The 71,554-nt window shown below is 49.4% G+C and overlaps 2 protein-coding genes and 4 non-coding genes across 6 annotated transcripts; all 6 read right to left on the bottom strand.

The window, feature by feature from the left end:
- Window positions 1-6,033: 6,033 nt before the first annotated feature.
- Window positions 6,034-6,104, bottom strand: TRNAG-GCC (transfer RNA glycine (anticodon GCC)). Its single transcript has one exon. It is a non-coding gene; the product is annotated as a tRNA-Gly (tRNA).
- An 11,128-nt stretch (window positions 6,105-17,232) lies between these two features.
- LOC149369922 (uncharacterized) lies at window positions 17,233-18,648 on the bottom strand. Its single transcript, XM_089579911.1, has 2 exons — window positions 18,588-18,648; window positions 17,233-18,488 (listed from the first exon to the last, which is right to left on the bottom strand). Exons 1-2 carry the CDS (start codon window positions 18,625-18,627, stop codon window positions 17,356-17,358), a joined length of 1,173 nt encoding a protein of 390 aa, XP_089436037.1. The 5' UTR covers window positions 18,628-18,648; the 3' UTR covers window positions 17,233-17,355.
- Window positions 18,649-22,469: 3,821 nt separating this feature from the next.
- On the bottom strand, window positions 22,470-22,540 carry TRNAG-GCC (transfer RNA glycine (anticodon GCC)). Its single transcript has one exon. It is a non-coding gene; the product is annotated as a tRNA-Gly (tRNA).
- A 6,146-nt stretch (window positions 22,541-28,686) lies between these two features.
- LOC149369918 (uncharacterized) lies at window positions 28,687-43,682 on the bottom strand. The gene is made up of 3 exons (XM_089567473.1): window positions 43,245-43,682; window positions 28,891-29,142; window positions 28,687-28,739 (listed from the first exon to the last, which is right to left on the bottom strand). Exons 1-3 carry the CDS (start codon window positions 43,525-43,527, stop codon window positions 28,687-28,689), a joined length of 588 nt encoding a protein of 195 aa, XP_089423599.1. The 5' UTR covers window positions 43,528-43,682.
- On the bottom strand, window positions 31,271-31,341 carry TRNAG-GCC (transfer RNA glycine (anticodon GCC)). Its single transcript has one exon. It is a non-coding gene; the product is annotated as a tRNA-Gly (tRNA).
- On the bottom strand, window positions 40,310-40,382 carry TRNAK-CUU (transfer RNA lysine (anticodon CUU)). The gene has a single exon. It is a non-coding gene; the product is annotated as a tRNA-Lys (tRNA).
- Window positions 43,683-71,554: the final 27,872 nt, after the last annotated feature.

The raw sequence follows: 71,554 nt of genomic DNA, 5'->3' as shown, positions 1-71,554 counted from the left end.
TTTGGCATGCGCAAGGGGGCGACGTAAGGGCCGAGTGTAAATGGCAGTGTTCAATATGCAGTAGTCGTTACCGAGGGTGTCCTCGGTGTTGATCCACTCTGCGTGTTGGATGCGTTTCACGAGGGTAAGGTCGGGGCAGGTGTCCCGAGTGACGGAGTTCCCTACACGTGTTGGGTGGACCGGGTCGGTTAGAAGAGTGATGCCCAGCGTAGATATAAGTTCCGCCAACTTACGACCACGCGTCTCTTCCTTGCAATAACCCCACATGAGACAGGGCGCGTTAAAATCGCCCACTATCATGAGGGGGTCGCGACCCGCGATACTTAGCGCTGTGCTAAAGATGTTAGAAAAGTGATGTTTTTGAGTTTCGGGGGGCAGTAGATATTAAGTATGTGTGCGGGGCTATCTGTTCGCCGCAGGGGGAGGACAGAGACCATCACGTACGAATATTCCAGATTTAGGTCGAGATCAACCTCCTGCGCTGTGTAACCCTTATGGACTAGCATACAGGTGAACGGGTCTCGTTGAAAAGTGTTATAGCCCGTGAGCTTAACCGCATCTCCGGTTTCTTGCAACGCAAGGACTGCGGCGGGGTGTTCGAGGTTGTCAATGTACGCCCTTAAGTGGGCGCGTTTGGTCCTGTTTTTGAAACCCCGACAATTCCATTGCACAAGTGAAAAAACTTGCTGTCTTTGCGGGGGGCGGCGCCCTTTAGGGTGTTGGTTGGGAGGGGACGCAGCCATGTTGATTTGAAGGGAGACTGCCTTGGAGAGCCGGCACAGGTTCCGTCACCTGCGGCTGGATCAGTTCCGGCTCTTCCTTGAGTTCGGTTAGATCGATGGGGCGGTTGAATATTGATGGGCGGTTTGCGTCTTTCAGGGGCCCCATTTGGCGTAGAATCCTGGGGTTTGACTCCAGCCACGTCTTAATATTGGCCGTCACGGTGGCCGTAACCGTGGCCGTGACTGACTTGAACAGGTTTTCTTGAATTTGGCCGAAATTTGACATCTGAGTCGCTAATGCGGCAAGGGTGTTTTCGAGGGCGGTGAAACGCGTGTCAGAGCTAGATGGTGTCGGGTCCACCGGCACTTGTCGCATCGTTTCCGGAGCTACCTGGGCAATAGGCGGGGAGGACCGAACCGTTTCTAGCGCATGAATTTTGGCCTGGAGTTGAGCATTTTGAGCCCGGAGAGTCTCGAGCTCACGGTGGAGGTCCGCAACCTCAGAGTTAAGGGGGGGAGGAGGAGGAAGGGTTGGTGGGGAAGAACGTAGGGGAATGCGGGGGGACGGAGGAGGCCCGTCTCGGCTGCCTACCTTTGGCTGTGATGTCTTCTTTGGTGTGCCAATCGGACGGCCCTCGAGAGGCGGAAAATCCCCGTTCTGGAATACGGGTGCGCCTGGATCACGTGACGACTTTTGGCTTGTTGATGGAGGGTACTTGGAGACACGCCCGGGCAACGCGCCCGCCGGTGGCACTGGTCAGGATGTGCCTTGCACCAGCTTGCTGCCATGCGGGGGAACTTTTGGAGTGTTGTCAGCTCCCGGGGGCACTGCACACTGACGTTGCTTTCGTTGACCGGTTGGGTTTCCCGGTCGTTGCAGCCGCCGGAATTTTGCCTTGAAGTCTTGCGATCCCGTAAGGTGGCCGCCACCGCAGACGATGCAGGAAGGGGTGCACTCGTGGGTCTCCAAGTTGCCGTCTTCGAGGACTGCGACCGTTTGGCCGCAGTGTCCGCAGCGATTGCGTTGAGGATCCGGGCATAAGTCCACACGGTGGCTGATGGTGCCGCATCGGAAACACGCGGGAATAGTCCGCTTGTATTCGCGTACCAAGGTCACCACACTGTTATAGTGCACGTAACGTGGCACTTTATGCCCCACGAAGGTGAGCAGGGCAATCGCCGACTTCCCCAGCTTGCGGATGAAGGCTATCTCTCCTCCGCGCCACTGGACTTTCGATTTCAGGGTGGTAGAAGTTTCCTGCTCATGGACGGTAATGATACCCCTGCAGACTTCACCGTTGACTTTGGCGTGACCGACCATCGGGATGGAGCCTTTGGAAGCTTTCAGAGTAAATTCACGAGCGAGCGCGTTCGCCGCGTTCACGTCTTGAGTGGTGGCGATAACGATATTCTGGTCCCAGATGGGCCAGATACTAAGAGTGTCCACCGAGGAGGCATTAACATAGGCGGAGAGCAAAGCACCAAGCTCACCGTTCTGCAGAACCATCTTCAGGGAGACCGTCATTCTGGGCTTGATGACGATCGTGAAGTCTTCTTTGCGGAGTCGAGGCATAGCGGCAGGCCGCCATTTCGTCGATCCCGCTGTTGGCGAGAGCTTATGGTTGGAACTTGAAGTATTTGGATGCACAGAAGTAGGGGCACTCACGGAGGGTCCGTTCACTGCCGAGGTGTTCAGGCGCTGCTGGCGTTTGTGAAGTGCCACCAACGAAAAGAGGCCTTCATCCACGATCTCCTGCGTCGGAGTGGAGGTTACAGGAGAAGACGGGGCTTCTGCGACGACTTCTGTCCATGCCATCGTCTCGGGATCGTACCAGCGGCGAGCGGAGGCCGCCATGGCGTCCGCGGAGAACGCCGGAGACTGGCTGCTTGGCTTTAGGCCTGGCTGAGGCTCCCACGGGATGAAGACATAAATGGGCCTAAAAGGCCCAAAAATTGGCCCACCCGGTCGAGAGCGATGTCTTCGGGTGCCGGCTGATGTTAACCGTCGAGTACAAGCAAAATTTTCGCGGTCGTAGGGAATTTTTCGATAATCCGGACGAAAATTGTCGGAGCCGAAATGAAGCGCGTCCGCCCGAGACGCGCAGCGCCGCTCCGGCAGCCGGTATGCCATCTCCGCTATTCACCTATGCCCTTAATCAATACGGTCCCCTGATTGTAAAACTCGCTACTGCTGGGAAGAAGCCAGCTAAGCCTTTTCGTATCACGGGCTGTACCATCGGCTCTAATCCCTCAGGTGAACTGTTCGGGGTGTAGCGCAGGATTCTACTTCCGGCCACTGGCGTCTACGGACGCAGGATTATGAGCTCCCACGGAGCGGCGATAGCGGCCGTCGATGGCCGCGGAAACAGGTTCAACGTCGAAGACAAGGATTACGAGATCTTTTTTCCTACCCTGCCCACCGGACGTGTTGTTTTAAACACTGTTTTTTTTTGCGCAGTTATGTGCGTGTGGGACCCTACAGGGTCGAAGACTTCAGGGACGCCCTCGCCAACGTTGGTGCGCTCCCCGACGCCGTGGCGTTGGTGGCGTACCAGATAAACCACTTGTGGGCTGTAACTTTCAGCAGCCCAGAAGCCGCAAAGAAATTAGCCGCCTTGAAGGAGCTGGAAGTCAAGGGACGACGGTGCATCATTTTCGACGCGGAAGATCCGCAGGTAAAGCTGCGCCTGCATTGGATGCTGCACAGCGTCGCTGACGATGACATCCGGGCGGCTTTCGCGGCGTTCGGAAACGTGACCGAGGTGACGCGGGAGCGTTGGCGCGTTCAAGGAATGGAGGAGAAGGGATCCACCACGAGAACAGTGCTGCTTAAATTAAAGCCAGGCATGAAGGTGGACGACCTGCCCCACCAGGTTCGAGTCGCCGGCGAGTTGGCTCTCGTGGTGGTGCCCGGGCGGCCGATGCAGTGCGTGCGTTGCCACGGCGCGGGTCACGTTCGTCGCGACTGCAAGGTTCGCAGGTGCTCCAAGTGCAGGCGCTACGGACATGCGGACGAGGACTGCGTCCGTACCTACGCGTCTGCGACCGGGCTCGGAGGGAAAGGAGACAGCGGGGAGCTGATGGACGTGGCTGAGGCTGAGGACGCAATGAAGGGTTCTCACGAGTGTGTCAAGCTTCCCGTGTCGCTGGCAGTGGCGGTCGTAAGGGGGGGGGGGGGGGGGGGGGGGTCGCCCCCCTCAAAAGCCTTTGAACATTTTCCCGAACGTCCGTTTTCGGGCTGTGATAGGGCAAGATCTGATTTTCGACGTAGAAATGGAAAGCTTTTTCGTCTGTGATGCGTTAAGCAGTACCCTACTTTGTACTTTCACAAGTCGGGCCTGCCTTGCTTTCTTTTACTTTTGCGGCCGAGGTGGCCACGGCGCCGGTTGTTCGCAGGCATGTCGCGGGGCATGTCAGCCCCGTAAAAACCAAGTTTAAAGATTTTCTGATCTGGTCATAAGCTCACACATCAGTTCCCTCAATATTGCTTGCCCATACTTCTCATTGCACTAATGACAGCGTTATATTCCATGACATTAACTTGATTCTCACCTAAAACTTCATCATCGTAACAACCAGCCGAAGAAAATAGCATATGGAATCCGAGCAGTAATAATAGTTTGTCCTTTTTTTCTTGATCCGCGCTGTATTCGCTTTACTTTGCGTTTATTCATGCAAACATTAACTAAGGCATTGTAGCAAAGGGAAACACCACGGTAATTTGTGCCCCAACTAACACATTCAAATCAGGCCATACGCATCATTACCAGCACTTAATATAATTCCAATGTTATGCCTAGGCTACGGGAGTGTATCTTATCCATTAATAATTTGTTTCTGTGCAATCTAGCAATCACGTTTTTTTTGTGGGGGGGGGGGGGCTAATCGAAGAGAAACTTTCTTTTCTATTTACTGTCAACAGGAATTTTTTTTCCAGAATAGTAGCGCCAGTACGTTTGCAGTTGCCAAAAACTTTTTTGCTATCCCAAGTTTTTTCTTTATACAAGGATTTCAGCACCAAGCCGTACTATACAAAAGGAAAGACAGCACGCGTTGTCTTCTCTCGTGCTGTGCGGCTGTCTTCTTTCTACTCTGTAGTACATCTTGGCGCTAAAATCCTCATAATATTTTTTACAGTCAACTATCCCAGCGGCTAGTTTGCTTAAAGTATATCTATTCAAGTTCTCGTTATTAATGTATTCGTCATTTGGCTTAGATTTATTTTTGGAATAATGTGCCCTTGAGTTTAACGTTACTCATGTCCTCGTGTATGCTCAGATGAACTTTGAAAATTTTGTTTCACAACAACAGAAGGCTTAACAGCTTTCAGTATATATCTTTTATTATTGAATATTTTAATTTTTTTGTACTGCGCTGCGTTTTCATTCTTTTTGTATTTCGTACAGTATCACATATAACGATGGTTATCTTAGTTTTCTATTTTTGTTTTTCGCCCCGATATTCCTTTCGTTTCGTTACCACCGCATGCAACGTTTTGCACCTCTCTGTTGTACCTCTCTATTGTATTGATTTCTCGAGCGTTTTCATTCTGGGTCGCTCGCCTGTATACTGATACTTATGAACTGATGCCTCATGTGGTCAATAAATTCCCTCATATGCAATCACTACTAATACTGAAATATCCTTTAATAACATTTGGTTTGGTTTGGTTTATGGGGTTTAACGTCTCAAGGCGACTAAGGCTATGAGAGACGCCGTAGTGGAGGGCTCCGGAAATTTTAATAACATTTGGGGATTATCTTGGTTTTCTATTTTTGTTTTTCGCCCCAGTATCCCTTTTGTTTTTCCCAGATAATCATCCCCAAATGTTTAATAACATTTGGGGATTATTACCTGGGATTCTTCATAAGCTACCACTCTCAAATTGAGTACGATGCACCAGGCGAGCCCGAAGAAATAAAACGCAACGAGTGACCGCTCACTATCTAAAAGCTGTGTAGGCAGTAAGCACTCATCGTTTCTTTGTTTTCGTTTCATGTGTCACGCTGAACGAGGCGCTCAAAAAAATTTACCTTTTTTTGCCAAACGACACGCATAGTACGACATCGCGCTTTTGGTTTTTAACTATGACGTCATTCTTGAGTAATTAACTCACTTCGAAGGTGGCACTTGCTCCGCACTGCAAGCTGCCATGTTTTAAAACTACGGGGTTCTGGGGAAGCTACGCTAAAACTCTACATCTACCTTGCCCGTGGCGCAGTAACCGCGACCACCGCGACCACCGAAGCCACGATGACTCAAGTTGTAAACGTTTAAAGGTGTTCTAATAGTCCGGGAAAATAAAAAGCAATGCGTCGGCCGGGAATCGAACCCGGGCCACCCGCGTGGCAGGCGAGTATTCTACCACTGAACCACCGACGCCGATGTTCGCGAAGTTCCGCTGACCGTCTCTTCATAGCCACCTGTTACGCAAGTCTCCGTTAAGTAGGTCATTGCGCCGGCCGGCCTCTGCTACGCAAGGACGCACTCGGTCGAGATCTCGTGTGGTAAAGAGCACGTTCACAGCAAGGTCAGGAATGTGGCCATGAAATTGTGCTGAACGACTCTTCTGCTTTTGCAGAACCCAGCGCTGATTGGAACTTCTGAATAAAGCATTATTCGCTCACTGCTGGGTATTTCATTTATACTTGGTTCAAGCATAGCAGGATCCAGCGGTTGAGTTAGGACTGAGCGTGGATATTTAGCGTGTTTTCAAACTGCCATCTTCAGTGGTGTTAGTGGCATAGTGTTCAAATAGTGTAGATAATTCAACTAGTTGCTTAGCCATCATACACAATGGATATATTTGTAATATGTTGCTTCGGTGCGTGGCAGCGATGTGTGCAGCTTAACTTTCTTATGTGTGACGTGGGCTCTCCGTCCCAAATTAGGCCACCTGGGGATCAATAATGTGCACCGCTATAGAACGGTACAGAAGCGTTTTTGCATCTCTCTTCCATCGAAATACGGTCGCTGAGGGCAGTATCCAATACCGCGAACTTGCGCTCAGCAACCGAACACCATTGCCGCTAAACTACTGCCGCGGGTTTGTAACATATTGCAACGGCTGAACGTTTTTCTATTACATGGGGGGGGGGGGGGGGGGGTAGTCTATTTTTATGAAAATAGGCCACTACGATTAAGGTTCCTCAATATGTGTTTGACCAGAGCAGTTGTTTGTTCTTTACCGATTTCCGCCTGAGTCATTTGCGATTAAAAGAAGCTCGACCAACACCTACCCGGTGCCATCGGACGGCTTTTCGATGCCGGTGACGTCATGTCACCGGTAATGCCATCAACTGATCATCACTTCTTGCAGAAAACTCACCGTTTCTGGAATTTCACGTTTCATACCGTGTTATAAACGTAAGTCGGTACTTTGAATGTTGAGTGAATTCTGTATGTCACAAAAATTTATTTTCTCTATACTGCTTTCCGTGTGCTTTAAGTAATTCTCAGGAAACCGACTTGTACGACATGCAGCTTTGGGGGGTTTTCGTGTGACCAGTCACTCCATATTAATATCCAGTAATTCAAGTGAGAGAAACAAACTTGCGGCATTTAAGCTTGCTGCGTAAATTTGAAATTTTGGCAAGAGCTAGTGTAAATGCTGTCAGTTTATTTTCAATCTTTGCTCATTTCCCTGTCCATTCATGAATAGTTCAGGTGTGCACCCCGTGTGAGACTTCTACAGCGCCTTCCCTTATAACTGGTTTTAACGCTACGAAGACACGCACACTGAGTGGCTTCGGCGGGGGACGCTTGTGCCTATAGCTCACCTATGAATCATATTCACGGTGTAAGAAATATATTCTTATGCACCGTGATCGTACCTGACGCATCACTGGTGCGGATAGACGATACTTCTATCTCTGACCTTCCCGCATTAGGCTGCTTGCTGTGAACTTTGTCCATTTCTGTCTATAAAACGCGTGGGCACAAACTTCTGAATGTTTCCGGGCATCGTCCCTAGCTCGTGCTTCGAATTTTCGACAGGTTGATAGAACAGCCATATTTCATACCAATATTAATGGCATTTGAGTGTAAAATAAGCTTAAAAAATAATTATTGATAAACTGGTATTCATCACCAGAGAGTGTCTGTCAAATGTTCTCCAACCCATTCTTATTCTCCAGGTGATTTCACTGTCATGGACCGGATGTGCGGCAACTGCCTGCCGTAAGTATATGTATTCTTATACCGCTTTCGCTGCTTCGCTGATTATTGTCGTTGCCTTTTGAAACGGTTGAACATTATTTTAGGCTTCTTCATGTTAAACCAACAACGAGGAGAAATTAAAGCCGAGTCCTATCGGTCGTAATCGCAAAAATACGCTTTGTTTAAGCAAAGCTCTTGTAAGGTAGAAAAAAGTGAGGACTGAAATTCAAGTGTTGCCGCCACACGTCACTATCGCAAGTACAAGCGTATCGATGAAAAAAGGAGAAAAGACACCCCAGATCTCTGAGGCTGACAAAGGTGCACGAAGGTGATGCGTTTGATCGATATTGATAAAACTGGTAAATTGGTTTTTGAGGAAAGGAAATGGCGCACTACCTGCCTCGCATATCTCGGCTGACACCCGAACCGCGATGTAAGGGAAGGGAGGAAGGTGGGAGTGAAAGAAGAAAGCGAGAAAGAGGTTGGTCGATACTGAAATATATGTTTTTTTTTTCCTTAGACCGCTAGTGCAGTTTTATCACGCGAGGAAAAAAAATGAAACCTGAATTGTTTGCTCCTTCGCGGCTATGGGCTTTGCGTGCCAGCGTGGTTTCGGTTCTGGCGCGCCTCGTTTGTCAAGTGCGGAGCAGCAGAGGAAGTCGAAGCGCCCGAGTTTATATCGCAGCACGCACCTGCGACGAGGCAAACACATGTGGCTAGCTGATGTTACACAAGCCTGCACGTGAGCGAACGTGCCAATAGGCGTGTTCACTTCGTCAACGTTTCAAGACGCTGGGGTGCTTAGTCAGCACTACGATGAGCAGTACTACAGAATCTAAAAATGTCTCTACGTACCCGCCCTTACTCATCAGTCGTGGCAGTGGCTCTGCGGTTACAGGTGCCACCCCAGACTTGCTATCGACTTGCTATAGACTTGCTATCGACGCTGCCAACTCCTCTACGCTCGGACTATCCCGGCAGACCCACCGCATCAGACCTCAAAAACATCGCACGCTGTGTACAGCTAAGGTCGCTGAAGTGCAGGCCGGCAGCAATTTGGTTAGATATGCTTTGTTTCTGATCTTTTGTCCTAGACCTTGTTGTGGATAGGAAAAGCACACGTAAATCATAAGTTATATTCGTCGGAATGTAAGTATCACGGGTAGAGATGTAATCCTGCTTGATTGTGGTTTGTGCTGATGATGATGGTGCAGTCGCTATCAATATTTTTACAAGTTGAGGTATACTGAGTCCACAACGAGTGCCTGAAGCGAGATTGGTCATCTTGCTGCATTCGAGAACGAACCGCCTCTACCGCATTCTCGTTGACTTCGGTGTGGTCGGCATAAACTGAGGCCTTGCTCAAGTTTAGCCGCTGCTAATGCGGCAAAAAGGAATATTGCCCTATGTTCGTTGCTTTGCGGACTAATAATTCGTTCCGTGTTTGAAGGGCGGTCACGCCTTCAGCTAATCTTTACCGAGCCGTGAAGTGTGCTGTTCATAGAGCACACGAGGAAGTGTGTGAAGAAGCGGCGAAAAGACTCACAGAACGGCTACCACCTCTAACATCATGATCAGCGCCATCATCGGCGACATGCAGAGCTTAATGTTAGCAGCTACGTCTTCTTGTGTTGATGTCGGCAGAGGTTTTCTTGTTCATCGCGCATATAGGTCGTGTTCTCACGGCATTCGGGCTATATTGCAACCGTTGCGTTTTGCGGAGCCCGGTCCCCCGCTTACATGCAACCTACCTAGGAGGGCGCTCTCTTTGGACTTGATCCATGCCTGCTTAGCTCCGAAATTCACTTATTCAAATGCTGCTTCGAATGTCTGCGCAAACCAGCTGTGTGAAATGCACTTAACCGTTATGCTGTCAGTCGTATGCCGTCTCGCTCATGTGCTGTGTACCGCGCACGGACATTTGCAGTAGCCAAGGCCTGGCACCGTTCCAGCTCGTCGGGGGCTATTATTGGGCCGTCACGCCAAAATGCACGCCACGGCTGGCCTAGACGTGGTGGAGGCGCGTGCAATATGCAGTCCAGCCGCGATGACGGCCGGGATCACTCGGGATGGTTTGAGCACTTGCATGTGCCTTGTGCCGAGCACCTTCGCCTCTTGGTCGCGCCTCCAAATGAGCCCCTTTCTTTTCCTCCTCGTCCTCTCTCATCTTCTCTCTACGGACAAAAGATGACGCCGCGATAACAGCTGTTGCTGTAAAATGAGTAGCGTGTGGGAAGAAAAAATAGTTCACGTCGTGTAAACAATTCTAGATATTACACATAATTTGCTGTGGCAGTGGCGGGGTCGTTCGAGGAGAAAAATGAGGCGCAATGCCTGGGCGCGTCCCCTCCTCTTGGAAGAACTACCGCCATAAAAGAAAGCATGCCTCCTGCGGGAATAAAGCCAGGGCCACCCATGTGGAAGGCGAAAAAAAAGGAAATTTGCTAGACATCCTTAACACTTTCACTTATCGGCCTTATGTGTCGCTGCGAGCAGCTGTCGCAATGTAGCTGCGTGGTGGCCGTCGTCTTTTCTGTTAGAACATTTTCGCGCGTCTGTAGAGGGCAGATAGAGGACCCACAAGTGCGGTTTGCCTATTATAAACCTTTCTGTTGACTGAGAAATGACTGCAGTGTTGTACCCCCATCAGTTCGAACTCCGGTAAAATTATCTGTTCCTTTCAAATTCAAACCACCGACATGAGAGCGTACATTCATAGCTCACAAAACAGCTCACTGTCCAGTGCCCTGATCAATCGGATTTCAGTGGCAACAACACATGCTAATTAAGCGGCAGAACCCCGACCAGTGTGGCACTTCAGCCACCTTGCACGCGAGTTTCCGTGCGATAGAGGATAGCGCATTTCCATTAGGACACAGCCGCTGCCCACTTTAGTCAGGGCTTTCTGCCCATTTTGTTTCCTTACGAAGCATTGCTTGCTCTGTCACGTGCGTCAAATGTACTAATACCGCAACGACCTATAAGTGAGCAAAATAAAAAGCAGTGCGTCGGCCGGGAATCGAACCCGGGCCAGCCACGTGGCAGGCGAGTATTCTATCACTGAAACACCGACGCCGATGTTCGCAAAGCCGCGCTGACTGTCTATTCATAGCCACCTGTTACGCAAGTCTCCGTTAAGTAGGTCATCGCACCGGCTGCACCTACCATAGAGAAGCTACTGGTATTGCCGGAAAAAAACTGTTGTAGTAAACCATGTATTCAATGAGGGCGTGTACTGCATTCCTGAGCATTTATTTCGTCGCTCGAATGCGTTGCAGATTCACCGTTTAGAGCCACTTGTTGCGTTAGTACTAACGTACCCAACAAGTTCTGGACAAAAGCATTTTGAGCAGGAAACCATCTATGAAAGCATTTTTTTTCATATAATGTAAGATTTCACTACAACAGCCAATATATCCCATATAACCGACGACAGTCTTGTATTTTTTTCTATTAATGATTTTGCTGTATTCAAAAGCATTCCCCCATTGGTTTTCTATGGCAGTCTGGAGTGTTCGATGCGATCGATGGAAACATTCCAAAAAAGAGATTTTGCTACACATGAGAAGAATGAACCATTACCTTCAATATTTCCGTAAGGGTGTCTCACAATATTCCAATTTGCAAAATTATTGTCCTAGAATGTCGGACGTGCAGACTGTATTTTTTGTGGTCGCGCGCGTTTTTCCCCGTAGTTCTAAGTGTATATCGGCAGGATATTGACGGAGAGTACTCAAGTGGCTATACACAGACAGATGGCCACAGGCATCCCCTTTGAATCTGTGATGAAGTGAGTGCCAGCTTTCCTAGTAACTTAAACTGATTAATTTCTTATTACATTTATACTCTCACTCCTTGCTTTCTATTATTTTAATTTGAATCCGGTGGTTGCATGGATGAAAAGTTAAGAGCGTCTGCTTTGAAGAATTTAAACGGGTTGGTTCCAGTTGTCACCGTGCTCAGCATTTTTTCCTTATATTTTTAAGAAATTCGTCGAACTTAACGGTATTATGTATAACTTTGCCACTTTTCTTTATATGCAATATTTAATCTCAAACTTGGAAACTCACGTCAATGCCCTGGTTTTTAGCCACTATCATCCAAGCACAATGTATGCTAACTTATACCGCAGATTCCTTCACATTGCCTTTCTTGTCACTAAAAAATCCCCCCCCCCCTTAGGGGAGAGACTAAGCCCGCGTCGGCACCCCAGTGGATACAACCACATTCTAGAAAAACATGTTCAGTTGTGTTAGAGAGTTACCCCATAGTGCACATGTGTCATCTTTTTGGTTAAATGTCTTTTTGTAGCTTCGCGTTCTTAGACAGCCTGATCTAGCGTCAAAGGGTAGGGCGTTTCCTCTCGTGTTATCAAATTACAATTCCTTTCTGATTTTCATTTTCCTATTTCTATTTATTTCTACAGTCTGCTCCTTTTCATTCAAGTAATCCAGTTCATACCTTCTGCGTTTTTAACCTGTCTTTCAAAGCTCTTTATCTCGCTGCCCTTGTTTAGTGCATACTTACTGGTTAGTTTGCTAGTTTCCTACTTTGTTTCTCATTCACGATAACCACCTTGTTATCAACTACGTAAAACCCAAGTTTATGTTTTTTGATCTACTAAAAATCTCACTAATAACTTGCCTTCTTTATCGCTTGGCCGTGCTTCCCATTGCACTAGTGATATCGTGACAATCTTTGGTACACAACTTGATTCTCACCTAAAATTTCATCATCATATCAACCAACTCGAGGAGAAAGCCGCATTTGGAATCCCTGCTCTATAATAAAATATCTTCCTTTTCCTCTTCTTCCGCTCTTTTATCGCTTTACTATGAGTTTTTAGTCATGCGCATATCAACTACGACACTGTAACATGGGGAAACGCACACCACTGTCATTTGCGCTCGAAACAACACATTCCAAATCAGGCCGTACCCATTATTACCGGCAGTTCATATAATTCCAGTGCTAAGCCTTTGTTACGTGAGTATAATCTTATTCATTAATAATTTGTTTCAGTGCAATCTGGCTGTCATGTTATTCAGGTGAATTGACAACAAAACTTTCTTTTCAGTTTACAGATAATAGTTTGTAGAATAGTAACCCCGCCAGGTTTGCAGCTCACAAAAATTTTCTTGCTACACCAAGTCTGGGACTTTCACGGAATTCTCGTTTGACCTGTATTTCTTTATGGGGTAAACTGCCCTGAGTTTAAAATTATCCATGGCCTTGTCTATGCGTAAATCAACTTTGAAAATTTTTCTTTCCAAACAATAGAAGACTTGACAGGTTTGTGTGCATGGCTTTTATTTTTGATTAGTTAAGTTGTTTCCCCTCCGTTGTCTTTCTTCTTTTTGTACTTCGTGCAATATAATATATGAGGATGGTGACTTCATTTTACATTTCTGTTTTCCGCCCTGTAAATCTGTTTCATTTGTTTCCATCGCATAGAACGTTTTGCTGCTTGTTTATTTCTAATGCAGCTTAATGTTAATTTATCGAGGATATCGGCACAGCCTCCTCACTGTGGGTCCTTCGCCTGCATACTGAAGTTTATGAGCTCATCCCTCATCTACACCATCAATTCCAATTAATTACATTATCGTTATTATTTGAGTTCCCCGTAAATATACTATTTGGTAGTAATTACAAATAGCTGTGCTTCTACGTACACTAACAATTTGAAATTCAGCCCGAGGCACGAGCGCCTGTCCTGTCGACTTCATTGTTCTCCCTCGTTTTTGCAGCGAGCTACGATCAGAGACCAAGAAACCTTAACAGCCACTTCAATCAGCAAAAAGGCTCCGGAAAAATAAAAATAAGTGCGTCGGCCGGGAATCGAACCCGGGCCACCCGCGTGGCAGGCGAGTATTCTACCACTGAACCACCGACTTTTTTTTTTTTTTTTTTTTTTTTTCTTTCATGGTATTTATTTACATGGTTTTGTATACAAAGCATATATATACATGTGTGTGTGTGTATATACACACACAAAAACAACTATTTACAGAGCACCTAGGTAGGCGCTACGTGGCAGAAACATAATAGTAACATATTATAACTAAAAGGCCGGTAAAGATATACAGCGCATCAGGAGAGGAAACCAATCCGGTACAAAGTCCGATTTTTTGTAAATGTCCGTTACCTGCAGCAACATTCGGCTAAAGTGAATTCTGGGCGAAACAACAGGTTCAACGTTGCGATCTTGCATGCGCGTTTTCCAAAGACTATGAAGTCCAATCAGAAGAATCATATCATAAGGATTCGAGTCAGGTTGGGAAACAACAAGGTAGCGCACACTGTAGGAATTTAGGAGGAAATCTTTCTGCAGCGTCCTTTGCAACACATCCCAAAACAAAATCGCGTCTTTGCAGTCTATAAAACAATGTTCAATTGTTTCAGGCACATTGCACAAGCGACAGTTTACAGAAGACACAAAAATGTTTTTCCTATCGAGCCACGTCTTGACAGGTAGAGTTTCAGTGTGTAATTTATAGAAAAATGTTTTGGTGCAAGGAGAAATTGGCATTTTACGCACTCGCTTTAAAACATCATGACCCATGAGCCCAACGTAGACGGAACGATACAGTGGGGGCGGGAAGAGCATGGATATCAAATCCCTGTACAGATTTTTGCGCGAAACAGAGTATAAGTACTCATTTGAAAACCGAACTGTCAAAAAACGCACGGAGGCATAAACTTCCTGCATAAAGCCTAGTAAACGGGGTCGTTCAGTAAAATTGGAAGAAACTACTAAGTTCGGAAGTAGAGTCATGAAGTTAACCTGCAAGAATGCTCTAATAATCGGAAGGGAACAAGCGCGAAAAAAGAAGAAACGGGCAACCAACTGTCTCACATACAGGTGCTCTAGGCCCAGGCCTCCTGCACAAACAGGCCTGAAAAGGTTATCACGCCGCATGGGCTCAAATTTGGAGGACCAAATAAACGTCGCAAATATACGATGGAAACGCTGTATGTAATGTCTGGCGCAGTGAAGGACCTGGAGTACGTAATAAATTCTTGTTGCCAGAAAGGTGTTGCAAGCCTGGGCTCGACCAAAAATTGAGAGGCGATGCGGTACAAACGTCTGAGCGTAACGCTCAACAGCCGGAACTCGCTCTCTCCAGTAATGGGCACTGGATTTGTAGGCATGAAGTGGAACGCCAAGATATTTAGGAGGCACACAAGACCATTCTATGCCAGCGTACAGAGGTGGAGTTGTGCCCCATGAACCAAACCATAGGCCAGAACTTTTGGAGCGATTCATTTGAGCACCAGAAACGATGCCGAATTGATCGATTGTGGACAACACATTATCAATGCTGGGCTTGTCAATGCAGAAAAATGCAAGGTCGTCAGCATATGCCAGCAATTTGACTTCATTACCCAAAATAGGGAACCCATAGATATTACTGTTACGCAAAACACTCAAACAAAGCGGTTCCAGGTAAAGAGCAAAAAGCAGAGGAGACATCGGACAGCCTTGCTTCACAGAAGAGCGGATTGGCACAGGGTTCGAGAGCTGGCCATTAATGATCAATCGTGTTGAACAGTTGCTGTAGCAAAGTTGCACCCCTTTAAGTACAGTAGAACCCACGTTTGCACGCTCTAGAAGTGAAAACAGAAATGAATGGCGTACGCGGTCAAATGCTTTCGCAAGGTCAATCTGAAGGAGGGCAAGCTGCTCATGACAGCTGGAGGAATATTCAAGTATTGTCCGCGCAATGTGCACATTACTTTGAATGGAGCGGCCTCTCAAACCGCAAGTCTGGTGAGATCCAATGAGTACCGACATTGCAAATTGCAGGCGATTTGACAAGACTTTAGCAAAAATTTTGTAATCCACATTTGCCAATGTAATGGGCCGATAACCTTCTACGGAGCGCAGTTTTCCTTCATCAGTAGTTTTCGGAATTAGGACTGTGTGGCTTTTTGTAAAAGACTGAGGAAGGGCTCCTATATCCAGCCCCACTGTGAAAACCCGCAGCAGGACAGGAGTGAGAATAGATTTAAAAGCCTTGTAAAATTCGCTTGAAATGCCGTCAGGACCAGGCGTTTTTGAGACAGGTAACTGATCAATTGCATGTTCCACCTCTTCCTGCGTGAAAGAGCCGCTAATAACAGAACAATCATCTTCTGATAAAGGGCTCACTAAGGTGCTGAAATACGCCAAAATTTCCGAATTATGCACATCAGGTGAAGCACTAAACAAGTCTGTGTAATAATCTACAAATACGGTCATCACCTCATTTGTACTGGACACTAGTCTGCCATTGGACATCATCCCCGAAATAAACTTCGCAGTCGCATGACGGCGCTCATCAAGCAAAGCCTGTCGTGTCGGGTGCTCACATTGCAGATCACGCTTGGTACGAGATCGAACACGGGCACCCCGGTAACGTTCTGCATCAAATCGTTGTAACTCACTTTTGATACTAGCTAATTCATCCGTATATAAACCAGGTGCTTCGCATTCCATTTCATACAGATTGTACAAATTTTTCCTGAGTGTCTGCTCCTGATGTTTCCTGTGAAAGGACCGCACGGAACCAATTTCTATAGCTGTAGCACGTACGTCTTGCTTAAACATTTCCCAAGCGGCGAACAACGGCATCTTGCTCGAGAGACAGGATTCCAGTTGCGAGCGGACACGAATGACAAACTCTTCATCATTAATTACTGAAGAGTTCAGCTTCCAAAGCGCCCATTTCGGCCTAAATTTTGAACAAACACTGCCTCCGAGGCGAGCTACCACCATGCAGTGATCAGAGAACGAAACTGGTACAGTCTCACAGACCAATCCTCTGGAGACAAGTGAAAAAGATGCATAAATTCGATCTAGGCGAGCGTGAGAATGGCCCTGAATGCGTGTGAATAAGCGGAAACCAGGACATGAACTTCCGGTATCAATGAGCCCTGCATCTTCCGTAACAACAGACAAAAAATCACCGCTCCTATCGCTGGGTGTATCAGGACCGGCACGATCAGCTGGGTCGCACACACAATTAAAGTCACCCATTAGCACAACGTGCCGGTCACAGTCCAGTAAGCTGGCAATGCATTCAAAAAGAGTAATGCGCTGTGGCACAGTATTAAATGCATAGACATTCATTAGTCGCCATGGCTTTCCATAGAGAAGAAAATCGCAGCATATCAACCGGCCCTCATTATCGACATTATAGGTCAAGCCCGAACAGGGGAGTGTCTTGCGCAGAAACAACCAACAACCCGCCGACAAGCCCACAGCATGCGTTACGAGAACATTATATTCTGATAAAAAGGGCTGCAGGGCCACCTCAGTATCCTCCTCACTTTCAATTTTCGTCTCCTGGACGGCGACAACATCAAGGTGCCTGCTGCAGAAAAGTCGGCGGAGTTGCACCTGCCTCTGGCGAGACCTAAGGCCACGTACATTCAGTGTTGCGAATACTAACTCTGCGGAATCAGCCATGATGACTGTAACTAATTATGCCTACAGTTCCCTGTTCTTGTCGGTAGACGGCGATGCCGCCTGAGAACCACCGCCAGGCCTCCTGGACCGCGAACGTCGGCACTGCTCCTTGTGCCTCGACGTGCGACGCCGACGGCGATGAGTGCTGCGCACCGGGTCCTCATCGCCACTCGTTTCGGAAGCGCAAGACGCACGACGCTTCTGAAGCGGCTCGTCTGCGGAACCAGGTTCAGCGTCCGCTGGAAGAAGGCCCTGATCCGGAAGCTGCTGGCCAGCATTGACAGGAGGAAGCGAAGTGTCCGCTGTGGTATCCGTAGTGGCCGCAAGGACGGCCACTGGTTCTCCTCCACCAGCAGCAGAATCCGGCGCCTCACACCGAGGCGGCGCTGCATGGTCATCCGCCGGCTCTTTACACTCCGCGGCAGCACTTTGGGGAACAACCGGTGCACTGACACTCGAAGGCTCAGCTACAACGGCGGCTGGCAAGTCCCCAGTCGCGTCAAGTACTTCTGTAGCGTCCATGATGTGCTCCTGTAGAGCGTCGTCAGGGGGCCGCACACGATGCCGCAGCTTGTCAGCATACGTCACGACGCACTCCTCCGCTGTGTGGCCGAAACGCCGGCAGTCGTCACACCGCGGCGTACGACAGTGCCGACGAATGTGGCCAACACGGTTGCAACGTAAACACAGAGGTGGTCTGCCCGGAATTAGAACAAGGCTCTGAACGCCGCACACAGTCAGCTGATGCGGAACATCACTAACCCCGACTCCATCAGCAAGAGACAGGACGACATCACGGCTTAGAGTTCTCATCTGCTCCATGTCTGAGACTTTCCAATTTTCCGCCGAGATAGATGTCACCTTCCCGTACGCCTGAAGTGCCTCACGGATGAAGCAATCTTCCAAGCGCTCGGGGAGCCACAAAAGCTTCAGCTTCACCTCCTTCGGTTCCGGGTCAACAACAACGCAGCGGCGGCTCTTCACCAAGAGATCGCCGCACGACACGAGCTTTTCTTTTGATTGCGCAGATTTGCAAGTCACCATCCAGACGTGAGACATCTGGAATTGTCCGATGGAGCTAATTTCTTTGAGGTCTATGACGTTCCGCAGCGAGTCTCTGAAATCCTGTGCCCTGTACGGGCGTCCGGCAAGATCTGCATGCAGGAAAACGGAGTCGGTCACAAGCTTACCGGTTGGGAGTCGGGGCAGAACGATACGGTAGTCATTACTGCCAGCAAAAGCCTGAGCAGTACCTCGGCCAGAGGCCGATTGAACCTTTTGTGCGGAGAACATCGAGGAACGCGTCCGCTTCGAACAACGTCTTCTTCTTTCTCCACTGAACCACCGACGCCGATGTTCGGCAGCTGTGCTGACCGTATCTTGAGAGCGAAACCTGTTACGCAAGTCTGCCATGTAGGTCATCGCCCCGCTGCGCCTGCCATAGAGAAGCGACTGTTTTTTGTCGAAAAAAAAGCTTTTCTAGTAAACCCTGTATTCAACGAGGGCGTGCACTGCATTCCTGGTCATTTATTTCGTCGCTCAAATGCAATTCAACCTGACCACTTAGAGCCCCTTGTTGCGTTAGTACTAACATACCCAATAACTCTAGACGGATTTTTGAGCACGAAACCATTTATGAAAGTATTTTTTTTTTCATATAATGCTAAATTTCACTATAAGAGTCAATATATCCGCAGATACCCGACGGCAGTCTTGTATTTTTTTTTTCTATTAATGATTTTGCTGTCTTCAAAAGCATTCACCCTTGGATTTCTATGGCACTCTTGAGTGTTCCATGCGATCGATGGAAACACTCCAAAAGAAGGATTTTGCTACACAAGAGAAGAATGGACAATTACCTTCGATATGTCCATAGGAGTGTCTTACAATTTTCCAATTTTCAAAATTTTTGTCCTAGAAAGTTGGACATGCATACTGTATTTTTTTATGGGCTTGCGCGTTTTTTCCCCCGAAGTTCTAAATGTAAATGTTTGCCAAATGTTCTAAATGTTCTAAATGTTTGCTAAATGTATATCGGCAGGATATTGACAGAGAGTACTCAAGTGACTATACGCAGATAGATGACCATAGGCATCCCCTTTGAATCTCTGCGGAGGTGAGTGCCAGTAATTTAAACTGATTAATTGTGTATCATATTTGTACTTACACCTCCCCCTTCTTTTATTTTAATTTGAGTTATGAAAAGTTAGGAGCGTCTGCTTTGAAACATTCAAATGGGTTGGTTGCAGTTGTCACCATGCTTAGCATTTGTTCCCTATATATTTAAGAAATGCGTCGAGCTTCACGGTGTTATGTATAAATTTGCCACTTTTCTTTATATGCAATATTTAATCTCAAATTTTGAACCTCACGCCGACGCCCTGCTTTTTAGCCACCATCATCCAAACACAGTGTTTGCTAACTTAAACCGCAGATTCCTTCACATTGCCTGCGTTAATTTTTGCCGTGTTATCCCCACCCTTCATGTAATGTCCTGAAAGGGACCTTTGAGGAATAATAAATAAATAAAAATAAATCCGGGGGGCTTAGGGGAGCGACTAAGCCCGCGTCGGCACCCAGTGGATACAGCCACTTTCTAGAAAAATACGTTCTGTTGTTTTAGAGTGTTATCCCATACTGCTCGTGTGTCAACTTATTGGTGAAATGTCTTTTTGTAGCTTCGCGTTCTTAGACACCTGATCTAGCTTCATAGAGTAGGGCGTTTCCTCTCGTGCTATCAAATTACAATTCCTTCCTGATTTCCATTTTCCCATTTTTATTTATTTCTACAGTCTGCTCCTTTTTCATTCAAGTAGTCCAGTTCTTACCTTCTGCGTTTTTAACCTGTCGTTTAAAGCTCGTTATTTCTCTGTCCTTTTTTACAGCATAATACTTGTTAGTTTGCTAGTTTCTTACTTAGTTTCCCGGTCGGTATAACCACTTAATTATCAACCACGTAGAAGCCAAGTTTAGGTTTTTTTATATACTCATGAACTCACAACTCACTTGCCTTTTTTATTGCTTGGCCATACTTCCCATTGCACTAGTGACCGCGTGACAATCCTTTGTATACAACTTGATTCTCACCTAAAATTTCATTATGATATCAACAGCTCAAGGAGAAAGCCGCATTTGGAATCCCTGCTCTATAATAAAATCTCTTTCTTTTCCCCTTCATCCGTGCTTTTATCGCTTTACTATGTGTTTATTCATGCGCATATCAACTACGACACTGTAACATGGTGATACGCACACCACTGTCATTTGCGCTCGAGCGAATACATTCCAAATCAGGCCGTACCAATAATTACCGGCAGTTCATATAATTTGAGTGCGGTGCCTTTGCTACGTAAGTATAATCTTATTTATTAATAATTTGTTTCAGTGCGATCTAGCTATCCTGTTATTTAGGTGAATTGACAACAAAAGTTTCTTTTCAGTTTACTGAGAATAGTTTGTAGAATAGTAACCCTAGCGGGTTTGCAGCTCACAAAAATTTTCTTGCTACCCCAAGTCCGTGCTATTCATGGAGTTCTCGTCTGACCTCTATTTCTTTATGGAATAAACTGCCTGAGTTTAAAATTACCCATGCCTTTGTCCATGCGCAAATCAACTTTGAAATTTTTTCTTTCACAACAATAAAAGACTTCACAGGTTTGTGTGTGTGCCTTTTATTATTGATTATTTGAGTTACTCCACTCCGCTGTCTTTCTTCTTTTTCTAGCGGCCGCGGTGGCTCAATGGTTATGGTGCTTGGCTGCTGGCCCGAAAGACGCGGGTTCGATCTTGGCCGCGGCGGCCGAATTTACATCGAGGCGAAATTCTAGAGGCCCGTGTACTGTGCGGTGTCAGTGAACGTTAAAGAACTCCAGGTGATCGAAATTACCGGAACCCTTAACTACTTCATCGCTCATAGACGGAGTCGCTTTGAGGCGTTAAACACCCATAAAACCATCTTTATGTATTTCGTGCAATATAATATCTATCGATGGTGACTTTATTTTACATTCCTGTTTTTCGCCCTGTTTATGTGTTTCTTTCGTTTCCATCCCATTTAGCGTTTTGATATGAATATCACCTTTCTTTGTATTGCACAAGTACCAGTCTGTATTGCTGCTTGTTTATTTCTAATGCAGATTAATGTTAATTTATGCAGGATGTCGTTACAGCCTCCTGACTGTGGGTCCTTCGCCTACATACCGATGTTTATGAGCTCCTCCCTCATCTCCATCATCAATTCTAATTAATTACATTAATTAAAATTCAATGCAACTCGTGCAAAGTTAAACTCGAGAGAGAGAATACGATACAAATGCAATATTGCACCTTAAGTGCACTAACACAAGAGAGAGATTACAACACAAAATAATTATTGCACTAACACAAGACAGAGGCAAACAGATTAAGCTGTAAGATTAAGCTGTAAGATTTATTTTCCGCCGCTACGACTTTCATTTTTCACCCTCATCTGCGATGTCTTCCCTAAACTTAAGCCCGCTGGCATCCCGCCGAAAAACTGAGTCCCTAAAACTTCTTCCCTCCGTAGTTCATTCTGGTAATTGCCTTTCAGAGGGTAAGCATATCTCGTTTTCAAAACCATCTGCAACCAGGAGCCATCACGATCTTAATATCCAACCTTTTTATGCCCGCACTAATGTTTTAAAATACAGTTTTTTTCCGCGCACTGTGGGGAGTTGGAATTCTTTGGATGGTAACATTCGTGCATTATCAGTCTCTGATTTTGCGTCGGCAATTGAGTCGTAGCATTGTATGTTGTTGTTCTCAGCGTTTATATTTCTAATGCGTGTAATGTACCCTTGTATGCGTGGAATTGTTCCACATTTTATGCACCCACTCCTGCTATAGCCCCTAGAATGGGGCTGCAGTATTTTCAAATAAATAAATAAATAAAACCGTTATTAATTGACCTCCCTGTAAATATACCATTTGGGAGTTATTACAAAGTAGCTGAGCTTATACGTACACTAACAATTTGAAATACAGCCCGAGGCACGAGCGCCTGTGCGATCGACTCCATGGTTCGTCCTCGATTTTGCAGCGAGCCATGATCAGAGACCAACGAGCCGAAACAGCCACTTCAGTGAGTAAAAATGCTCCGGGAAAATAAAAAGCAATGCGTCGGCCGGGAATCGAACCCGGGCCACCCGCGTGGCAGGCGAGTATTCTACCACTGAACCACCGACGCCGATGCCCGGAATCCCCGCTGGTCGTCTATTCATAGCCACCTGTTACGCAAGTCTCCGTTAAGTAGGTCACTGCGCCGGCCGGCCTCTGCTACACAGAGGAGCACTCTATGTGGTGAGAGCTCTTGTGGTAAAGCGAATGTTCACAGCATTGAGTTTTCGGTATGTGGGCATGAAATTCTTCTAAACGACAATGTTTTTTGTTTTACGTATTGGAAAAACAGCGCAATCAAAGACGAGACACAAGAGAAGGACATAACACCAGCGCTAGTGTTTTGTCCTTCTCTTGTGTCTCGTCTTTGCGCTGTTTTTCCAATTCGTAAAACATGTACCAACCAGCCCGTACTTGCCCTCTTCTGGAATGTTTTTTGTATGTGCGGAACTAAGCAGAAAGGGAATTTCTGAAGACTGCATTGTTCGTTCACTCCTGAGTACTGCATATATACTTGGTGTAAGCATAGCAGGCCCCAGCCGTTCAGTAACGTACTTTAGGTTTGCAGTGACTTTTCACACGGCCATGTTTCAGTCGGGTTAGTGGCATCGTCCGTATGCTGTGCGATGTCAGTGCACGTTAAAGATCCCCAGGTAGTCGAAATTATTCCAGAGACCTTCACTGTCTCTTCCTTCTTTCACTCCCACCTTCCTCACTTTCTTATGGCGCGGTTCGGGTGTCCACCGAGATGTGAGAGAATTACTTCGCCATTTCCTTTGCCAAAAAAACAATTTTTCATTTTTTTCATTAAAGAACACTAGTTCGCTAAAATTATACAGCAGCCCTCCACTACGGCGCCTCTTTCTCTCTTTTTTTTCTTTCTCTTCCCCCTTACTCGCTTCCTTCACGGCGTCGTTGAGGTGTCCACAAAGAATTGACAGTTACTGTAGCTTTCATTTCGTCAAAAACCAATTACTTTTTTTCGTTTTAGTTCCGTGACCCACCGCGCTCTCTTCGCGTCTCAAAAAGTTACACCTATCATTTTCCTATCCACAGCTTGCTGAGACAGTTTCTGCCTCATTGCTTAGTATGTGCAAGGTACAATTATTATAAATTTTGTTTTTACCTCGAGGGACCAGAAAGTACCTGCAAAATTCTCTCCGCTCCATGCTTACATCCTACATATGTGAGTGCCATATCCACCAGTTCTAGACAAAAACATTTTTCAATGGGAAAGAATGAACGCAATTTTTATATGTTCTATAAGATTTCACTATAACAGCCAATAAAACAGCACAACTCCTGTCCTGCCGCCTTTCATTTATTTTTTTTGCTATTCGTGTTATTGCTATTGTCAGAAACGTTCCCCTTTTATTTTCTATGGCAGCCTTGACTGCTCGATGCGAGCGATGGAAGAACGTTGAAAGAACGATATTGCTACTGATAAAAAGAATGGACCATCACTTTCAGTATTTCCATACAGCACTAAATAATATTTTAATACTCGAAATTCTTGTCGGAAAGTGCTGGGCACGCATGGTGCAAAGTCCTAGATATATGAATTACCTTACAGCGACGAATACCGCATGTTTGTTTCCCCAACATGCCCTGCATGACGGCAGAGCTCTTCCATGGCCTTTCTTAGCTGTAGAAAATCATCCTTGACGTTCTGTAGCAGTTCGCAGTGATTTACATTGTGTATAATGCATAGTTTTGCTCAGGTGTAAAGACGGAAGGACTAGACAACTGTAGGACACAATAATTACACATTGGCAGTGAAGGAATACAAATTGCTACTCAGTTCTGAAGAAAAAAGAGCAAGCTTCGAAATACAAATGATGATTTAGTTCATGGTGCGTGACGGGCTTCATAAAAAAGATATTATCGTACCGATCGTTACCAGTTATGCTATCTTGCTTTTAGTGTCTCATAACCGTAAGCAGTCGTCTGTCGTTCAATGTTTATTTTATATTGAGTTTCAGTTTCAGTTTCTTTATTTCTACCACAGCCAAAATTTTCCACATAGGAGAATTCCCGTAGAAAACACGTCGGGTCGGAAATATCACTTTCATTACCATGACATAAACAGAAATAACTACTTTATTAGTAAAATAATTTTGTATTTAGGAAACATTCTTTCCTCTGCAGCGTCAATAAAAATTGTGAGGCAACCGTTCGTCGCACAGCGTTCCGGGTGGTGTCATACGCGCTTGAGTGTGTATTGATAATGTGTGTACGGGTTGGTGTCAGTGCACCCAGGGACATTAATGCTTTCACATTCCCACACGTAAGCAGTCCTAAGTGTCGGTGCCGAATTTTAATGCGAAAACGTTACTAACCCCATTACGAGAAAAGCCGGCGGCGTGTATTAGTCTATGTGCTCGCATGCGATGCAGAGAATCCCTGTGATGACAAGAAAATTAGAGCGACGTCATTGAGCGGTCGTAAGACGCAGTCAGTACGCCGAGCACCGCCCTTTCAGACAGTAGTAGAGATGTGCGTTTATACATACGCCCATTAGCCGACCTCAATGCGACGCCAGTTTTCCAGACTACATTCGTACCGAAATTGTGAGCAACCGTTCACCTTACAGCGTTACGGGTGGTTTATATACGAGAGAGAGAGAGAGAGAGACTCTTTAATGAAATGCAGAGAATTTAGCCGGTGTTTATAAATCGCTGGCATGCTACTCTGCGTAGGGAGGGGAATTTGGGAGATAAAGACAGAAGGAGAGCAGTGTGGAAGAGGTAAAAAAAAACGAAGATAAAATGCGGCCATGAAATGGGTACTAAGGATGCAATGCGAGTATTGATGTAACCTATGGAATGATGGAGTGCATAGTCCGACAAATGGGCTGACGAAGTTCACTGCATGAAGAATGCATAAAGGTAACGTGCAAGTGAATTTAAAGCTTATCGAGATGTACAATGTCTTTAAAATATGTAAATAGAAAGTTCATTGCAAGACTCCGTTACCTAAGGCAGGCTAAGGGACCTAAAACTTTGCCCATTGTTAGGGGCACTGGGCAGAGCTTCTGCATGCAATGTTCATAGTACGCACGCTCTTTAGCATATGCAGGGCACTCAAGCAAGATATGTTCCACAGTTTCTATCGAGGCACAGTTGTCTCAATGCGGACTGTCCACTTGTCCAAAACGGTATCGCAAGCCGTTTGAATATGCAGCATTCAGACGAAGTCGATGATAAAGTGCTTCCAGATGTCGAGGAATTCTGGGTGAGAGTCTTGATCTAAGATGTGGGTTGATTGAGTGAAGAAATTGGTACTGATGTGTCGGCAAACTCCAAAGCCGATACGTTTCTTTGGAAGCAAAACTTTTAGCCACTTGGGACGCATCAGATTTCGTGAAAAAAGATTGAATGTATCTTCGATGTTGATGGCTCTTGCGGCCCGCTTCATCTGCTTTTTGATTAGCCTGAATGTGTGGGGTTTAAAATGCGGGAAATAAACATGTTCTCCCCGTTTAACCGCGGCCGACACAGTTCAAAGACGCGCAGACCCCACCCCGTGGTAGCAAATGCTACCGAACGCACGCCGACCACGGCGGCCTTGCTCTACGGGAGCAAAGGAACGACACAATGGCTGACACAAACAAGGTATTTATTGCTATAACAACAATTACGCCAGCTAGCAACAAAATACCCTGAGGAATCGAGGATGTCTGACTCACCAGCACGGTTACGAGCGAACGTTCGCCCACGCTAGGGCAAAGGGAAGCTCCGAGGCCAGGCGGGACGGGGTGGCGGGAGCAAGTTCCGACCACGAGGCGTCCGCGGCGAAGAGCGGAGCCGCGAGCTAAACGTCCGCTCGCTATTCCGGTCCCAGGGAGAAGAGCCCCCGTTGCTCCCCGCGCGCGCGCAGCAAAACGCCATCCGTGGCGCTAGTGTCGCTGCGACGCGAACGCCATCCCCTGTTAGTTAAACACAACTAAGGGGAGTGCGCTGCGGCGAAGCTAACCACAAGGAACTAGTGCGTTGCGGGAAAGCGAACGCAGGGGACGAAGGCGTCCCCACAAATGCCACAGTGAGCAGGTACCCATTGAAATGTTATGCAGTGGCCTGCTGCAATAGCTGAATGATGTAGATACCCGATGTCCAGGGAAACTGGCTGGTGATTCGTTTTCTTCAGCAGGTTCGCTAGGATCTGCTGAGATGCTTTTGAATCGGTGAAGATAACCCAACGGCTGGCGGTTCGGCGCAGGATGTAACAAACAGCTTCCTTAATGCCGTGAAGCTCAGCTCGTTGCATATAGCCTACATGGGCTAGTCAAGTTGGAGGCTAGCTTGCGAGAGGAATTCAAACCGACGACATGTGCACCTTCAACTGTATGCCTTCCGAGACTCTTTACCTCTTCGCTTAAAGCCGTCGCGATGTCTCAGTGGTTATGGCGCTCGGCTGCTGACCCAAAAGACGTAGGTTCGATCTCTACAGCAGCGGTCGAATTTCGATGGAGGCGAAATTCGAGAGTCCCGTGTACTGTGCGATGTCAGTGCACGTTAAATAACCCCAGGTGGTCGAAATTTCCGGAGCCCTTCACTACGGCGTCCCTCATGGCTTTCGGCCGTTAAGGCCTCGTAAACCAAACCTCTTTCCTTAAGGCGCGGTTCATGTGTCTATCGAGATTTCAGACAGTTCCTGCGCCTCTTAGTAAGGTTGCAGGCTAGCTCACGACAGAGATTCAAACCACCGACATATGTACCTCCAATTGTATGGCTTTCCCCTCTTTCGTTTCAAAATTATGCGTCAACCGTGCGTCGTACATGTAGTGTTCCGAATGGTGTCATACGAGTTCTCGTTCCACATAGCATACTTATGCTGGTCGATTTTGAGGCTAGTTCGCGAAAGGTATTCGAACCGAGCATCCGAGTGGTTTGAGGATTCAGCATTTGTGGGCTCAGTGTTCGAAAGCGCGCCTTCGTTTCATTTCTCATTGCGCAACCTGTGTCGAGGTCAAGCGCTCACAATGACACACTAATGCTTTCGCCTTCACAGTACGTAAGCAGTCTGAAGTGCTACCTGATTTTTTTTTCATGCACCATTTGGCAAAACAAGTACGCGTTAAAATACCAGATAGGCGAAAATGTCTAGAGCCCGTGTTGGAGAAATAAAGCGATAGATCGAATCGCCGATCCGAAACGGGAGCAGTGGGAGATTGATCTGACTAGCTGAGAACAAGACCGGCGGATCAGGCTGGTGGAAATGGTCCGACGGGGAGCAAGAGCCAATGGGCCGCTCATTGGAGGACACCACCCACATGCGCTCATTGCATAAAGCTCATGCTCCCCCATCAGTACGTCACCTCTTCGTCTCATCCTTTTTTGTAGCGAGAGCTACATTACCCGGAGTTTCGTCGTTTCTCTGTGGGCTTTCGCCGCCACTTGTGCGCATGCGCAAAGAGCCGATTGACGTCACAGCCGCGCAGCTGGTGCGCCGCGCGCCGCGCGCCGACGCCACCCGCCTCCGACCGAGAGACTGCCCGGGCCGTCTTTCCGGCAGTCAATCGTGCCGACTTCACAACACGTCTCGTCTTTACCTAACACGTATCCATGAGGATAAGCAAAACAACTGGACTTAACCAGGCTTATACCGTGCCTCACGCTACGGATATCCTGGCATAGCTGATCTAAGGCACTGCCAATATTTTCACTCTCTCCTTATTCTTGCCTGAGAGCTTGGTGGAGGTCTCCACGCTTACAGTGAGGTAGTTATTCGCATACCCTTTGCTTTCCTCTCAAAGAACTCTTGAAATTATTTTCTTTTTAATTTCGTTCTGTAAACATTTTAAGGACCGTTCTGATGCTTCTCTTTCTCCTATTTTATGGCACTCATCTCTTCCAACCAAACAATGTTCGGGCGTTTGCTTCAAGCGAAAATTGGTTTTTGAGAAAAAGAAATGACTGAGTAACTATCTCACTTCTGGGGGAACTTTTCAACCACGCCGCGAAGGAAGGGAGGAAGGTGGGACGAAAATGAGAAAGAGGAGCTGCAGTGGTGGGCTCTGGAATAATTTCCATCACCCGACGATATTTAACATGCACTGTCAATGCACAGCACACGGCCGCCTTTTGATTTCGCCAACTTCGAAAGGCGGCCGCCTGGCCGAGTTCGAACCCGGGTACCCCAGCTCGGTAGCCGAGCGCTCTATGAAGCCACCACGGCGGATACAAAGTAAGACGGTCAGTGTGCGCTTCCTGCGGTTCAAAGTGCCTTGCCTCCCGCTCTGTTGTCTCTGCAGCCTTTCCCTGCGATATCTGCGGATATTGTCAGGAAAAGCAGGGGCTACTGACAAACTTTTCATTACTTATTCTCGCAACGTGAGTAATGAATTTGATAGCATGCCAAAAGCTAACTGCCATGAATCGAACCAGAAGTCTCTTTTTTCCCGAAAATTTAAAAGCATACCTAGTACTTTGAGTCGTGTCTGATGCGGGAACGTTTGTCGGAGTTCATAGGCTGTTTGCTCCAGCCGCCGAAGTGGTCTGGTGCGATGGTTGTCGACGAACGGGATGAAACCGTGATGCTGCATCTGTTGGCTTTCCCTGCAGTTGATGGCAGGGCACCTGGCTCGAACAGGACAATGTAGCCACTGCAGTCGATCTCGGCGCTTGCGGGGAAAGCTTGATGGGGTTGTAGCACGATGACGGCAACAATGACCTGTGCGACAAAGGCGAATAGTATGAGACTGCGTTGCATGGTTATACAACTGTCAGGCCCACCAAAAAATGTAGGATGTATGCAGGGTATAAGATCATTGATGTATTTTAAATATAGATACGGGTTACGGAAGGAAACCTGCTGAACGCCATCACTAGTTGTTAGTCGCGAAGATACGGGTTTATTAGCAGGTGCTTATTGTTCACGATTTTCACACAGACGTATGTTTGACGTAGTTCTACCAGAGTTCCTCGAATTCCGTAGCATTCAAGTTTTGATAATAAAACACCGCGGTTTCGCAGGTCTAAAGCTTTAGTCAAATTAAATGGGCTCTTTGTTAGTCTTGTTGCCTGTATACCCATATAAATTATGTTTTGAATTAATCTTTTCTTTTAAATGACCATCATTATTGGACATATTTAAACGTGACCACCTGTGGTTTTTGCTATTACTTTAATATCTGAGATTTGATTGTCCATTTTTTACTTCTTCCTATTTGTGTTACTACCTTGACACATGACTCCTATTCATACTTTTGTGCATCAGTTTCGATCAGTTTCACCTTTGAAATATTGTATTAAATTTTTGTTGTAATTTTCTGCTTTTTATTTTTGGTATTTAGTTCGAGTGCATCGCTATGTCGTGCTATTCATAATTTTTTTTTTATGCCAATCCTACCCAGTTTAAATTTAGCGCGTCGTCTTCGGTATTTGCTGCATTCATTCTAATGTGTCCTGAATACTCCCTTCTTTTCTTCTTTTTATCCCTCGCAGGATCCAGTTCTGTTTATGCTTCTTTGTTGAGATCCTTTGTTTTACTTTGCAATACCTTATCAATGGTCACATTATAGTATGATACTTTGGGAACCTCGATAACGTATTTCTAAGTGAAACATGCGACTCTGCGACCCTCGTCTGTACTATTATATTTGACTGAATAATGTATTATACCTCACAAAAAAAAATTGAAACTGAAACAACATTGAGAAAATCTAGATCAGCTTATTTTCCATTCATGTATCCATATCCCTCGTTTGTAAATAAATTATACGGCGTGAAAAACTGCTCAACCGAAACAACATTCCCTCCTCAGCAACCTTTGCTAAAGGAGGCATAACTGAAATGGGACGGCAGTTTTTCAATCCCGTTTTCACTGTCTTGTGTCTTGGTATCATCTTTAACTTTATATTGTGATGCATAACAACCTGTGCTGATTTTTGTTTTATTTAGAAGGTGGTTAGTACCGTATGGAGCATTTATTTCACCTGCCAACATTCCATCCAATTAAACTACTTCAAATTCCTGTGAATAATTTACCTCGCGCAATGAACGCACCTCCATAATTTTCAGAGATTCCTTGCAAAATAGTGCGTTCAGGGGGTGAGTAAACACTGTAAAACTTTCGAGCGTAAATAGCGCAGGTCTGCAGTGCAGATTGCAAACAGGGGCGCGTAAATATGGGTTCACTGTTCTAAATCTTTCTGTTGAATGCTAGCTGCATGAGTGCAGGGCGGTTACCCGCGCACAGCAGTGCAACAGTACAGTCCCTAGTGCATCTGTTAGAATTGCAGGGAAATTTTCTTTCCCTTTCCAATTGTCGGCATTCGACTATATATGCATACATCACAAAACCATCCCTAGTGCGTTGCGCTGAAGAATCGGAGTACCAGTGGGAAGGGCACGACCGAAATCAGCGACAAATACGGTCGCCAGGAGAAGTAAATGCATCAGAAAAGTGACATCGTAGATTTATTGGCGGGGAGCTTACCTCCACAGTCGAAAAAAGACGAACACAGCAGGCAAGGCTTACCATGCTAAACATCGACCCACCGAGTAGACCACAAATGCATTTACAGGTATTAGAATTTCAAATATTTATTCCGTTGTCGTGTCCCATATACTTCTCCGGTTCGTAGTACCTCGACCAGTATGGCACTCGACCCCGCTTGTACCTATGCCTCCCCGGCATCTGCATATGGGCCCAGCAGCTGCGAGATTCAATCAGGGCTCGCACATCGCTTTCTCTCGTAAGAGGCGGTAAGAGGCGTGAGGTCTCACGTCTCCCAAATGACGCCCTCCTGTAAGCACCTAAAGTTGTTTCTAATACTTCGTGAAAAAATAAAAAGCAATGCGTCGGCCGGGAATCGAACCCGGGCCACCCGCGTGGCAGGCGAGTATTCTACCACTGAACCACCGACGCCGCTGTGGCGACCCCAATGTCCCAGCGCCCCACTAACCATTTATTCATAGCACAACTTGTTACGCAAGTGTATCTAGGTCACTGTTCGTGCTGGCGTCGGCTATACAGAGGCGCTCTCCTTCCCCTGAAGGAATTTAGGTGGTATTAAACGTGTATTTACTCAGGACGTGTAATAAAATCCTAGGCGTTTAGTTCTTTTCTCAAATACTCTTCAAAATTCAAAGTTTGTAGTCACATCTTATGTAATTAGCACTAACACAAGAAGTGCTCGCATGTGTAAGTGTATGTCAGCACGAAATTCACGGACAGTACTGATGCGATATGCGGCAGGAGCAGACCGCAGTGGAGTGGAGTGTGATGTCATGTGATGTCATGTCATGTGACGTGACGTCACATGACAGGGCGGACGGACGGACGGACGGATCGACGGATGGATGGATGGATGGATGGATGGATGGATGGATGGATGGATGGATGGATGGATGGATGGATGGATGGATGGATGGATGGATGGATGGATGGATGGATGGATGGATGGACGGATGGACGGATGGGCGGATGGACGGATGGACGGATGGACGGATGGACGGACGGACGGACGGACGGACGGACGGACGGACGGACGGACGGACGGACGGACGGACGGACGGACGGACGGACGGACGGATCTTCATTTCTAACTCTGAACCCCATTCTGTTTACTTTTTCTCCGTAGGTGACATTTTTCATGTTTCTAAGCTATATGACTCTGACCTCTGCGAAGGTTAACGCAATTTCTCCTTTCCCCTTCTAAACCACCAGTACTATGATCTTCTCTTGGTCGTTTCTACTGTTGATGTGTAAATTTTCATTGCATTATCCCTAAAGCCCAAAACTACTGAAAGTCTCATCATGTGTCTTCTGATACCTGGATGTATAGCTTTACAGATCGAAAGAAAATGTTCAATGTTTTCTACACTGCTCCTGCCTGGTACACAAATGTCAGCTCCCTGTTAACGCTTACATCCATATTGCCAGCTTCCAAGCAAAGCTGATTCGCCCCAAATAAAAGGGTACTGTCTTGACTTGTCTGTCTTGACTGTCTTGACTGTTTCCTTCCGGGTTACACCCTTTCCAGCTCTATGTTCATGCAGTGAATCATTTGCCCCATTTTTTTCGCCACTCTGCTGTCTCGGTTTCGCGCAGTACTCTTGTACATCAATTTTATTTATGAGGCAACTGTAGAATATTCCATTGTGCCGTTATTAGCGTACTGAGGAAAATGACCTTCTCTACTGATAAGTAGCAAAATCGTGGTTTCAAACGTTGTCCTTCGCTCGCACGTAGTATTCCAGACTGCCACGGAAAACAAATGGGGTCCGTTTTTGACAATAAAAAGTGCAAACCTACAAAACCTAGCTCCCCGATAGCGTTTACGAATATTGTCACGGCTTGACGTACAGGCCGGCGGTGAGAACGGGTGAAGACAGAGAGCACAGAACAAAACAGGCCGGTCCACCAGCAGCAACGTCGTCGTCGGCGCGCCGCAATCGCTACTCGTCTTTTTCTTCCACTCGCGACACTACCTCCCCCTATAAAGAAGCAACGTCCCGATGCTAGCACGGAAGCGAGAGCACAGGAAGGAAAACCACACACGCGCCCAGCAACTCCTGCTGGCCAGTGTAAAAGGTAGTGGTAAAATCAGTTCGGGTCCAGGCGATCATCGCGCGTAATACGGTTTAAGCCGCACTACGCGCACTATTTCAGGGCGGGGTGAACGACGTGATGACGGTCGGGTTCCTTCGGGCAGCACCTCGTAATTAAGTTCACCGAGGCGGCGAACAACTGTATACGGGCCGAAGTAGCGCTTCATGAGTTTTTCGGAGAGACCTCGACGGCGCACCGGTGTCCACACCCAGACCTTGTCTCCAGGGTAAAAATGGACGTCGCGTCGACGGAGATTGTACCGACGAGCGTCGGCATGTTGTTGATGTTGGGTACGGAGTCTGGCGAGTTGCCGAGCTTCTTCTGCGCGCTCGCAGACTAGTCGGGCATCATCGGCGACGTCGACACGTGGCTCGTGCGGTAGCATAGCGTCAAGCATCGTGGTGACCTGTCTTCCATGTACCAGCTGGAAAGGGGACATACCTGTCGTCTCCTGGACAGCGGTATTATAAGCGAATGTAACGTAGGGCAGTACCGCGTCCCAACTGCGGTGGGTGACATCCACGTACATGGCGATCATGTCGGCCATGGTCTTGTTCAGCCGCTCCGTCAGCCCATTCGTTTGCGGATGGTACGCAGTAGTTCGGCGGTGGCTGGTGCAGCTGAGACGGAGGATCTCCTGTGTGAGCTTGGCCAGAAACGCGGCACCCCGGTCAGTGATCAAAACGGCAGGGGCACCGTGACGGAGCACAATGCACTCAATAAAAAATTGGGCTGCCTCAACAGCTGTCGCCGACGGAAGTGCTCGGGACTCCGCGTATTGTGTTAGGTAGTCCGTCGCTATGATAACGTACTTGTTGCCCGACCGCGACGTTGGAAATGGACCAAGAAAATCCATTCCGACAGTGTGGAACGGAACAGGCGGTGGTTCGAGTGGTTGGAGAAGGCCAGCTGGTCGTATGGGCGGTGTTTTGCGTCTTTGACACTCTCGACAAGTTCTTATGTAGTGACGGACGTACTTAGGAAGTGTCGGCCAGTAGTACCGTTCTCGAATACGTGAAAGTGTCCGGCTGTAGCCAAGGTGACCAGCTGTAGGATCGTCATGGCAAGCTTGGGCGACCTCGGCGCGCAGGTCTTCCGGCACAACAAGGAGCCACGACCTCGGGCTGCTGTCGAAGTTCTGCTTGTACAATACGCCATGCATTATCTTGAATGTCGGCAGTATGCGCTGGAAAATGCGAGGCACCGCAGCTTCGTGGCCTTCCAACTGCGCCATCAGCTGATCAAGCTGAGGATCACTGCGTTGCCGAGCAGCCATATCTGCCATGTCCAATGCCCCAAGGAAGCCGTCCTCTTCGTCATTTTCGCCTCCCGGTGCCGGCTCCACGGGGGCTCGAGACAAGCAGTCAGCATCATGGTGTTTGCGGCCGGACTTGTAGGTGATGGTGACGTCGTACTCCTGTAGCCGAAGGCTCCACCGAGCAAGGCGGCCTGCTGGATCCTTAATATTAGCGAGCCAGCACAGCGAATGGTGATCGGTGACGACACGAAAAGGACGACCGTACAGATAGGGCCGGAATTTGGTGATGGCCCAGATGACAGCGAGGCACTCTTTCTCAGTTGTCGAGTAATTGCCCTCCGCCTGCGAAAGAGCTCGGCTGGCATACGCAATAACCCTCTCAGCGCCGTCCTGGAATTGCACCAGCACTGCTCCTAGTCCTTTGTTGCTGGCGTCCGTGTGGAGTTCAGTGTCGGCGTCTTGATCAAAATGGCCTAGTATGGGGGATGTTGCAAGGGCGTGTTTTAATTGGCGGAATGCTGATTGTTGCTCCTCGGTCCACTCAAAGACAACGTTATCCTTCGTCAGGCGGTAAAGTGGCGCCGCGATCTGGGCAAAGTTCCGTACGAAACGTCGGAAGTATGCGCAGAGACCAAGAAAGCTTCTGACGGTCTTCTTGTCCGACGGTGGAGGGAAGGATGCGACGGCGGCCGTTTTCTCGGGGTCTGGCTTCACACCCACTTGGCTGACGATGTGACCAAGGAACTTTAGTTCACTGTATGCGAACCGGCACTTCGAAGGCTTGAGCGTGAGTCCGGCGTTCAGAAGAGCTTGAAGAACCGCTTCAAGACGCACCAGATGGTCTGCGAAAGTGCTTGAGAAGATGACAACGTCATCCAGATACACGAGACATGTCTGCCACTTTAGACCGGCGAGCACAGTATCCATGACTCGTTGAAATGTCGCGGGCGCTGTACACAGGCCAAACGGCATCACCTTAAACTCGTAGAGGCCATCCGGGGTTATAAATGCAGTCTTTTCGCGGTCGCGCTCATCCACTTCAATTTGCCAGTATCCACTCTTCAAGTCGATGGACGAAAAATAGCGGGCATGACGAAGACGGTCTAGGGTGTCGTCGATGCGTGGTAGTGGATACACGTCCTTCTTGGTCACCTTGTTGAGTCGCCGGTAGTCGACGCAAAATCGTAGGGTCCCGTCTTTTTTCTTCACTAGTACTACAGGTGCGGACCACGGACTGTTGGATGGTTGGATGACGTCGTCCTTTATCATTTCGCGCACTTGCTCCTGTATGGTTTCCCTTTCCTTCAAGGAAACGCGGTACGGCGGCTGACGAATCGGGTGCGTTGCGGTGTCGACAATAATTCGATGCTTGGCGACGAGTGTCTGGCGAACTCGGGATGTCGTCGCGAAACAGTTATTGTACCGATGCAAAAGAGAGAGCAGTTCACGTGTTTGGGAAGGCTCAAGTTTGGGGTCGATATCCAGGGGCAACGTTGCAGGGTCTCGAGACTCGGGCGGGGCCGCCTCTGTAGGCAGCGCAACAGCTTCACGAACGCCGCTAAGTTCTTCCATTTGGGCTATAACTGACCCTTTTGTCAGGTGCTGCGGCTCGTTCCTGAAGTTGGTCACGAAGATGTTGGCACACCCTCGTCGAACATTTGCGACCCCTCGCGCAACACCAATGCCACGCGTAAGTAACAGCTGGACACTGCCTTCCAGAACGCCTTCTCCACATGCTGTTGTATCGGCTCGGACCGGCAGGAAAACTGTCGACAACGGCGGCAAGTGGACATGGTCGGCATCAACTTTCATCGCAAAGCCTGTGGCCCGAGGCGGTACTGGCGATGAAGAACGTGCGCGGAGGGTCAACCTGTTCTGCCCTATGTCGATTACGGCGCCATATTCACGGAGAAAATCCATGCCCAGAATAACATCTTTAGAGCAATTCTCCAATATCACGAATGTGGCGGGGCACGTCTCACCGTGGATCTCGACGCGGGCAGTGCACTTGCCAACAGGGTTTACGATGTGGCCTCCCGCGGTACGTATGGGCGGTCCGTCCCACTGGGTGGTAACCTTGCGAAGACGCCGAGAGAAACTTCCGCTGAAGACCGAGTAATCGGCGCCGGTGTCCACAAGCGCCGTTACGTCGCGTCCGTCGATCAGAATGTGCACATTGCTAGAGGTTACAAAACGATTCGCGCTTCCAAGGATGCCATCGGTCGAGCTGGGACATTCCAACGTAGGCGGAGGTTCTTTACTTCGTGCGACTCCGGCAACGCCACCTCCAGGCGTCGCCGTACTCAGTTTTCCCGAAGTGGCGAAAGGCTCTCACGGCGAGACCCGCGAGAAGGGGATGGTGGGCGGCGAGGTGGCGGCGACCGGGAGGGAGGAGAAGCTATAACCGGTGATGGAGAACGTCGAAGGTAGTCTTGTATGTCGCGGGGCTGTTCACCGTAGCGGGGGCACGGATCAGCCCGGTTAAAACCCCTTAGGCCAAGCTCGCGGTATGGACAGGAGCGATACATGTGGTCAGGCTCACCGCAGTGAAAACACAATGGTCGCCGGTCCGCAGTCCTCCAGATGGCGGTCTTCCTGCGTCTCGGCGGTCCCAGGCGGGCATCAGACGGGTGCAGGAACTCGCGGCGTTGAAGGCCAGAAACGGGAGCGCTCTGGACTTGGCGATGGACGGGAGGCGGACGACGAACTGCGGCGGCGTAGCTCAGAGTTGGTGGGTCGGCTGCAGCTACAATTGGGACGTCTTCTGGCGCCAGCGTGTGTCGCAGTTCCTCGCGAACGGCCGACGCGATGGAGACAGAGGCGGGCTGCTCAGGAGAAGGGAAGAGCTTTTTCAGCTCCTCGCGGATGACGTCGCGAATTATTTCTCGAACATCGGCTAGACCAACTCCGCCCAGGCCAGACGAGGCAAGACTTGAGACGGGAGGAAGGGCGCTCAGTCTCTGAAAGTGACTGGTTCTTGTCGCCAATGCGTGCTCGATATTTGTAGCTTCGGCGACAAATCCGGCTACTGTGGTCGGAGGATTGCGTATGAGGCCTCCAAAGATGTCATTCCGGACACCCCTCATCAACGCCCGTACCTTTTTCTCCTCAGTAGCCCGCGGGTCGGCGCGGGCACTCAGACGCAGCACGTCTTCGACGAAGCTCCTGACGCTTTCGGTGGGTCCCTGGATGCGAGCGTGGAGCAGATCTTCTGCTTGCTGTCGCCGGTGTTGGTTCGCGAACGTGCGCACCAGTTCGCTCTTGCATGTCTCCCATGATGTTAAAGAAGCCTCATGGTTCTCAAACCAATACTTTGCTGTGGCTTCCAGGGAGAAGTACAGATTCTGCAGGCATTGGTCGGGAGTCCACCCGTTATGTCGAGCTACTCTTTCATAGTGCTGGACCCAGTCTTCAACATCGTCGAGGCCATCGCCACGGAACGGGACGACAGATCTTGGAGTGACAGGCACGTAGACGATCCTCGACGCAATCGCGGGGTCGGTTTGTTGTGACTGGGATGCCATGGTGACGTTGGCTGTCCTAGATGTCCGCGATCCCTCGGGCAAGAGTCCGAATTCCGGCGCTTGGCCTTGCTGACGTCGGCTAGCGCGAGTCTCAGTTTCTGCCGAGGGCTCCTCCCCAGAAAACTCGACGGCCAGGACTTAGGACGGGGCTCGAACTACGAGGCGGGGTGCGCTGCATGAGATGCGTTACCCAGCACCTGCACCAAATGTCACGGCTTGACGTACAGGCCGACGGCGAGAACGGGTGAAGACAGAGAGCACAGAACAAAACAGGCCGGTCCACCAGCAGCAACGTCGTCGTCGGCGCGCCGCAATCGCTACTCGTCTTTTTCTTCCACTCGCGACAATATGTTTATTGTTGCTGCGAAATCTGAAGGTATGCGAAAAAATTGACTTCAGAAGAAATTCCCAGTAAAAATCTTTCGTCCAGAATTTTTGGGCAGGTAATCTGTAGTTTGTGTACTACATCTGATTTTAAGCACAGTACCCTTTCGCAAAAGTCAGCCGCAGAACCATTACGCACTTTCACAGTCCTGCCGTTAACTTTAAGCTAATTGCACATACAAAGGGTGCTTCACCTAAGACCTTGCACAAGTTTTAAAAATAGGCTTTTTGAGTTAAAGGAGTGATTTTTTGGCATAGCATTGTCAGCAGTGTAGTATCATAATACAGGCAAGACGTGCTAACTAGCAGGCTGAATAACTATAATATTGAATACTTAACTTTTAAGTATTACTGTTAAGCTCCTTAATTATTGATCGACGTGTAGCCTACCGTAAGTAATATCCATATCAGATTATTTTACTTTGGAAAACGCGTTTACCGTCGACGCTGTGGCCCAACAAATTTTGGCTATTTCGACGAGTTACGTGTACCGGAGAGGTTGCTTTGCCTCCAAGCTCCTCTGAAGCGCATGTAGTTTGGCGCGATGTGGGCGAAATTTGTTGGGCCACAGTGCCGGTGGTGAAGGTCCAACACCTGGTGAAGTTCCAAGGCACCGGGCCAGGATTAGCCTGGATGTGTCAAATGCGCTGACTGGAGACAAATGCAGGGAGTTTTGGTCTGGCATGTTACGATGACGGCGATTCCGACTGCAACCACAGCTAATTCCGCGCAGATTAACTGAACTGAAAAACCACGAGCTCGGTGGCTAATGGTAGGGCGCTCGGCTACTGAACCGGATTCCCCGGGTTCGAATCACGCCGCAGCGGCCGTGTTTTGATGGAGGCGAAGCGCAAAGAATCCCATACGCTGTTCGATGTCAGTGCACGTTAAAGGCCTACTTGACCAAAATTCTGAAAACTGTAAAAATGTTTTTTTTTTCACAGTACACTGCCGGAGTATGTTACCCTCAAAACATTACATTCGGGATTAAAACAGTTAATTAAGGCGCTAACGGCATGCAATAATCAGCCTCTTTAAAATACCGAAACTGGAAAAACGGCCGTGATTACCACCCGCCGGAAGTGACGCTTGTTTAAGACGGGAGACGGGAGTCTGGACAGGTCCGGGGCGTCTGCTCAATGCGGCGCGTGCTAAGGGATGGTATCGGTAGCGGGTGCAGTATTTTGCTCAATAAATGCTGGTTATGTACGACAAAAAACCACTTACAAAACCACATAACACGCATCTTCAATAGAATGAAACAACCGAGAAAAAGTTCTGAACCTGTTTTGTTCGATGTGGTATGAAGTGGAAAACTCCTCGTGCAACCTCAGCGAAGATTATAATAATAATAATAATAATAACAACAGTGTTATAATAATAACATAACAACCACACCACAAGGAAAAAGCAAAACTCTGCTCGGTACCGAGTCATGTCCGAATAAAAGGCAACGAGAGAGCAGACTTGTGCGCAGTTCAAGAAAAGGCAAGCAAATTTAAAAAGTAAATAGGCCTTTTAAGGACTGCATTAACCTCAGAAATTAAGAAAATCAGAAATTACGAAAACATGGCAGGCAGTCCGCTTGGAACACCGAAGCAAATAACCAACTACACTTGGTAAAGTCCCTTTTAGATAAATGGAAGTCGAGCACGCTCCAGGAACGTTTCAAACAAGTGATTCTCTGTCGACTTCGTATAGACCCCCCACACCTTACACATAACTTCATCCTTACAAAAGAAGAGAAGCCAACATCTGAACTCTGCAAAGAAGTGGTAACTATAACCACATTTTATGTTCCTGCATTCAGCTCGAACAACTAAGACAAAAGCATTTCCAACAACTTTATGCTTAACACATCCCATTGCACCCTAGGTTACTCCTCGGAGAAAAAGCATTTCTTGAAATTTCCAGCGTTTTTAAATTTCTAAAGGAACAAAGCTTCTGAAGAAAGTGTGGGATGTCAAATGACTTTAGTTTCTTCCCACAAGGCATACAAACCTTGTGTTTGGCGCATAATGGCCTTTGTTGCTTATGTGCCATTGAACCCAACGCAACACAACACGCGTCGCAAAAAATAAAATCAAGGACCATCAAAAAGTGAAAAAAAATCTTTTGCCCAACGTGGGGCTCGAACCCACGACCCTGAGATTAAGAGTCTCATGCTCTACCGACTGAGCTAGCCGGGCTTCTTTTTTTTCTTTTATGGTATTTATTTACATGGTTTTGTATACAAAGCATATATATACATATGTGTGTGTGCATATACACACACAAAAACAACTATTTACAGAGCACCTAGGTAGGCGCTAGGTGGCAGAAACATAATAGCAACATATTATAGCTAAAAGGCCGGTAAAGATATACAGCCCATCAGGAGAGGAAACCAATCCGGTACAAAGTCCGATTTTTTGTAAATGTCCGTTACCTGCAGCAACATTCGGCTAAAGTGAATTCTGGGCGAAACAACAGGTTCAACGTTGCGATCTTGCATGCGTGTTTTCCAAAGACTATGAAGTCCAATCAGAAGAATCATATCATAAGGATTCGAGTCAGGTTGGGAAACAACAAGGTAGCGCACACTGTAGGAATTTAGGAGAAAATCTTTCTGTAGCGTCCTTTGCAACACATCCCAAAACAAAATCGCGTCTTTGCAGTCTATAAAACAATGTTCAATTGTTTCAGGCACATTGCACAAGCGACAGTTTACAGAAGACACAAAAATGTTTTTCTATCGAGCTAGCCGGGCTTTTTTTGTTTATTTTCGAGATTGACATGAAAACAGTAAGACCACTTCAGCTACACTTGAGCTGATACGGGTGAAGTTAAAATTTCTTAAGTTTCACAAGATCATCTAGTAGTGTTACCCACTGGGGTGGGTCACGCTGCGCCTGGTAACATTCCCGCAGATGAACAGCACTTTCAACAAAGTTCTCACGTGTACTACGAGTGTTTATATCCGCATTCCTTACTTGCATTCGCGTTTTCCACAAGCTGTGGAGGCCAAGAAGCATTAATAAGACATAGGGTACCTCTTTGCGATCAACTGGTAGAAATCGGATACCATAAGGGTGCAGTGGTAGTTCTTTCTTGATGGATCTCTGCAGGACATCCCAGAAAAGTATGGCGTCCCAGCAGTCTAGGAAAACATGTTCAATTGCCTCCGGCTGCTTACATAACAGGCAATTTGTTGTCCATGGGACAAAGATTCCTTTTTCATGGAGCCAGGTTTTAACGGGTAGTGTATTAGAGTGCAATTTGAAAAAGAATGTTTTCACTGTCGGCCGGACCGGCATCATTTTCACCCGTTTTAAAATATCCTGCCCTGGGCCTCCACGGTAAGGCACACAATACAAAGGTGGCGGCAGCATAATATCAACCAGATCCTTATACAGCTTTTTTTGGGGAACGTTATACAGGTATTCTAGTGAAAAACGCACTTCCAACAACCTGAAGGAAAGGACAACCTCACGCAAAGCTAGCCGGGCGACACGAACGGTGTGTCAAAAATAAGCACACAAAGAATGGGAGCAAGAAAGAGCAATAACACATGTTGTTGACGAGGTGACGGTCGGTGGCGTCGGGACAGCCGGCCTGGCACCTCAGCCGTCCTGAGAAGCTGGGAAGCTGTGCGAAGGGTTGCCTCTCGCCCCCCTTTTTCTCCTCACGTTCTTCAAGCCGTCTGCTGCGCTCGGCAGGTCGCAGCGAAAGTGGCGCTGTGCCATCGAACGCAGCAGGAAATGCGAGGACCCGCACAGAGAGTCGCGTGAATGCGGAGGAAACAGCCTAAGAACAAGCAAATGGATGTTGTGTTGTGCTGTGCCGTGTCGTTTTCTTTTGTGTTGTGTCGCGTTGCGCTTACTGGCGCATAAGTATTTAAGGTTATCATGCGACAAGCTGGAGGTAATGTCCCGTTCCCGCCTGGCTGAGCGCGTCCAGCCAGATATATTTGTGGAGACCCGACGACGAATCGCAGACACCAGTCGTCGTCGGGTCTCCACAAATATATTTGGCTGGACGCGCTCAGCCAGGCGGGAACGGAACAGCGTGCCGCTGTCATGCAGTTAACTCTTTCGCTACCGCGGAAAAGTGCATGATTTGGAGCGTACTGAAAGAAAAATTTTCTCAACAACAACTAATACACCCAGCACATATGCAATGCATAAAATTGTAGCTTATTTGACGGAGCGCTTACGCAATTTTTTTGTTGTCGGATAAAGAGATGTCCTATCTTACATCGGGCATGCCGGTTGTCTGAAAGAACGTGCCAGCTATCACTCGTTGGTAATGTTCTTGTAAACATGCGCAGGTGATTACTATGAGTATAAAGTTCTTTTTCGCATGAAATAAAATCAGTTGAAAGTAAGCGCTTTGTATGCCTTTCCTTTTCTGTCGTCCTTGTCCTTTTGAGCGCTTTCACTGTCAAGATGGAAAACCAACTCGCCCACTCAATTCCATTATGAAACAGTACCGGTCTAATGTCGCACCAGCGCCCACCACTCTGTCAACCGGCGCTTCGTCGCTGCAACTGCCGCATGGTTTGCCGCATCCGTTGTGCAGCCCTCCTTCACGCAGTTCTGGAAGCAGCGCAGATGGCGAAAATATAACTCGTACTTGGAGAAGGGAATGCGCAAACAGTGTCGAGCAATCCTAGCTGAAGTGGGTGAACTTGTAGGCGCCGAGTTCAGTCTGTGTGAGCCGTGTTTTTGCGTGCACACTGCCTCTACACTTCGTTGCTGAGGCGTAGGAGGGGGTGGTGAGCTTTCCGAGGAAAGTCACTGTCGCTGTCTCTTCCGGCAGTTCTCTCCGACTATGGTCGCAGTGTTGCAAGACGGCGACTATAAGCCTAAGAGTCCAGCCTAAGAGTTAACGCTGGGATGATTGGCTATGCAGGATGAAGCAGTCGGAAAGCAATTACTAGTCGCCACGTGCAGTTCTAACAGTATACAATTTACAATGCGGAAAGACGCAAATATGTATGCAACGACAAGGGGGTGACAGTCATATTACACTGTGACTATAGGTCTGGGTTTGGGAGCAATTTTCAGTACCTGTACGCAGCGCCTGCGGAAGCGTAGCGCCCTCGTGTGGTGGCGTTGGCAGCTTCTCGCAGAGTAGGACGATGTGCTCCGTTGTTTCGTCGTGCTCTCCGCAGGCTCTGCACTGGGTGCATTCGACTGTAGTGTCGAAGCGCTTGCGATACACAAGCGTTGGCATGGCACCCGCGCGTGCCTCAAACAACCGGCGGCTGCCTACACTGTTGTCGTAGAAGCTCTCGACGCAGATGTCCTGCTTGGCTGCCCGGTACACTTCCAGCGTCGACTTCCCCTCCATGGCAGCCCTCCACGCCTCTCGCTCCTGCGCACGCACTTGGGCATCAACTGCCTTGGCCCATTTCCTCGCGTTGTCGGCTTGTACTTCACTTCTGAAGAAGCCGAACTTGCGACGAAGGTGTTGGAGCCGCTTCACCCATGTAGTCCGCAGGCAGGTTTCACTTGCATAGTCAAAGACTCTGCGCGCCCACCTATTTTTGTGCATGAGGCGCAGCCGGCCTTCGTAGGCTATTTTCCTTCTTGCCTCGCGAGCCTCGAAGGTAGACCACACGTGTTGGTACAGAAATGTGCACCATCTATCGCCAAGCGGAGGAAGCAAGAGCAAGCGCCCTCAACCTGGCATCGTCTCCGCGGGGAGGCGCGAGACCCGAGGGGAGAGAGGGAGAGCGAGCAGAGCGTTCAAGCCGTGACGACGCGCTCGTCGAGACAGTCATGTAATCCAGCTAATCCTTCATTAAATGTTGTTGTTTGCAGAATTGGTCGTGTCCATCATGTGCACCAAGGCTGACATGGCGTCGAGAGAGAGAGAGAGAGATAAGGACGGAAAGGCAGGGAGGTTAACCAGGCGATGCCCAGTTGGCTACCCTAGACTTGGGGAGGGGAACAAAGGGGAAAAAAGGAAAAAGAGCGGCAAGGAAATGAGTCTTCTAAGTGTCCAGCGACCACTATGTCATAGGGACAGAGGGCGCGCACTGAAAACTTAATTATAAGCGGGAATGCAACCCCGAGTCCCTTAAGAAATTCAGGAGCGCTTTCACCGCTTTCCGTTGTCTGGAAGGTTGTGTCCAAGGCCCCAGAACGTTAGACTCTGTTAAAGGACGCGAGTCCAAGCGGAGCAGAGAAGCACTTAGGAAACCGCGCTCTCGCTCAAAACTAGGGCAGTCACAGAGGAGGTGGCTGACCGTTTCGTCACAACCGCACTGCTCATACGCAGGAGAGTCAGCCATTGCGATGAGATGGGAATAGGCGTTTGTGAACGCCACTCCCAGCCACAGGCGGTACAACAGCGTAGTATCACCGCGGGGGAGGCCGAATGGTATATGATGTTGGAGCAAGAGGTTGAAGTGATGCGAGCGGGGTGTCCAACCTCCAGGGGCAGACCACGATGTTACAGTCAGGTTTCGGGCGAGCAGTTGAAGGTGCCTTGCTGCGTCAGCTCTTGTCAGTGGTATGCGGACAGTGTTGGTTGTATCGTGAGCCGATCGAGCAGCATCGTCAGCTAAGGCGTTACCAACAATTCCGCTATGGCCTGGTACCCACTGGAAGATGATTTCATGATCTTGTTCGAATGCCTGGTGGTGCAGATATCGTATCTCCGCTGTAAGTTGCTCATGGTCGCTATGTCTCAAGGCAGATTGAAGACATTTTAGGGCAGCTTTTGAATCACAGAAAACAGCCCATTTTTGAGGTGATTGTTGTGAGATATACTGTACCGCCGCAAGAAGTGCGGCCAACTCTGCTCCAGTAGAGGTAGTCCGATGCGAAATTTGTTGGTGAATTTGAGTCTGTCGCGCAGGAACGACCACAGCGCAAGCAGAACTAGTAGAGGTTACTGATCCATCCGTATAGACGTGAGTACGGTCCGAATATTCGAAGTGGAGCATGGACAGTGTCAGTTGCTTAATGGCTGGCGTCGATAAATTTGACTTCTTCGCTATCCCCGGAATAGCAAGGCGCACACATGGGAGCCGTATATACCACAGAGGAGAGGGAGGTAGTGCTGCCGGGGAGAACTGTTGTGGGATCGACGACTGTTGCGTCGTTATCACCTTTGCAAATGCAGAATGTGGTCTCTGCAGTGGCAGAGGCGCAAGGTAATGCTGTGGAATCCTTGAGATATGACGTATGTGCATTCGCAAGCAGTCTAGGACAATATAAGTAGAGATCGGGTGGTCTTTGGCGAGTGCAATGCTACCCAGTGTTGATGCGCACCGAGGGAGACCTAGGCATGCGCGAAGGGCCTGACCCTGCACTGACTGGAGGGCACGCATGTTAGTTTTGCACGTGTTTGAGAGTACAGGTGTACTGTACCGCAAGCATCGGACAAATAGAGCTCTGTACAACTCCAGCATTGACTGGACCGACGAGCCCCATGATTTTCCACCTAGAAATCGGAGTAAATGAGCGATAGATGTTAGCTTTTTTTTTCAGTAGAGTGCAATGCGGGCTCCATGATAAATTGCGGTCGATCAGGATCCCTAGGAAACGATGAGTTTTGCTGTAAGAAATGACTTGACCGTCGATGCGTACCGGATATGGAGTCATACATTTACGTGTAAATGCCACTAGCGCGCACTTTTCCGGTGAAACGCTGAGACCTTGCTTCTGGAGATAGGAAGAAGTGATCGATGCTGCCCGCTGAAGTATTGCACGCACCTGGGGACGCGTCACAGAGGAGGCCCAAATGCAGATGTCGTCGGCATACATACACACCTGGACGGTGTTCGGGAGGTTCTCAGGGAGGGCGATGAGAGTCAGATTAAACAATGTAGGGCTAAGGACACCGCCCTGGGGCACGCCACGGTAGGTGTAATGCGCAGGCGTCGGGCCATCTTCACATTGGATAAAAAATGATCTTTTGGACAGATAGCTCTCTATCCACGCAAACATCCGACCACCGATGCCCACAGTTTCCAGCGCATCAAGGATGGCCTCATGGGTCACGTTGTCGTAGGCACCTTTTACATCCAGAAAGAGTGCCACTGACAAACGTTTCAAGCGCTTCTGTTGGTGAACCGTGGATACGAGATCAACGACATTGTCAATAGAAGAGCGACCCCACCTGAAGCCGGCCATAGCGTCGGGGTATATTTTGTAGTGTTCGAGGTACCACTCAAGGCGCGACAAAATCATTTTCTCCATGACCTTTCCTATGCAACTGGCCGAAGCTATTAGCCTATACGATGAGAGCTCGAGTGGAGATTTCCCTGGTTTTAGTAGGGTTATCAATCTACTCGATTTCCATTCTTGAGGAACAGCACCGTCAAGCCAAGAGTCGTTGTAACGTTTGAGGAGCTCTTCTCGCGCGTCGTGGCCAAGGTGGGACAGCGCAGCATATGTGATGCCATCTGGCCCTGGTGAAGACGAACGCCGACATCCTGCAAGAGCAGCGTCGAGTTCCTCGCGAGAAAAAAGGACATACATGGCTGAGACCCGTGAGGCAGGAGGAACACGCCGGGAACTCGAAGCAGTTGGTACACCAGCAATTTTCCTGCAGTAGTCCGTTGCTACCTCAGACTGCTGTCGATCTTGATAGACAGTCAACGCATAGAATGGTTGTCTTTGCTGCGGAAGCGTACGGAGGTCCCGCACAGTACGCCATATGAGGGACATGGGCTTGCGGGGATCCAAGTGCTGACAAAAGGACCTCCAGCGCTGGTTCGCCAGCTGATCCATTCTTCGTTTGATTTTTTTCTGCGTACGTCTCGCCTCCCGTAGATCATTTAAGCACTTGGACGACGAGGATTCATTAATACGAAGCCAACGCGGACAGGCAACCGGAAAATACCGTAACTCAGCGGCTGATATGGCAACGCCATGTGCTGTACGACCATGAAGACGCAGCGAGTTCAGACGGACTGAGGACAAAGCTGAACGAGGTCAACGACGCGGGAAGAAATCGTATCGGAAAGTTCCCGGCCTCCACGGTGTCAGCGAACGACGTCCCACTCCCGACGACAAAGCGTGACGCGCGTTACGAGCGAACAACCGGCATGGCTAAACAAGGTGAAGCGAAGCACTCAACATTCAACGACGAGTACGAGAGTGAAGAAGACCTACAGCGGGGTCCGCAATCAAACATGCTTTTCGGCGAAACGTCCACGACCATACGAACTGAAACGGCGAACGGCATAACGGAGCTAACGATGCTCGCGACGACAATGCAAATGATGGCACGACTACTGGAACGACAAATTGGATCAACCGGAAATCCGATTAACGCGGCAGACAGCGACGATACCACACGACGGGTCAACGAAAGCAGTGCGATCCAAGTCACGACAATGCCCGATCTCACGGCAAGTCTCCCGACGTTCTCCGGGACGGACAGCGAAAGCCTAGACGAATGGATCACTTCTGTGGAGAGCATGCGCGAAAGATGTTCATGGAGCGAGATGGCTATGCTCAACGCTGCAATTTCCAGGCTTCGCGGCCGCGCGTCAGCTTGGCATCGCACGGACGGCATAGGCCTGAAGGAATGGACAACCTGGATAACAGCACTGCAAAAAGAATTCGACAAGCAGCCACTGTTCTGCGTGTGGGTCGAAAACGTCAACGCACGACGACAGAAGGAAGACGAAGCTCTTACCGACTTCATGTACAGCGGACTGCAACGCATAAAACGCGGCAAGTACGCCCTCAGCGACGACAACATCGTGTATTGGTTAATTCAAGGTGTACGATCAGAAAACGCAAGACCCATGCTAGCGGCCTTCCACGATCTGAGAAAAGGCAGCGTGTCGGAATTCATCAACTACGCCCGACAATTCGACAGGCGCATGACTACGCCGAAAAGCGACGGCACTAGTGCGAAGCCATTCCCACGGACCGAACCGCCAAGGAACGCAGCAGTGAGAGGCCATCACGGACCAGGCAAGCACACGCGACTTCCAGCAGACACCTGCGCTCGCTGCCTGCAAAGGGGGCACCGCGCCCGGGCTTGCTCGAGGCCCGACACACGCTCCGAGGAGGAGAAGGCAGTCGCTGCACGAAGGAAGGAAGAAAAAGCGGCTCAGGAGAAACGAACCAACTCCTCTCCCGAATTCCGGCATCTCCTTTACCCGTGGTACAGTAAAGGATGGCGATCACGCATGCTTGAGGTTTCCTTCACGCGTCTACGTTGTCGCGTGCCTCACTTAAACTTCTACCTTTATAGATCTGGTCTGGCGGTCTCGCCATTGTGCCCGTTCTGCGGAGAACCCGAAACGATAGACCATTTCTTGTTGACCTGCCTCCGTTTCTCCTCTTTACGGAGCCTCCTGCTGGAGCTTCCGTTACGACAGCTTGGTCTAAGTCTTTCAGCCGGGGTGCTCTGTCTCTTGGGGCTTCCTCCCTTGGGCACAGCAACTGGAATGTGCTCTCCGCCATGCAAAACTTCCTTACAGACACTAAACGGCTGCCGTCTTAAGCTCTGCTCTTTCTCATGATCAATATTTCTCTGGAACGAAAGTTATCTGAAAAGTGGAATATTTAGCCCCGTTCTCTATTACAGCCACCGATCTCACAGCATTTGTTTAGCCTATTTTGAATTACACATCTGAGATCCTTTCATTTATTTCCTAATTGCTATCATTATCATAATTATTTTATTTTTCCCCACCATTATTTTCTTGTTTAACATTTTGTGCACCTATCAGTTGCCGCATGTGTCTTGGCCAATGCCCCGCAGTGGGTACGCGCCATTATGTAGAGGACAACAACAACAACAACAACTGCATCGTGACAGCACGCTCAGAGGGCAACATAATCCTTGTACCGACGAAAATCAATGGCATAGAGACGATGGCCTTATGGGACACGGGATCAACTACGTCACTCGTGTCACTCACGTTCGTACAGGAACACAACTTCGATATCGTGCCAGACACGGACTGTGTACTGAAAGGCCCATTCGCTGCTTCAGCAGCACCTGTTGGAGCTACACAAGGACATCTCGCTATCGGGGATGCAAGCACTACTGTGCTTGTGAAAGTGGTCAAAGACTTGCCATATGAAGCCAGGCTGGCGAGAGTGTATCATGTTTGACTACATCCAACGATACACAGATGGAACTCATACGATCGAGTGGATAGCGAAGAACGGCACACAACAAAAACGACGAACAGAAGTCTACCGACAAGACGTTCTGCAACAATCGAAGTACAACGATCAGAGCAGGGCAACCACAACAGCAGTGTGTGGAACTGCCACCAAGAACAACTTCGACAGGCAAGTGAGTCCCAAACTTCCTTCACTGGATGAAGTACGACAGGAGATCTCTCGAATGCAACCGACAGACTTTACCGCCGAGGAAACAGAACAGCTGAAGTCAGTGCTTATCAAGAACGTTGAAGTCTTTACAAACCCTGGCAACGAATTGGGTATGTGCATGCACGCAGAGCACACAGTTGACCTCATCGACGACAAACCAGTCCGTATGCAGCCTTATACGACGAGTGACGTAAACAGAAAATTCATAAGGCAAGAAACTGAGAACTGGCTGAAAAAGGGCATCATCCGCAAGTCCAAGTCTGCATATGCCTCGCCCGTGATTGTTGTCGGAACAGCCACTGCACGAATCTACACCAAAAAGGATGTGCGTCGACTACCGTTTCCTCAATGCGAAGACTATCAAACGGGCTTACCCTATGCCAAGAATCGACACACTACTCCGCAAAGTGTCAGGATCGCGACTGTTTTCGAAACTTGACGTGAAGAAAGCGTTCCTGAACGTCCCAATACGTGAAGAGGACATCGAGAAAGCAGCCTTCGTGACCGAAGACGGACACTATGAGCCAACACGCATGATTTTTGGCTTATGCACAGCGCCGGCAACTATGCGAAGCATCATGGACGAAGGGCTTCAACCGCTCATCGACAGCAGACAAATCATTGTGTATATGGACGACATATGCATCTTCACGAACGACGTCGAAGAGCATATCCAAACAGTGAACCATGTTTTGAAGAGACTCAGAGACCTCAACCTACGAGTGGACTTTAGAAAGTGTACTTTCGCAGCCGACTATGTTAGCTTCTTGGGCTACGTCATTTCGCGAAACGGAGTAGCTCTAGACCGACGACGCGTAAGTGCCATAAAGGATTTTGGGCAACCGCATTCGAAGACGGAAGTGCGATCATTCCTAGGGCTGACGTCTCACAACAGGAAGTACATCAAAGATTACGCGAAAATAGCTCAACCATTGACCCAACTTACGAAGAAGGATGCACTACTGACGTGGACTGCTGAATGCCAAACAGCCATGTACACGCTGAAACATCGACAGACAGAGGCACCGATATTAGCCAACTTCGACCCAGCACTTCCAACGCAAGTTCACGTTGATGCCTCATACACTGCGTTAGGCGCCGTCCTTTCACAGAAACACGGGGACGAAGTACGCGTAGTGGAATACGCAAGTAAGAAAGTGCCCGACTCGGACAGGCACAAGCACTCGACAGATTTGGAGGCAATCGCGGTGCACTGGGCTGTGACAGAAAGGTTCCAACCCCACCTGCAAGGCTTGCAACACTTCGAAGTCTACACCGACAACTGGGCGGTGGCGCACATCATCTCCAAGAAAAATCCGCAGCTGCGATTCGCCCGCATCGTGCTCGACTTGATGTCGTACAAATTCACGATCCGGCATACTTCGGGCAAGACGAACGTCATCGCTGATGCGCTATCAAGAGTCCCAGAAAAGACGCACAACGTTTTCGTCCTCAAAGCTGAAGACAACCGACTTTGCAAAGCGCAAAGAGTCATATGACCCTTCACTTGCCCCGGTCATTGACCAAGCACGGAAAAACGGAACGGAAGCAACACCGTACTGGCTCGTGCACGACAGGCTGGTACATGTGTCCAACGACGGAGAACGAGAGAAACAGCGTATTGTGGTACCAGAAAGCCTGAAGCAGTCTGTTCTCGCGTCATACCACGACGAGGACGGGCACGGCGATGGTACTAGGACGCTTGCGAAAATCCGGCAAAGGTACTTCTGGCAGAACATGAGCCGAGATGTGGATAACTACGTACGCGGATATCAAGCGTGTCAACGGTACAACACGAGTACAGGCGTGAAACACGGATCGCTCAACCCACGCATGCCAAAACAAGCACCATTCGATACCATTGCCATCGACCACGTTGGACCAATCTACACAGAGGACACCAACAAGTACTTTATAACGGCAGTTGACGTCACGACGAGGTTCATAATCACACGTGCTGTACCAGACAAGTCAACTGAACACGTGCTACGTTTCCTTGACGAGGACATTCTATTCGCTTTTGGGACACCAAAAACGGTGGTGACGGACAACGACCGAGTGTTCACGTCGAGATCTGCAACACGCTACTTCGCCGAGAAGAGCATCCATGACAGGTTGACGGTACCCTATGCACCCGAGACAAACGGTCTAGTCGAGCGTGCAAATGCGAAAATCCTATCAGCGCTTAGGAAGAACCTCAACGGAAACATGGACAACTGGAGCGAGTACCTGAAAGAAACAACGTTCCAAGTAAACAACCATCCGCGCGTGGGTTTGCAGATTTCACCATTCGAACTGCTGTATAATTACGTGCCTCGCCGATCCATCGACAACGAGCTATCAGCACCAACAACGCCGCAAGCCCAAGCAGAAGCTAAACGTGAGGAAGCACGCGCTACGCTTACCGACTACTTACAGGGCATCAAACGCAAGTACGATGCCAAACATACCAGCCATCCATCAACGTGGGAGATGAAGTTTGGTACCATAAAGGTTCGCGACCAACAAAATTAGGCCCAATCTACGAAGGACCCTATACTCCGTTCCATACATCAGGTGCAACGCTGTCAAAGCTAGCGCTCTTTTTTGCGCAGCCTGCATCCGTGACAGAAAATAGTGCGTTGCTTGTGGTGAGCGAAAAATAACAAATGCTTTGTCGACAGGCTTCGTGGATAATACATTTGTCATCAGCGTGACAAAAAACGATGTTATTGCGAGCGAATCGGTCGAGATCTGTGATTTTGTATTTTGCGTTTGTCGTCTTTTTCTATTTCACGTTTTCGCTGTCCCCGCTGGCCGCCGTGTTTACTCTTTCCGTCCGCCTCCCTTTCACTTCTGAGAAAATGGCGTCCAGTTCAGCTGCCGCGGCCAGCTCTCCTGTACGCATTTTCCCGAAGGTTCGTGCACGCCAAGCAAGTAATTGCGAATGTGTTCTGCCGCACCGGGATCCGTTTTCCGGAGAAGTCTGTTCGGGAAGTACTGAGTGCTGTGAGCGAGGACACCGGAGTACCTCCCCGTAGCGTTGCCAAAATCAAGGCGGAGCGTCTGTGCGGGCCTGTGGCGCCTCCGAAGAAAAGACCTCGCGACGTGAAGATTTCAAGCTCGCGAATAGTCAAGAATGACAGCTTCACAGTCCATGCCATCCGCCTGAGAGTGCACAGTATGTACGCGAAGAGGGAAGTCCCAACACTGGGCAGTGTGCTAAAGGCTGGCAATGAGAACGACGACCTGTCGAACTTCAAGAAAACCACATTGTGGAGGTTGATGAAGGACATCGGATTCACATTTCATAAAAGAAAGCGGAATCTTGCACTGATCGAGCGAAGTGACATCATTGCCTGGCGTCGCAGGTACCTGCGGGCGGTCAAGGAGTTCCGAGGACAGGGCAGGTACTGCTCGTTCCTTGCTTATTTTCTTACGCAGCACGTTTAGACTGGCTTCACATAGAGCTTGATGTTAGCTTTGAAACCTCGTAGTCGGAACAGTGAGTGTTGCTTCAGGATAACACATTTAGAAGAAATCGTCTTAACCACGTTGCTGTTGCCGACCTTTTGCATAGTGGTGATGTTTCACGACCAGTTTTGCGCTACGTTTCGGTGGGGCACGTGTCTGCACGGGTCAGATTAAATCGCTAAATCCCAATTGGTGCGGCAAGCAAAAACAGCAAAATGCCAAAAATGTAGCACTGCAATGGGTAGTGCCATATCTTCGTCGCCGTAGGAACGAATGGACACCCACTGTACTACACTGCCAGTTGCTCTGGTGGTGCGAGTTACTGGCGCTGCTGCGAACGTTGGAAATTTTTGTTCGCATTCGCCGCGAGTGAAGAGATTTCAAACGTTTCCGAATTAGTCAAGTACCCCATGCAAACATACAGTGAATATAAACTGGCTACCAAATGCCGCCTGGGCGTGAAATATAAGCCCGAACAAGGGAGCAATTAAGCTGAGATAATTCTTTTTCTCGAGTCCCTTTGAGCGGCTGTTTGTGAGACAGGGGTCAGCAGTGCGTTTGTTGCAGTGCATTGCCTACTTAAATGCTGCAGCGTGTTTGTTTACTTACAAGCATTCACTCGTGTACTCTGTTGTTTTGCATTTACAGGTGCATCGTATACCTAGATGAAACCTGGGTCAACGCAGGGCACACAAAAGAATACGTCTGGCAGGACAAGACTGTAAAGTCATCTCGGGATGCCTTCCTGAAAGGTTTAACAGGATTGGCTGCGCCTTCGGGCAAATGGCCCCGTTTGATCCTTGTACATGGTGGGAGCAGTGCAACAGGATTTGTGGAAGACACTGCTGACTTCTTCAGAGCAAAAAAGGGAAGCCACGCTGACTACCACTCTGAGATGGATGGCAACTACTTTGAGAAGTGGTTCACCAACAAGTTTTTGCCAAACATTCCAGCCAATAGCATTGTCGTCATGGACCATATCATAGCGTGGCTCTTGAAAAAGCACCACTGGCTGTTTCCGGAATAAACCATTTCTCGCAAGCACTGCGGGGCCAGCATTTTTTATTGTCCTGTCTCATTTATTGTTTGCTCTTTCGAAATATTTTTACCTAGCAATGTGCAACTTCTTCCGCATTCTTACTTGACGCTCCCACAGCTTGGAACTCTTTTTACCTGGCTGCATGAAAATCCTGCCTGAGCAGCTTCTGCTCTTCTAAGAGAGCAGGGAAATCGAGACAAGCTGACTTGCCTCTGTATTGCCTTCATGTACATTTGTGCACGACAACAAATCTAACTCTTGAGGCAGTACTATTTTCTCTTACTGTGTGAATCAAAACTATGTTCTAAATTTAACACTTAACACGGGAAAACAGGCCCTATCGAGGTGGTGTGTGTAAATATAATTTGACCCGAAAGTTGCAGACGGCCAGTTGTTAATCCGGCCACGGCAGAGCACTCAGCACTGTGCTAATTAATTAAACCCGACGAATGAACGTCATCTTTCGCACAAACCTCTCGCTTGAATCTAAAAAGTATAGTCACAATGCTGCAGAATCGGGAAGAAAACCGCTGCTGGTGACCAAAAGCCGGTGCGGGCTCATTGACAACGAATTTCAGACAGCATCAAATGAACAGGTGCATGCAGTTCATTTCGGAACACGCCATAATATTCAAGCGATTCTGAACAAAAAGAGTTTTCTCATTCAAGTCACGCGAGATTCAACTTGCGATGAAAAAAAATGTGCGAAAAAAAAAAAGTTTCACCATCCGGGATTTGAACCCACGCACCCCAACTGCCTGTCGACTTCCCGGAGCGACGCGTTAGACCACACGACCACAAAACTTCTTTTTTTCTTCAACATGGTATTTATTACAGTGATGTAATGTTCTATGTACATGAACTATATACAAGCCATTATGAAAACAGTGGTAAACAATACATATTCAAAAGACCATGCACTAGAAAAAAGGCAATGCAGAGCACATCACTAATAGTGAGTGCCACTCCGGTTCGTACTCAGTCTGGGCATACACATCTCTAGATGAACAACCATTCGACTGAAGTGATCCTTTGTAGACACAACAGGTTCACAGTGTCTGTCCATCATGCGGGTTTTCCAGAGGCTGTGCAGTCCAATCAGAAAGAACATGTCCAGGGGTTCATCAACAAATGGCAGCGCAGGGACATAGCGAACAGAATGTGGAGTCAGATGAATTATTTTTTTTGAATGTGCGTTGCAGGATATCCCAGAAGAGTACTGCATCTTTGCAACTGATGAAACAATGCTCAATTGTTTCTGGTTCATCACAAAGGCGGTAATTAACGGTAGACAAAAAAAATGCCCTCTTTATCTAACCATGTTCTAACGGGCAACGTACCGGTGTGTAACTTAAAGAAAAAGGTCTTTGTACACGGCGAGACTGGCATCTTACGTACTCTTTTGAGTACGTCATGCCCCGGTAAACCAAAATACGGAGAGCGGTACATGGGCGGAGGGAAGAGCATACTAATCAAATCCTTATACAACTTTTTCCTCGACACTAAAGAAAGGAACTCAGGAGAAAAACGAACAAGTAGGAAACGGACAGCTAAATACACCTCTTGCATTATGCCCCACAAACACGGATGGTCACAAACATTGGAAGAGACAATGAGGTTGGGTAAAACATGAACTAAATTTGTTTCCAGGAATGAACGTACTATTGGGTGTGTAGTGTCACGGAAAAACATGAAACGTGACACTATCTGTCGGACATACAGGTGAACTAGACCAAGGCCGCCAGCGCTTACAGGCCGAAAAAGGTTATCACGCCTCATGGATTCAAAAGACGAATCCCACACAAAATTAGCGAAAACCCTGTGAAAACGCTGGATAGGAAGTCTTGCGCAATGAATAATTTGCAGTACATAATATATTTTAGTGGCGAGAAACAGATTACAGGCGGTCGCCCTGCCAAAAATTGAGAGGCCATGGGGGACAAACGTTTGAGCATAGCGCTGAATAGTTGACACGCGGTCTTTCCAATAATTTGCGCTATGCTTATAGGCACTCAAAGGGACGCCAAGGCACTTTGGTGGCCTGCATGTCCATGTTATACCAGCATATTCAGCAGGTGTCGTACCACAGCTACCAAACCAAAGACCGCAACTCTTAGAGCGATTAATCCGACTTCCTGACACCGAACCAAAGTCCACCGTTAAACGAATAACCTCGTCGATGCTTGGCTTATCAGTACAAAAAAGCGCAAGGTCATCTGCATTAGCCAATACCTTCAGTTCGTGGCGCATTATTCGGAAACCATTGACAGCTCTACTGTTTGTAACACTAATGTAAAGTGGCTCCAAGTATAATGCGAACAGGAGCGGAGACAGTGGGCACCCTTGCTTCACCGAAGACCGAATTGGGACTGGTTGCGAGAGACAGCCATTAACAATCAAGCGCGTGGTGCAGGATTTGTAACAAAGGCGTATGCCAGTAGAAAGTATTGAACCGAGATTGACGTGATTTAAAAGTGCAAAAAGGAATGAATGGCACACTCGATCAAATGCCTTTGCCAGGTCAATTTGCAGCATTGCTAATTGTTCTTGAGCGTCACTGCAATACTGTAACACCGTACGCGCTACATGTAGGTTAGATTGTATTGATCGTCCCCGCAAGCCACATGTTTGATGAGGCCCAATCAAAGTAGACATTGCAAGCTGCAGCCGATTTGACAGTACTTTTGCAAAAATCTTATAATCTACATTAGAAAGCGTGATTGGTCTGTAGCCATCTACAAATCGAAGTTTTTCCTTATCCTCGGTTTTTGGTATAAAGACAATATGACTTTTCGTAAATGACTGAGGCAGAAATTCAACATCAATACTTGTCTCAAAAATTTGGGGCAGGACAGGGGCTAGAACGCATTTAAATGCCTTGTAAAATTCTCCTGAGATGCCGTCAGGCCCCGGGGTTTTCGAAAGCGGCAATTGATCAATTGCATCTTGCAATTCGCCCAAGCTTAAAGAGCCACTTATTGCCTTGCACTCTTCCTCATTGAGTGGGTTAATCATGGGCACCAATCGCGCTATATGATCATCATCAGCAGTGCTAGACGTGGCAGCAAACAGAGAGCTATAGTGGTTTTCAAACTCGACCGCAAAACAGACCAGAGTGATACTCCTATCTTTATTTTTTTCTGCGGACTATTTCCGTACTCTTCACAGCGTTGCACATGATGTATGAAACGGAGTATACACGATCACACAGGTGGAGAAAGAAATGTACACCATCACGAAGAACGGAACAGAAGAAACAAAGCTCGCTACTGCCGGACAACTTAAAAATCTCCACGAGCAACCCGACTTCAACGAGACGCAGTCGCAAGCCGCAGCTGAAGTTACAAGCACAGACTCCGGCGAGCCAAACCAACCTGCCCAAGCGCAAAGCTACAGACACGCCGAAATGCTACCGAGAGGAGAGAACTTGGCACCTTTCCAAATCGCGGGTCATCGGCCACGTCAAAGACCCGGCCGTGTTAGCTTGTGTTGGTAGAAAGTAACTGGAACTCTGAAAGTACCGCAGCTGTTTTCCTTTTGCCGCCGCGCCGCCTATTGGCCAGTTGCGATCACGTGATTAGGCGCCGCCATAGATGGTCCACTCGCTCAGGAGCCGGCGGGGCGCAGTGCTTCCGAGGTGGTTGGACGGCGTGTTTTACGAAGCAGCACGTTCAGTACCACGTCGGTGTGTCTGTGTGTGCACTTGTGTGCGTGCGTATGTCTGTGTGCGTGCGCGCGTGTCTGCTTCTATCTGAGCGTATGTCTGCGTGCGTGTGCGTGTCTATGTGCGCGCATGTGTGTCTGTGCGCGCGCGTGTCTGTGTGCGTGCGTGTGTCTGTGTATGCGTCTCTATCAGTGCGTGTGTTTGCGTGCGTATCTATGTGCGCGAGTGTATTTGTGCACCGCGTGTGTCTGTGTGTGCGTGTTCGTGTCTCTGTGCATCGTGTGTCTGTGTTTGTGTGAGTGTGACAGTTATAAATGTCTTCGGAGACGTCGCTTCACGAGATTTTGTTCCCTGCTGGTCATCGATATTGGCTAATGAGGCTGAAATAGAAAATAATAAATTGCGGAGTTTAACCTCCAGAAGTGACACGTTAGCTATAAGGGGTGTCACAAAATTCGGCGCATTTTTGAAACATACAAAGAAAAAAGTTGGAGGCTTATCAAGGTTAAGCGCAGTGGATGCGAAGCAGCCTTCGTTTTGCATTCTTATTATTAACGTCCTTAGCGTTTGGAGGCATCCTGACCGCATACACGCCCGGCGCAAAGACGCTGGCGCGGTTGCGGGCACAGAGACTGACGCGACGGCGGGCGCGCGCCGCTTCATCCCTGGCGTGACGTCACATATCACATGATGCAGCGATGGTGGCGCCGCCGCCGCGTCGCGCGCGACGGCGCGAACTAGGGTGCCTCGATGCCAGCGCCCATCGAGGCACCCTAGCTATACCCTAGCGCGAACCGAAGCGTGGAGGCCTCCGCCGGGCGACGTCTGACGGCGCGTGGCCCCATCTGCAGCCGGTGTGACGTCATCACGTGACGTCACATCATGTGATCTCACTTCAAGGTCAATGGTGGCCCCCCCCGGGCGTCGCGCGAAGGCCCGAAACCTACGTTAATATGCTTCGCATAAAACGCCGCCGCGAGCACGATGTCTCGCTGGCGGGAGCCGAACGGGGGAGGAGGAAACCGCCGCGGAGCGCCTAGCCTGTGTGCGTGTGCTCCCTCTCCCCTCCACCACCGCTCACCGACGCGGCGTGCGCCGAGGCAATAGACACTTTTAGTTGCTGCATACGTAGCGACATTGCGTACACAACGCTCACTACGTTCCGTACGCAGTAAAGAACACCCCCGTCACACTTATAGTTGGCCGTACTGCCGTACTGCCGCAGAGCAGTCGCGTAGCCCGTTGTGTTGTGTCGCCATCTAGTGACAAACACTGAAAGCGCTGTAGCGCTCGGCTGAACATTTTTCAGTTTCGGACGATATGAATAGTATATTACTGTTTTTAATGGAGGAAAAAATGTATAATGTTTAATGAAGTGCAAAAGTAGGCACATGACTAAAAAAAATTATTCGACAGGTGCGGTTGCTATGACGATAAACGTACACAACGTTAGTTAGGCTTAAAAGGTCAAAAATCGCTTCATTATCTGAAAAACAAGGGGCATTTGTCCCTAATATTTTGGCGTGTGGGTGAGAGTAGACAAAATAAAGGTAACAGCACAGGTTAGAGCGAGCCATCACATTGAAGAAAGCAGCGGCGAAGGGAAATCGGACCGAAGCGGGCGAGATGGTCGCCACTATGTTCTCTACGCAGCACGTAGCGTCCCGCGTTGCGTACGCTACGCTGTGCTTCACAGCGGGCGGGCGCCCGCAACGCGCGGCTAGATACGTTGCGTTCTGCGCATGCGCATTCGTTACCCGCGGTGTTGTTGCGTACGCAAGCTCACTGCGTACGTCCAACTAAAAGTGTCTAATGAGTCATCCACGCCGATTTCTCTAGAACGTGCGAGTCGTTTCTACTGCTAACCGGGGGAAGAGGGGGAAGCCTTGCGTGCGCTAAGACATGTCCCCCTCCTCTGCACTCGGACGTCGGCGACGGCGCCACGCGAGAACACGCTCGAAACTTCCGAGATGCGACCCCCGTACTCTGACCAATGGGGATGCGCGGCCGGCGAGAGAAAGGAAGGGAAACTACACGGGAGATGCTGCGTGTATGTGCGCGCCCATTCTGGAGCGTAGAACAAACAGACGTGGAAGCGAGCCTATAAAAGAAGGCATTGACCGCTATCAGTCAGTCCGGACCGCCGTTTAAGCTTCATCGAAGCGCGCCCGTTCGACTCCCGGGAAAACACCACTCGGCCAGCATCGGACCAACGAGGCAACGTTCGCCAGTCTGCGGGACGGCATCGTCGTGGAACTCTGGTCGTCGGACTGCCGCAATGCCCGGTGAACAAATTGTGTTTTGTTTTGTTTACCTCACTCTCTTGTGTTAGTGCACTTTAGGTGCAATATTGCCTTTGTATTTTAGTCTCTCTCTCGAGTTTAACTTTGCACGAGTTGCATTGTTCTGTTAATCACTTTGTATATGTCTGTACTAGTGATTGTGAAATCCTCTGTATCGTCTCATTGCTGTATAAGCTTGTTTTGTTTGTGAACCTTTGGCTCCGACCCATTCCCTGGCTTGCGACCTGCGAAAGCTGGGCACCGAACGCCCAAAAACCTCTTGTCACTTGGTGGCTGGTCTCCGCTGAGCTTGCCACGCTGAGTCGAGGGCATCTCCTTCGAGTCCGAGACCGCTACCCCCACACGCTCTAAGGGTGTCTGGGAGCTTCCCACGTAAAAGTGCGCGAAGTGTGGGTGACAAGGGGTGCCGAAGTGGAGTGCAGTGCGGGAATTTATGCCACTTGCAGTTATTTAACGCGTACTTACATCGCACTTCGCACGGGAGGCTTTGTATTTCGCCTCCATCGAAACACAGCCACAGCGCGTCTGCGTGCTATCTGGCCGCACAATTAGAGCATTGACCCTCTCGTCGACCTTGGGGTCGCCCAACTACCTCCCACAAGCCTCCGACCGGCGACTGACCACACGGAGGGAAGAACAGGCGGGAACGTGTTATACGCATCAGACTTCCAAGTGAACCGGTTTACTAAACGTTTTGCTGTATCGGGCTGGTGTATACGCAGCCTGCCGGCTTTAAAGTTTTCCGGGTCTCGAAAACATGCATTTGCGAGCCTCTCACGGAAGTGACAGGACAAGCCTGCTTCTTGGGTTGTTCGCTCACACCCGTGGGCTCAAGAATACGAGAGGCTGTGCCGCCGTTGTGCGACGCTTTCAAGGTTTTCGAAACCCTCATCTCATCTGAGCTCTCAATCATGAATACTTTCATTGATTAATTTTTGCTCAAAACCGATGAACGAGGCGCCCGCAAGGGAGACTTTCTTCGCCTAGCAGACGACGCGTTCGCCGCGCTGGACCACCTCTGGCAACAACACCCCAATGTTGCCCGCGCGCCGCCCGTTGGTTGCGGTACTTTCAGAGTTCCAGAGACTTTATGTTGGTACAGAAATGCGCACCATCTATCGCCAAGCGGAGGAAGCAAGAGCAAGCGCCCTCAACCTGGCATCGTCTCCGCGGGGAGGCGCGAGACCCGAGGGCAGAGAGGGAGAGCGAGCAGAGCGTTGAAGCCGTGACGACGCGCTCGTCGAGACAGTCATGTAATCCAGTTATTCCTTCATTAAATGTTGTTTGCAGAATTGGTCGTGTCCATCATGTGCACCAAGGCTGACATGACCCAACGTAAAGCGGCTTTGGGGCGCACGCTATTTCGCCGATTTAGCGTTATCGTCGCCCGCTCGTCCAAACACCCAAGGGCCGTTAGCGTTCTGCGCATGCGCAGTAGCGTCTCGCTATTCCCCTTTGACCCGAAGCGATAGGGTGACCTTATACTAAAACTCTCTAATGAGCACGGTCCCCTTCTTGTAAAACTAGCCACTGCTTTAAAGGGACACTGAGGAGAAATTGAAGTTGGCTTGTATCGACAGAATACCAGCTCCTGATTACAAAAACGCCACTCATACTGACAGCAAAGCTCTTGTAACGTAGAAAAGAGCAAGAACCAAAATACAGGTATCGCCGCCACAGGCGAAACTCGCAAGTACAAGCCTGATGACGTCATAGGACAAAATAGCGTTGCTAGAACGAATGGTTCTAGCAACGCTTAAGACACGAGGAGGCACGAATCACTGAGGCGCAGCCAATGCATACGCAAATCTCCTTCATGTCGCCAGATGGCGCCACGTACCCGGCAGCTACGCGCGCCTGCTCACCGGAGGTAGGTGGGCTCCCGGTATTCCGCTAACGGTAACAAGATACACGGTATGCTAAAGTTGTCTATTTGCGAGAACTTCGTTGACATGTAGTTCTTTCGTTCCTCCATGTTCGTTGACGACTTCGAGAGCGGGATCCATCGTAACGCTGGCAAAACGCCGGAGCAAACGTTAACGAAGCGACGGTAGCGACGGCCGCAATAGCCGATAGATGCCTTCAACGTGCGGCCGGCGGTAGCTTTCTTTTCGGCTGCTGCTAGGCCGCAAAAAATATTAATGGAGCTCTCCTCACTGTCCCTTTAAACAAGCCAAATAAGCCTTTTCATATCCCAGTGTGTACCACCTGCTCTAAACCACAGTCGGACGGTTCGGAGGCGTAGCGCAGCACGTACAGCTCTCGCCTATCGTGCGAGAGGTGCGGGGATCGATTCCCCACATCTCGAGTACATTTTTTTTTAAATTTTTTTCCGCTCGTAAGCAAAGGCGGTGGCATCCAACAGCTGCTTGTCGCGACCTCCTTTTTTTTATTGGCCAACATAGCTCTTCGTCGTCGTGTCGCTTAGTTCTTCAGCACTTTCAGGGCATTCAAAGATATGCACGCTTGTAAAGTCAACTGAATCAAATGGCGGCGGCTGGACTTCTTGACTAAGCCTGACCTTGTCCTCGTCAAGCCAGGTAGTTGATTACATAATGAGCTATAGGCTCGAGAAAAGAGGCACGAGTGAGAGGAAACGCGGATCCTGCGCTCCATAATAACACACAACTCCGGGCCGCCAACCTCTAAACCCGTGATGGTTTGCGAGAAATGGCAGTGCGACTTAGTCGTTCGAGGAACAGGGTGAGGAGAGCGGGCGCTTTGAAAGCATTTCTATGCAGTGAGAGACGCAGTGACTCTATAGTGAGATAGGCTCTCTACAGTGAGGTAGTGACTCTACACTGAGATAGTGACTCTGCAGTGGGCCTCTTCGATTAACCGCGCTCGACCCCGCTCGGGCAGCCCGCTGGCGGCCCGCAAGTTCCTCCCTGACAGGAAAACGCATCATGGTCACGTGGGCTGGCGGCCACCGGAACCAGTTGCGGCAATCACGGCGGCAAGCAAGTCGCGGATCACAGAGGGCAGATGCTCTCTTTAGCTTCGCGTTCTGCGTCTCATTGCTACGGGCCCGTACGTTAGAAATAGGCTGCTTGGTATCGAAAACAACGACTTGCAGTTATTGAGGGCTGCGTGCCGCAGACTGCAGAACAAGCAACTGATCAAGCTCGCACTCGTATACATCGGCGACGACAACGCGAGCGTGTGCCTTCGGTGCACTGTGTGCTGTGTAAGCTTCAAGAAATCCTCAAAAGCATGCGGTGAGCAATCGCAATCTAACGTGTTTCAGTCGACACCACATAGGACGGAAAAACTGCCCGTGCGTTGATTATCAAACGACAAGCCGTACTCTCGGATTATTGCGTGTTTGCTTACTCCGCAGTAAGTATATATGACCGCCGACGATCGGAGACGATGGTGGACTCTGCTGTGGTCGTTGCGATTTCTACGCTCGTAACCTGCTTCGTGTAAGCTGTAAGCAGAAAAGAATAGGGATACGTTTCGTTCAACTGTAGTCTGTCGGCCGCCGGCTTTTGCTGCGGGCAAGGAACGCATAATCTCGACAAAAGCGCATATCAGCTGTTGAACGTCCACCTAAAATAAGCGTGTGCACTGTATAAATATAGCTGAGTATCGTTTCTGTAATAATACGCCTTTATAGCGGAGAACTGGCACTGGAATGAAAGGCGCTACAATAAAGCCCTGCGTGTCGGCGCCTCACGTTCCGCGTGTGTTTGCATGACGATCAGCGCTTTTTATCTCTTTTTTCTTTAATGAGCCAAACGCGAGGAGATGCATGCCTGCGGTACTTCTCATATTTCCAGCATATATGTGGCAGAAGGCCCGAGCATGAAGCTGTACAACAGTTGGCGACGACAGAATCAGCACTTAATTGGTCGGCGCGACAACTGTGTGGCCACATATATGCCCGCAGAGATGCCTCGAGCAATGTGCGCGTGAGGGCTTTTAATAAAGGACATGTTTCAGTCAAGTGTTTTTCAAAGCATATCCACTTTTGCACTGCGCCAAACGCAATGAAGACCATACGCTCCCTTATCGCGGTCAACAATTAACACTTCGTACGTTCAGCACATGCATATATGCGCGCGTCTGAACGCGTACTCGGAACTGGAATCCGGCTGTTCTCGTGAAAGGCCTCGAACACCATCGCAATATCAGTCGGACGCACGAAATTAACAGCCGAAATATTTTGTGAATCAGAAGTATGCGATCGTAATATGAAGCGAGCAATTGTGCTTGCGAGGTGGTGAGACGATCGAAATATGATCGCGCATACGCACGCAAAACATATCAATAAACAGCGAGAACTACCGCAAAAGGTGCCATTGCAGGCGGCACAGTCTCTATAGGCACCGTGGCCTAGTCGAAACAAACGCCTGCATCGCGCAAAACATCGCATGAAATACCGCGGTCCTTCTAGTCCATATAGAAATGACCGCACGAGCTTCCCGCTACCATACACCTCTCTGTCGTCTGCTAGCTGCCCGAGCGCTGCCAGCACGAAATCGTCCTGGCGAGTCTGGCCGCCGGCTGGCAGCCCGAAACCGCCCAGCTAGAGTGTACTAGAACCTATTCTAGTACACTCGAGCCCAGCCAGAGAAAAACGAACGCGTTCCGGGCAGCCACCGGAAGTGGTCTGCCCGGAAAATCGAGCGCCGCCGCGCTCGGGCAGCCCGCAAGCAACCGCGGGCTGCCAGAGGCGGATAATCCAAGAGGCCCAGTGAGACGCAACTGAAAGCCCCTTAGCGGCATCTCTAGGCACCATAAGTGGGCAGCTCGCTGCAGCTTCATGCTGCCACTGCAAGTACGGCTGAGGTATGCGCGCGTAATTTTTCTCTAATGTGCGCCGCGAACGCTGTCTGTGCCTGGCAACTCCACGCGCCGCGGCCGTCGTCGGCGCTCCTCCCCCTATATGGCATGCGTCCCTTCGCGTTCTAGCGTCTCAACTCCGTCAAGTGCCGCTAGTTCTTGCGGCGCATCAATTCGGCCTCTCTTGAAATTCGAACGAGTGGATTCCTAACATCACCAGCACTCTGGAGCCACCAAATTTCACCAGTTGGGCCCAATTTTCGCATTGTGAGAGGAGATTTCCATTTTGCCGCGAGGAGTGGACGCTACGCCTAACGGCTGCGTCGCTCCCGCGGCGGTGACACCCTCGCTACTACTCAAGATGGCTTCTCAAGCCCCTCTCAGGGGCTACGACCCTTCCGAAATGGCCTGGACGACTGTTCCAGCTACCCAACCTGAAGCTCCTGCGGAACCTGCCCGTTTCGAGCACGAGGAGCTCTTCCAACTCGTCAACCGGCGCGGCAGAGCCGGCTCCGACAAGCAGGCTGCCACATCGATGGCCTCCCAATCTACGCACCAAGGCCTCACGCACGGGCCTGCCTCATCACTTAGAAAACAAGCCCAGTCGTGTCAGTGGAAGCCGCGTCCTATGCCACAGATGCACCCTGAAGACTACGTTGTCATCCTCAAGCCCACAGTCACCGCCGACCTACGGAACACCTTCCGACGTGGTGAGTTGGGCAAAGCTCTGAACTCGCACCTCGGCATCTCTGCTGCCGAGAACATTCTCAACATCGTCCCCGCCTGGGAGCAGAATCTGCTCGTTGTAGGCGTACGGAATCCTCACCTCGCCGATCGCCTGATCGGCGATATCAGTTTGACCACGAGCAAAGGCACCCTGCCCGTACACGGGCATTTGAAACAAACCGGAGACGTATGCCGCGGCGTCATCGGAGGCATCGCCGACGAGGAAACCAGCGCAACGCTCACCGCCCAAATTGCCTGGCGAGGCGGGCAGATTGCCAGCATTCGCCGCCCTGGAAAATCGTCCATCGCAGTGATCACCTTTGTGGGTAAGGTGGTCCCGCGGTACGTCCACTACAACGGGGAACTTACCCCCGTCCGAGAATACAAGCGAACCGTGCCCGCCTGTGTAAAGTGTGGTACTGTGGGACACCGCACGGACACTTGCCCCACCCCGAATTCATCTAAGTGTGGCCTTTGCGGCCAAAATGTCACTGTGACGCAGGATGGCCCTGCGCCACATGAGTGCAACCCAACATGTGCAATCTGTGGACTAGCCACCCCACGGGCTCGAAGATTGCACGGCAAAATTCCGCCGACTTCATCTTGCCGGTGTCAAGCCCTCTCGACATGGAGGATTCGAAAAGCCAGAGTCTGGAAACAGACAAGATCCCACCACCGGCGGAGCCAATGGCGGCGCGGTACGTGGCAATAACGCCACCGGCTCGCTCGAGGAAAACGTCAACGCGGCTTCCTCATCTCCCGGACTGAAGTCAACGGGAGAGAAGAGAAAGAAGAAAAACAAGAAGAAAAAGGAGGCACCGCCACCGCCCTCTAGCGGAGACTACGCCAAGAACTTTCCCACTCTCAAACCAAGTGGCGCCCCACCCAGTGCTGGCTTTAGGCCAGAGTCCAATCAGCCCCCGTCTCTCACCTCTAATCCTAATGATGGCGGCACGGCCTAATAAGCGTTCCCCTCCTCCGAAAACACACACATTGGTAACCGTAACGCAGTGGAATTGTAGACGCTTCAAGGCTCGGCAGAAACGCGCGAACCTGCGCCTCTACCTAGAAACTTTGGAGGCTTTACCCGCCTTGGTCGCCCTCCAGGAGCCAGGAGCGGCGGCAAAATTGACTAACTACGTGACGTTCCAGCGAGACCCCTCGTCGTGTCTCCTCGTACACAAATCGTACACAGCCACCGAAATCGACCTCGATCTCAACATACCGTACTCGTACGCTATGGTAAGGATCCTTCCCCTTCGCCGATCGGATCCTCCCCTGCACGTACTTAATGTATACTGCTCCCCGAAACTGAAGCGAGTGACCTTCGCGGACCTCTTTAGCCGTGCACTTAAAGAGGCGGGTCGCGACCCCCTACTGATTGTGGGCGACTTCAACGCCCCTAGTCAGCTATGGGGCTATCGTAAGGAGGAAGTGCGCGGGCGCATGCTGGCGGAGCTGGCGTCCACACTGGGCCTCACCCTCCACACCGACCCGGCATTTCCTACCCGCGTAGGCAACTCGGTGACCCGAGACACATGCCCGGACCTCACCTTCACTCGCAACATAAGACACGCAGACAGGATCAACACCGAGGATACCCTCGGCAGGGACCACTGCATCATCAACACGCCCCCTAAAGCGCCCTACCACACTAGCATGCACGCATCCCCAGTTGGACCACCTTTCGCAAAAATTTCCCATCCGACACCAACACGAACATCACAGAGCAAGGATACGCAAACTGGTCCCGGTCAGTCATATCGCACCTTCGCTCCCACGAGAAGCAGATACAGCTTACAGAGGTGATCACGGACGCGGACAACCACCTCCTCCTCCTCTGGGAAGCGCGCCGCGGCCTCACGCGCCGCTGGAAGCTCCAGAAACACAACAAGAAGCTCAAAGCGCGCATTGCGGACCTCACCCGGCAGGCAGCAGAGTACGCGGCCCAACTCGCTGACTCCAACTGGGTAGATCGCTGCAACACGGCGGCGAGGCAGATGTCGAGCCGCAACACGTGGCGGCTCTTCCGAGCCCTCATGAACCCAACACATACCCGCACAGAAACGCAGAAGCAACTACACAAATCCATGCACGCATTCCAAGGAAATACAACGCAGTTGGCACAGGCGCTCCGGGATCGCTACCTGTGCACAACGCAGGACGCCCGCAGATCGGCCTACTCCTACGCCGGCAGGGAAAACTCGGAGTTGGACAAGCCTTTCCAGCTTCACGATCTACGGGCGGGTCTGGCCAAAATGAAGAGGGGCACCACGCCGGGCCGGGACAACGTCACCGTCAAACTTTTGGCGAACCTTCCTGATTCAGCGAGTGCCTTCTAGAATACATCAATGCGATCTGGACGGGGGAAACCCCGCTCCCCATTGCCTGGAAGACCGCTCTTGTCACCTTCATCCCGAAGACCGGGAAACCGATCGACACGGACAACCTCCGCCCCATCTCTCTCACCTCGTGTGTGGGAAAATTGATGGAGACGATGGTGCGGGATCGGCTGTCCGAGTACTTCGAACAACACAACACCTTCGCGGACACCATGTTCGGATTTCGCCCACATAGATCCGCACAGGATGTCCTGCTCCAACTCGACCGCGAAATCTTGAACCCCATTACACACCCCCAAAACGATAAAATTGTCCTTGCGGTCGACCTGAAAGCAGCGTTCGATAACGCAACTCACGAGGTCATACTCACACATTTGAGTCAAACTCACTGCGGCACCAATACCTTCAATTATGTTAAACAATTTCTCACGGACAGACTGTCCTACATCCGAATACAGGACGAAGAGCACGGACCTTTCCTGCTCGGCACGAGGGGGACTCCACAAGGCGCGGTGCTGTCCCCTCTGCTGTTCAACATTGCCATGATGCGCCTACCCGCCCTGCTTGGTGCGGTCGAAGGGGTCCAGCACGCGCTGTACGCCGACGACATCACCATCTGGGCTACGCAAGGACGCCTGGGGGATATGGAGACCAGCCTGCAAACGGCCGCCAGCATAGTGGACCGCTATGCTCGAGACTGTGGTCTGCAATGCTCCCCGCAGAAATCGGAATTCGTGCATTTACGTCCCTCGTGCACATTCTCGACACAAATCAATCTCTCGTTGCAAAGCGGTCCCATTCGCGAATCCAAGGAAATCAGAGTCCTTGGACTCTTCATACACAACCAGCGACGCTGCGACACAACACTCGCCAAGCTCCGGCAGGTGGGGGACCAGGTGGGCCGCATGGTCCGCCGGGTTTCCAGCAAGCGGGGTGGGTTACGATGCAAAGACCCCTTGCGGCTGGCGAACGCATTCGTGACCAGTCGAATCTTGCATTCGACTCCCTACCTCCACCTGCGGAAACAGGAGGAGGATTCCCTCGAGGTCATCCTCCGCAAAATCATGAAACGAGCGCTGGACCTCCCAGTTTCTACCTCTACCAGCCGCCTTATGGCACTGGGGATGGTGAACATTTTTAGGGAGCTTCGGGAGGCCCACCTCAACAACCAATACACTCGTCTCACATAGACAGGGTCGGGTCGCCGCCTTTTAGCCCGACTACACATCCAGCACACTCAATTCACAGAGGAGAGATGCCGCCTTCCCGTACACTGGAGACGCGCCCTCCACGTGCGGCCTCTCCCCACCAATATGTCCAAAAGAGAGAGAGAAAAGGACGGAAAGGCAGGGAGGTTAACCAGGCGATGCCAAGAGGATCATAATGGCAGGCGCCTGGCGCGGGCGGAAGCCTTGGACCGCCATTTTCGGAGCAAACCAGGAGTCTTCTACGTGGATGCGTCCGGCCCGGACTCCAGGGGATGGTACACGGCCGCGGTCGTACACGAGGGTAAAACAGTAGGCGCCCTTACTTTCAAGGCCCAGTCAGCAATTCACGCAGAAGAGGTTGCCATCGCTTTGGCAGCCTCTGACACCTCCTCCAAATACATAATCACCGACTCACGAGGGGCTTGTCGAAACGTCACGCCAGGGTGGGTTACTATCCCCTAGCTTATCGCATTTACCGAAATTGTAGCCGAGACTCGGATCCCGCGCACCGATCTATCGTTTGGGCTCCAGGTCACCAAGGCGTCCACGGAAATGAGGCAGCCGACGCCGCCGCCCGCGCGCTCTCTCTCCGGGCATTTCCCACGGGACCCGACGCCGACCAGGACTTCCATTTCAATCTGATTTACACTTTTAAGGAAATATGCGATTATTACAAATCCACGCACCAAACTCTTCCCACCCCATGCAAAGGGATGGGGAAGGTCAACGAGCGGGTACTCCTGCGCCTGCTCACCAACACGATGTTGTGCCCGGCAACTCTGCAACATTTCGATCTTAAATTCGACGGGCGGTGCTCACACTGTGGGGAGGTGTCTGACACCTACCACATGGTGTGGGCCTGCCAGCAGAACCCATCCCTACCCCCTATCCCGAACCCCACCCGAGAGGACTGGGAGGCGACTCTGTCCGGTTGCTGCACCCTCGAGGCCCAAAGGGCCTTAACGCAGCGCGCCCGGGCTGCGGCAAACGCCAATGGTGTGCCTGACTAGGCATCCCACCTAGTGGTTGTAAGGGCGTGACCCTTCAGGTCACGACCCCCAACACCTCTCTCTATGATTAAATAAATGTTTTCACCACCGCCACCTCCTCCCCCTCTGAGAAGTTACGCCGCTGGCTGCCGAGAGATGGCGACAGCGACGTTGGGGCACCCACAGCAGCCCGGATAGCCGCGTGCCACGTGCTGTTGCTCTGTCGTTGTTACGTGGGCGTTTTTGCAGAGTGCACGGTCTTATTTCCACTTTCCTGTGCCTTCGGATGCCGCAGGAATACAGCATTGCACCAAGTGGTAAGTGCCAGCTTTGATTTATCCTTCCGGCTATCGCTGCGTAGTGTTGAGCTGCATTGAGGCTTGTGAAAAATAGTGGCGGCACAGAAAACTGCGTTTATCACGCGTCAATACTGCAATAGTAATTTGAGATGTGCACGTGTGTTTTTTGGACTGCAAATGCTCCTTTTTGTATTATTTTTAACAAAAAAATCCACTACCACCAATGCTAATTGCTTCTCTGCCTAGCTCGCCTGCCTAGTATGTTGTGACACGGCGATTGGAAGTATAAGAAGAGATCACAATCGGTAGAAGTAGACGACGGTGAAGTGTAGGTCTGTTTTTCTGGTGCCCTCGTTCCCTTGTTCAGCTCTCGGTGCCCTCGTTCAGCCGCTGCAGTTCCTTTTCAGTGTAACAACTGTTATAGTTGGATGTGCTCCTGCGCAATTTTTTTTTTACAACATACGGTAATTGTGAAATTTTGTGATCAAATAGAAACAGAAGCTTTACCTATTGTGATGGTGGCTACTTTAAAGTGAGCTAAACCGAATGATGGAAAGCTATATTAGTTTAAAATGTTGTCAACTCAATCGTTGTGTCCCTCTCTTGCATTGGAAACCGCAAAACTTGTATTCAGCCGCAATGAGGCCTGTGAAAAATAACGACATCACCATAAACTATCTTTTACGCGCCAGTAAGGCAATAATTTCAAATGTGCACGTGTATTTTTTGCGGTGCTAATTTCTTCCCTTGTTAGCTCGTCTGTGCGGTATGTTACAAGGGCTCCAGGGCAGTATTTTTTTTTTTTTGCAGTGTATCGGCTAATTGTGCAATTCTTTGATAACATAAAAACACAAGCTTTACCTATTGTGACCTTTGCATTGGAGTGAACAAAACCGAAAGATGCAACGCGTATGTTTGTTTTCCTTGTTTTTCAATTTAGAAAAAAAAATTGTTTGCACGACTCGATGAATCAATGAATGTAACAGCTGATACCAAAATTGTTCTTCTTACAGCTCCCAATAGCATACTGCTGCGTACCATTGTGCCGGTCGGACAGTAAAAAGAAGGAGCCCGGCGTTTCTTTTCATGAGATCCCCGTCGAAGCTGTGCAGTGTGAGCAATGGCTGAAAGCAATACGAAGAGATGACTGGGCGCCTAACTGCACTTCCAAGTATTCAAGGGTATGCAGCAAACATTTCAAAATCTCTGACTTCGCAGAGGGCAAAAGGCGCCGTCTGAAAAAGGGA

Source organism: Amblyomma mixtum, chromosome 1 (genome assembly GCF_055824585.1).
Source record: "Amblyomma mixtum isolate Tamu chromosome 1, ASM5582458v1, whole genome shotgun sequence".
In the NCBI taxonomy this organism is placed as follows: domain Eukaryota; kingdom Metazoa; phylum Arthropoda; class Arachnida; order Ixodida; family Ixodidae; genus Amblyomma; species Amblyomma mixtum.
The sequence above is the reverse complement of the archived record's forward strand: the minus strand, read 5'-3'. Positions and strand labels throughout refer to the sequence as shown.

Coding starts and splice junctions, on each gene's coding strand:
- LOC149369918 (XM_089567473.1), bottom strand. CDS start 43,527: ATGGAGGGGAAGTCGACGCTGGAAGTGTACCGGGCAGCCAAGCAGGAC. Junction 29,143..43,244: donor TCCGCAGGCGCTGCGTACAG/GTACTGAAAATT, acceptor TTTGTCGCACAG/GTCATTGTTGCCGTCATCGT. Junction 28,740..28,890: donor GACACGACTCAAAGTACTAG/GTATGCTTTTAA, acceptor CAATATCCGCAG/ATATCGCAGGGAAAGGCTGC.
- LOC149369922 (XM_089579911.1), bottom strand. CDS start 18,627: ATGTTCTCCGCACAAAAGGTTCAATCGGCCTCTGGCCGAG. Junction 18,489..18,587: donor TCAATCGGCCTCTGGCCGAG/GTACTGCTCAGG, acceptor TCCTGCATGCAG/ATCTTGCCGGACGCCCGTAC.